Below are 72,089 nucleotides of genomic sequence, written 5' to 3'. Positions count from 1 at the left end.
GCAGCAACCAGCCCAGGGAGCCAATCTACTCTCTATGTCTTTGTAGAAGTCAGACCTCTCTCTCCAAAAACCAGTCCCAGAAGTCAAGCGATAACCCCTGGAACAATCAGGCCCAAAGGGTCAGCACTTTATTAATAACTGACAGCCTCCCTAATTCTTGCCCCTCATTTTTCCATAGAAAGCAAATACACATTCCTGACCACTCACAAAAAATACCCCACTTCTAGTTAGTGGCCCACAGCTCGCATGTGCCAACAGCCCCCAGTCGGGGCGGCCAAAGCCCTTCCCTTGTTCTGTGATAAAGCTTTCCCACTTCTCTGCCTGCCTTTGAGTCTCTGCCAAAATGTGTGATGGAAGCGGACTCCTTTGCTGTAGCAAGCCCCGAATAAATGATCTCATTTGGTTGGTCTTTGTCGATTTTCACAGCAGAAAAAGTGTCTGAAAACTAGATGTTAACTATCATTCCTAGAATCAAAAGAGGAAAACGAGGTGCGCATGGGTGGCTCAGTTGGTTAAGCATCTGCTTTTGGGTCGTGTCATGATCTCAGGGTCCTGGGATTGAGCCCCACTTCTGGCTCCAGGGAGCCTGCTTCTCCCTCTCCCTCTGATGCTACCCCTGCTTGTGCTCTCCCTGTCAAATAAATAAATAAAAATGTTTTTTTTTAATTATTTTTTTGAGCAAGACCAGGGTTCTTCTTGAAAGCCATAGCTCTTTTTTTTTTTTTAAAGATTTATTTATTCATTTATTTGACAGACAGAGATCACAAGTAGGCAGAGAGGCAGGCAGAGACAGAGGAGGAAGTGGGCTCCCCGCTGAGCAGAGCCTGATTCGGAGCTCGATCCCAGGACCCTGGGATCATGACCTGAGCCGAAGGCAGAGGCTTTAACCCACTGAGCCACCCAGGTGCCCCAAATAAAAATGTTTTAAAAATAAAAATAAGTAAATTTTAAAAAGGGGGGAAATGTCAAATGCTGTATAAGAGTCCTCTCATGGGCATAGTGGGCTCTAGCCTCACTTTGGGTTTCTCAGATTGAACCCTCCTCTTCGGTTCTGTAGGCCACCCAGGGAAGCATTCACAGCCCGGTGTTGCTCTGAACATCTCAGTGGAACACAGGAAGCCACAGCAATCCCTTTCCCTGGGGGTGAGTTGAGTTTAGAATCCGGTCGCCAAAGAGCTCCAACAGAAGAGCCCAGGGTAGGCTTGCTCCCCATCTCTCAGACCCTTCAAGCTCTTGTCCCTGTGATGTGGGAGTAAAAGGCTAGCTAAGGACAGAACAGAAGCTGGCACCCTACCCCCACCCCCCTTGTGACATCTGTGACATTCTTCAGGAACTGCTGGCTGCCCTACAGGAAGAGCAAACGGTTCACTAATAGAGATCACAGTCCCACAGGACAGGAACCTCCCTCAGTTTACAAATGTCCTAGTGATTTACAATAGGCTAACTTCCAGAAACCCATAACTCAGTTCCTAAAGCCCTAACATTGGCCTCCCCTCCATAAAATTGAGGGAGGCTGAGATGGAAGGAAATGTAAATCAAGTTGAATTTCTTCTAAACCCTAAAGCTCATTGACAAGGACGTGTGATAGTAGGAATGTCACATTCCACCAGGAAACTCCCAACTGTCCTCATGTTAGTACCTCATTAGAGAAAACAAACAAACAAAACACAGCTTGGCTGGACAATAACCAGGGTTCCAGTAACCTGACAGTCTTCTTTACCATATGACAGCCCTTCTGATCACCCTCTTTGTCCTCACCTCCCCAACTCCTGAGTATATAACCAACCACTCCTTGGGGTCATGGGGCAGCAGCTCTTTCTGGCCATGAGGTCCTGTCCCCATGCTTTAGTAAACCACCATTTTGCACCAAAGACATCTCAAGAATTCTTTCTTGGTCTTCAGCTCTGGACCTCACCCCACTGAACCTCACTTATATTCTAAAACTTCCTCACCTGGGGCCAGGTGACCTCACGATGCCTCCTTTCCCCTGGGATCCTCCAGCCCGGCTGCGGGTGACTCTTGGCCAGAAGCCCTCATAAGCAGCTTACAGGATACGCACTGCTCAGAGACAGTCCAGTGGGGAACCACGTCAGCAAAGAACACTTTCATACAGCAGTATGTGTGGAAATGACACCTGCTTCCTTCTACCTTACTACGCAGAGAAGTTTTACTCCCACTTTTCTCTTCCTCCTTTACTGAGCCCTGCCCCAGGTGGTCCCATCCATGATGGAGTCCTTGTTGGCTTGCTTCTGGACAGCTGAGTCCCTCACTCTGGACACCCTCACTGACCACATGGTGAATTAGCAGGAGTCTGTGTTGTTTATCTTTTCCAGTGAGTTCAGATTCCACCAGGCCAGATTAAGAAGGAAGATGGTAAGATTTGCTTTCCCAGTATCCTGAGCAAGCCCAGGGGCTGGAGCAGGAGGAAGACTGAGGTGTTTTTCTCGTCTGTGTGTACGAAGGTACAATGTGAACTATTTAAATATTCCTGCTTTAAAAAAGTTCTTAAATTGTGATAATGTACAGATGAAATTTAACATCCTAATCATTTTTAGGTGTGGCATTAAATACATTGCTGTGCAACCAATCTTTAGAACTCCTTTTATATTACAATACTGAGACTCTATGCCCATTGAACAATTCCCCCATTTTCCCCTCTCCCCAGCCCCTGGCCACCACTCTCCTATTTTGTCCCTAGGCATTTGGTGATGCCCTCATGTAAGTGGAGTCAAAGAGTATTTGTCCTTCTGTGGCTGGTTTATGTCACTTAGCGCGATGTCCTCAAGGCTCATCCATTTTGTAGTGTGTGTCAGACTCTCCTTCCTTTTCAAGGCTGAGTAGTATTCCATTTATGCACATATCACGCTCTGCTTATCCATTTGCTTGTCGGTGAACACTTAGGGTGTTTCTGCCTTTTGGCTACTGTGCATATATGGATGTTGCTTTTCTCTATTCCCTTGTTTTTGACTCTGCTCTGGCCAGAGATACTGACAATGCCCCAAAAGTGTTATTAGGATGAAATTAATCAATGCTTAGTTTTTAAACTGAATTATTTATTTTACTTCTGAAATCCACTTTGAAAGGAAGGTCTGATGACAACTGATCCCTGAGTTTATGCCAAAGCAACAGATCTTGATAGAAACAGAACAGAGCTTCTTGGCTCTGGCTATACTGGGGAGATTCGAAGAAATACCCAGTTCTACACCCCTGAGAGTCAGAAATAATTGGAGTGGGCTTGCTGGAATCTCCCAAGAGCTTTTAAATAGCACCAATGCCCAGGCTGCCCCCGAGACCCATTAAATTAGAACTTCTGGGGGTAGGGCCAGACACCAATGTATTTTAAAAGTTCCCCAGGTAAGTTTCCTGCTCACTGGGACTGCCAACCACTGGCAGAGCCCACACCTCCACACCCAGAGGGACTAAAGATGGGCCACCTGAACTAGGATGGAGCAGAGAGAAGGCTGGGGCATAAGTTCATATAAAGGGTGGGGACTTCAGTGGGGTCCAGGTGGAGGGGGGCCACTCCCCAAACCCGTTTACATATCTGTTAATGGTCCCTTCATTAAACTCTCCTCAGTTACCTTGTTTGAGTGAGTCAACTCTTCCTGCCAGATCCTCACTTAACGTAGTGTCCTCACCTAGATGAGCTTGCTAGGTTAAGGTTAAGTACCTGGTTGCAAAAATCAGAGATGGTCATTTTGCCATGAGCAGATGCTGTAAGGCTACATCTGAACAAGACCTTTTTGAGTCTGGCTTATGTCACTTAGCATGTGTCCTTAAGGCTCATCCTCATAACAGCAAGTGACAGGATTTTCTCCCCCCGCCTTTTTTTTTTTAAGATTTTATTTATTTACCTGAGAGAGAGCAAGAGAGAGTGAGAGAGAGAATGAGCAGTGGGGAGAGGGAGAAGCTGGCCCTCCACTAAGTAGGGAGCCTGACGCAGGGCTCGATCTCAGGACCCCAGGATCATGATTGGAGCTGAAGGCAGACGCTCAACTGACTGAGCCACACAGGTGACCCTGTATTCACATGTTTTAAATATGAAATTTAAATTCAGTGAAATGAAAAAAATCTTAAGTGAATATCCATTATGTTTTGACCAATGTATAACCCCAAATCACCCCCAAATGTTCCGGCATTTCTTCCCAGCAAATCCTCACCCTCACCCTTCCTCCCAGAGACAATGACCATTCTTCTGATTTTCTGCCATTGATTAAATTTGCTTCTTCCAGAACTGCATTTAAACCCAATAATCTTTAAGTGTTTTCTTCCATTAGATGTGTGGCAGTCTGGAAAGCAAAAAAAATGTAAAATGCTAAATGAGAAGACTCTGCTAATTATCAATCAGAAATTCAATTGGAAAGGAAAGACCCAGGGGCTCCTCATTTTAGATCTAATTTAAATCAATAGGAAATCTTACTAGGTCATCCCAGTTCAATTTAAACACAACTTTTTGGCAAAATCTTCTTCAAGAATGTTAGTTTCCTCTTCATGTATCAACTCAATGACTCACATAATTATCCAGAGACAGTAATTTTCAAACTGTGCTCTTTGGAGCCCCTAGGACTTCCAAATTTAAATCAAATTTTTGCAGTGACCCAAGGGAATCTTCAGAAACCTAGGATGGGGTTTAAACCTAAATAAGTTTAAAAGCCATTCTCCTAAATCATTGAATTTTAATAATGCAAAAGAACTTAAAAATTATATCATAACATGCTTTTACTATTCAGTTAAGGAAAATGAGAGCCAGGGGCATTAAGTACCCAAAGCTACCAAGCTTATATAGGGCAGAGCCAAACTCAGAACCAGGAGGGGGAGGTCCCCTTATTGTTGCCCAGCACCCTTTCACACGGACTCTATCTTTAGTTGGGTCTGCAGGTCTAAAGGAGAAAAGGATGAAAGTCTGCCTGACCAGCATCATCACTCACTTATCTAAAGCTAATAATTCAGATAATTCCTAACAGTAGTGCATGTGATGTTGCCAACATTAGAGAACCCCATGATTTGAGGGACCCTCTGAGGGGTTGCCAGCCATGATTTTGAACCTCTTCTTTGGGTATATATCATTTGCAGAAGCTGATAAAAACTCTTGATTTTCTCCCCAGGGAAAAAACATACATTTTCAGACAAATTCCATTTTGCCTAATATTTGGGGGGTTCTGTAGACTCCTTGAAGTCTGCCTGAACCTGAGGTTCTGTGCTTGTGTCCTACAATATATCTAACCCCACAGACGTCCTTCATGGGACTTTTCATCTGTCTTTGACAGAAGACCCAGGAAACCAAAACTTTTTTGGTTTTGATGTACATCTCTTTATATTTTAAATGTATTTTGTCTAATGAAAGGAGATGTAAAACAATGATCATAATCCTCTAGGTCATGTTCAAAAAGGGACTCCCAAGGACAAGTGAGTCAGGTCATCAATATACACCAGTGCCTGGGCAGGAGGGCGTTCTGCTCTCATTAGTACCTTAGTGATTAAGAGCTTCTCATCCCAGGCAGGAGGAAACGGACAAACCCAACACATGGCACACTGTTTGGCCTTGTTTCGTTTTTAAAGTAGTCTCTATACCTAACATGGGGCTCAAACTCACAACCCCGAGATCAAGGGTGGCATGCTCTACCAGCTGTGCCATCCAGGAGCCTCCAGATGGCACTTCTGACCCCTTACTCTGTACCAGTCCGCTAACTCCTGACAACGATCTAGTAGTAGATCTACTAAATACTTAAGGTGTGTGAATATCAGAGGTAATTTCATTATAATAAAGTATCGAAGAAAACATTCTTTATGATTATAGGAAAATATACATAATCTGAATTTCTTCATCTCCTGTCAGGATATGGGGAGGGCAAGGGCGTGACATTAGCAATTATAACTCTTGTCCCTACCCCCTAATGCAAGACTTCCAACTTCTTGCAAAGTTCTTTCCAAATAACTTCTCCGCCCAGGGAGTGTTTTCAGGGCTGGTCTTGTGGGACACAGTGTCCTATACCACTAATCCCACCAGGTGGCAGCACTACATTGGGCTTCATGGTACCCTCCTCCCAGAGTGTGCCAAACAGTTCTTTTCTGTCCTTTCCTCTGCTAAAGAGTTCCCAAAGAGACCAAGATTTTCTGGTTTGTTTTGTTTTTATTTTTAGACAGTACAGCTAGTTCAGCCCTGGTCTCTCCACAGGAACTGGGCATTAGTCCCCTCCAAGTCAGATCTGAGGGGCAGCCATGAGCTGTTCAGAAGTGCCTTGCCCCTCTGATGACAAAGCCTTAGTTGCTGGGTCCTTCTGGTCCCTGGGCTGTTTGAGAGCTTGAGAAGAAGACAAGATGAGTCTGGAATTAGTTCTACCTCTGCCAATTCCTAGCCATAGGATTTTGAGCAGATTAACCTCAAAACCTGTTTCCTCAACAGTAAAATAACGACGATGATGGTACCCACTTCATAGGGCTAGTGATGAAAGGAGAGTCTAGCCCGTGGAACGTGTTTAATCAATGTCAGTGTTTATTATAACCACATATATTTTACAAAAAACATTAACAGTGATTATTTCTGCTGGCAGCATCAGAGACCATTTTAAATTTCTTCTTTGTTTCCCAAATTCTCAATAAGTATGCACTGTTGTTATAATTTTTTGTTGTTGTTGTGGATCCTGGTTCCTGATGATTCATTGAAACATTCAAATACTGTCTCCACTGCTCAGTGGGCTCTGGGCCCATGTCTTTTCTGTTTGGGTACCGTTAGCATGAAATACGCCATTTGGGACCCAGCAGTTAGTCGATATTCATTTCCTGAACAAAAATCTCAATGGTAACTGCTTCAGGTTTTAATTTCTTTGTGTAATGAAACATCTTTTTCTTCTCCATGAATTCCTTTTTCTTACTTAGGTCCAAGTAATCCTTTTATCGATTTAATTGAATCCTCCCCAGATTTAGTCCTCTCCAAATTCTCCCCATTAGAATTTCTCTTGAATGCTGAGTTGGGTTTAGGCAGGCCGTCAGGAAGCCTTTCATCTGAGCTCCACACAACTCATGCCAGTAGGTGATATGGATGGGACTGAGTTGAGATCAAATCTTTTTAGAAGATAAACGAAGAACCAAAGGCCACAGTAACCTAGATTATATAAGGATTATAAAAGGAAACAGACATCTCCAAAGAAATATCATATTTTAACTTGACACCCATAGTGAAAAGAGTGATTGGTTGGTTTTTACCAACGTAAAGATACAGGGTTGTTGATGATTAAGTTTGGCCATTGCTGGGGCGCCTGGGTGGCTCAATTGGTTAAGCGTCTGCCTTGGGCTCAGGTCATGATCTCGGGGTCCTGGGATTGAGCCCTATGTGGGTCTCCCTGCTCAGTGGGGAGTTTGCTTCTCCCTCTCCCTCTGCCTCTCCCTGCCGATTGTGCTCATGTACTCTGTCTCTCTCTTTCTCAAATAAATACAATCTTAAAAAAAAAAAAAAGTTTGGCCATTGCTATCATTTGGTTCCTTTGATCTTAACTGAATATGTGATACGGTCAGGCAATCTCTGGGGAGGACAGGCTCCAGCATGATACTGCACTGGTGTTTCTTCGACATGAGCAAACGCAAAAAAGATGACATTAGCCCTTGGCGGCTGGTGTATTTTAGTTCTTTTCTCACATTATTGATAAATGTAAGACTCTCTGTCCGGGAATCTGAATCTCAGGGGAAGTCCAAAAAGGATTCCGGCTGAGCCGCCTGAGGCAGGGCCCCATCTGTACAGAGCCCGATACTTTCAGTTCCTCCTTTGATCCTGTGATCTACAACAGGTTCCTCTTTGATGAAGATGTTCAAACATTTAGACTCCTAACTAGGTCTTAAAAGGTGGTAGGCCAAGCTTGGGTCCAGGAGTAGGAGGTGGCCAGGGGTGGTAAGATGTGCGGAGGGTGGTCTTCTTGTTGATGGCGGCACAGGAAACGTGGAGAAGGTGGAAGGATAAAGAAAAGCTCGGATGCTTGCCCATGTTGGTCAGGCTAGTTTCTGTCCTCTGTAACCCAAGATATCGGTTCACATGATGTCAAAGCAGGCCTGAGTTCCTCTCGGCCCCTGTTCCTGAGCCCCTGATCCTGGTAGGAGTGGGAGAAGTATTGACATTCTCTGCCATGCTGTGGCCTCTCACAGGATCATCTGGCCCCAAAGCAGAAGCGCTCTGACTTCTGCATCCTGCAGCAGCTCTCTCCAGACTGCTACAATGGTTCTCGTGAGGGTGACTGCAGACACCCTGTCTTTCCACCCTCTCTCTGCTCCCAGGTACTGGGACATAAACTTCTTCTCTCATCATGCAGGCAACAAATGAATAAATAAACGAAAATCAAATCAGGCAAATCTCCTTGGCAGACGCCAGCATCTCTGGGTTGCCAAACTTGCCCAGACATGCCTAAGCAGAGAAGTGAAGGTTGATCAAGCTCATGGGTAAAGCCTGGGTCATGAGGAAAATTCCAGCTAGTGAGGAGCATTGCTCTGACCCCTCCCACACCATGTTCCTGCAAAGAGCTGGTCTGGGGAAAACTCTGCTTGTTCAAAGATGATTCATCAAAAGGAAAATGCAAAGGATCTCTCCAGGCGCAGGAAAGGGAAAGGAAAAGCAAGTGGCAGATGTGAAACGCTTCCCAGGAAAATGCTGCCAGACAAAAGCCGTAGCCAAAGACCTGCAGGCATTTATTTAATTAATTTATTTTTTAAGATTTTATCTATTTATTTGACAGAGAGAGAGATCATAAGTAGGCAGAGAGGCAGGCAGAGAGAAAAGGGGGAAGCAGGGGGTGCCTGGGTGGCTCAGTGGGTTAAAGCCTCTGCCTTTGGCTCAGGTCATGATCCCAGGGTTCTGGGATTGAGCCCCGCCCGCATCGGGCTCTCTGCTCAGCAGGGAGCCTGCTTCTCCCCCTCCCCTGTCTCTGCCTGCCTCTCTGCCTGCCAAACAAATAAATAAATTAATTAATTAATTTAAAAAAAGAAAAGAAAAGGGGGAAGCAGGCTCCCTGCTGAGCAGAGAGCCCGATGCGGGACTCGATTCCAGGACCCTGGGATCATGACCTGAGCTGAAGGCAGAGGCTTAACCCACTGAGCCACCCAGGTGCCCCAAACTGCAGGCATTTAAAGACTTGATGAAGGGACTGCCTCTAAGAAAGAGTACAGGGAAAGATGGTAAGACATCAGGAGGTGAAACATGAGCCCAGGAAAAAAGTGGGAAAAGAAAATAAAAACAGAAAATAGCCCAAGGGAGAAAAAAAACACTGCTGAAAATATTAAGGACACAGAAGGTTGCAATAACCAAAACTCAGCAAAATTAAATGGAAATAAAAGAGTTTAAAAGAATGAAATAGGCAAAGCCCAATGACTATGAATATACTGGGCATACGTGATGTGCCAGGCACTGTTCTAGGCACGGAGGAATACAGCAGCTCCATAACCAATGTGGGCTCTTCCGGCCTTTGAAACAAAACTGTGCTTTGTTTTCAGCTTTCCATACCTATGGAAACCTGTGATTGATAATGCAAAAGCCACCCAAGAGGTGGCCTACTGTCAAGGTATATCGTGGTCTTGTCATGCTCTTGTCATCCGCAGGCATGTGGCACTATCCAGCACTGGAACAGTCTCCTTTACACTTAACTCCCAGACATCTAACTTAAACCCTGTCATCTCCTCTTCAGCTGGGTTACTGTTACAGGGGGAAAACCATTCAGTAACTGTGTTCCCCCCTAAATTCACAGGTTGCAGCCCTAAGCCCCAATGTGATTGTATTAGGAGACAGGGTCATTAGGGGTGTAATTAAGGTTCAGTGAGGTCATATATGGGGCTCTGACCCAGTAGAACTGGTGTCCTTACAAAAAGAGGAAGAGACACCAGACCATGGATAATACTGAAGGCCATGTGAGCACATGGTGAGAGAGTGGTGCCCTGCAAGCCAGGGACAGGGCTCTTAGCAGAACATGAATTTGCCAGCACCTGGATGGTGGGCTTCCAGCCTCTGGAAGGGTGAGAAAGTAAACGTCTATTGTCTAAGGCACCCAGGCTGTGGTATTTTGTTACAGCAGCTCCAAGCCGAGTACCGGCCCCTCAATGTGCCGTGCCTAGCGTGGGATCATCTTTCCCTGGTGCTTCCTGAGTAATCATCAGGACAAGAGGGTTGGTGAGCCATATAAGCCTATTTTGAAAATTTGGGATTCTACCCTGACCATTCCTGGCCATGATGCTCTTCCCTCCTACCCTCTCTCTTAAAAGCAAGAAAGGGACCCAAAAATGGAGTGAGAGGACACAAACTTAATTGCTTTTCAGCTACCTGGATTTTCCTGTTGTCCTGAGATGGTCCTAGATCACAAAGATAATGGCCACTTGGTTGAGAGCCCTGCTCACTGAAGCCTCCTGTGGTGACCCACCCAGCTCTATAGTAGGTTTCTGTAAATTCTATAAAAATGCCCTTGTCACTCTTGCACTTGTCCCTTCTGGACAGAAGGTGTGGGAATGTGGTGGGGATGAATGAATGAAAGATGACGGTACAGGCACTAGAATGGCTTGTGCCAATTCTGTGGGGTAGAGGGAGAGCCATGCCCCCAGTGCCTCAGAGGGACACGCCTTGGACCCCGGAGGGGCTGAGCTGTGAGTGCAGGGGTGCAATGACTGCATTCTTGTCCACGAAACATGGCGCAGTCACACAGTCTGCCTGGGCCTGGCGGCCCCTACTTCTCCCACCTGGCCTCCTGTGGGTCACTCATCCCTACCTGCACACTATGGAAATAGGAAAACTCACAAGGTCACGGCCGTTTCTGAAGTACTCCTCTGGGCCTGATGCTCCAATAGCACTGGCAGACATGCTTCTGAATGTCCCCTTACATTGTTCAGACACCCAACTGGGACAACCTTCTTTCTACCTGACTGATATAAATTTACCTGCTTCTCTTGAAGCCCAAGTGGTCTTAGGGGAGGCCAAGTGTGGCAGTCAGAGACCTGTTCATGTTCCTTTTTTTTTTTTAAAGATTTTATTTATTTATTTGACAGACAGAGATGACAAGCAGGCAGAGAGGCAGGCGGAGAGAGGAAGGGAAGCAGACTCCTCGCCAAGCAGAGAGCCCGATGCGGGGCTCGATTCCAGGACTTTGAGATCATGACCTGAGCTGAAGGCAGAGGCTTTAACCCCCTGAGCCACCAAGGCGCCCCTCCCCCTATTCATGTTCCTTAACCAAACTGATGTAATGGTGATCCAAGTCAAACAACAAAGCCCCAGTGCAATGACCTGTGCCCCTTTAAACTGTACCTTTGTGTGTGAGGGAGAACGGCCCCAGAGTGTCTCTCCAGGGGTGGTCTGATGCTCAGCGGGGGAATCCCTTCCCAAGGTGCTTTCTTCCTTGGGTCTTCTGCTTCAGTGCGAGATTAGTGCCAGCTACTCTATCCACAGAGCTTGTGGACTTTCAAAAATTGTGGTAAAATCTACATAAATAAAATCGATCACTGTAACCACTTTTAAGCATACAATTCAGTGGTATTAAGTACACTCACAATGTTGGGTAACCATCACCACTATCTATTTCCAGAACTTCTCCATCATCCCAAACTGAAAGTCCATCCCCATTTCCTGTCCCCAGGCCCTGGTAACCTCTATTCTACTTTCTGTCGCTATGAACTTGCCTTTTCCAGGGGTCTCGTGGAAGCGGAATCATGTAGTATTTGTCCTTTTGTATTTTTCTGAGTTTGCTTAGCATACTGTTTTCAAGGTTCATCCGTGCTATGGTGTAGGTCAGAATTTCCCTCCTTCTGTGCTGGAATAATATTCTACAGCACATATATACCACATTTTGTTTTCATTGGTTCCTGTATTGTTTAGAGCTCTCTTTACCCCTTGGTGGTTAAGCCCCTGTTATTGCTAATAATCATTTATATTCAACTCTCCCTGTTAACATTGTGTAGTTTCTGTCTCCTGACCAGAGCCCTGATGGACACAGTTGCCTTTGGAAAATGCCTTTCACTAATTCCATGTGACTTTGATGGGGCCAGTCATGGAGGCTGATTTCCCTCATCATGAACTGTACCACCCCATCCCTATGATACAGTGATGGGCCCCAGGGCAGACATATGACCCAACCAGTGCCAATCAGAATCACTCTCCAGGATCAATAGACGGAGATGGGGGAAACATATTTCCATAATGTTTGCCACACTGGGGTTCTTGGTGCCATGTTCCCAAACACGTGTAGAGGGCTAATCTTGTGGTAGAAGAAACTGAGACCAATACGCAAGGAAAAATAGAGATGAAGAGGTTTCTAATATGTCCAGAGGCAGTGCAGACTGCGAAGACAGTCAGAATTTAAGCAGGCGAGGGAGGAAATAAGAAGAGGAAGGGCAGCCAGAAAGAAGGTAGAGAAGCTGGTATCATGCCATCGTGATCACTGTAATATCATGAGAGGATTTTTTAAAAAGAAGGGAGGGGTGGCTCAGTTGGTTAAGCATTCGACTCTTGGTTTCAGCTCAGGTCATGGTCTCATGGTTGTGGGATCGAGCCCAGTGTAGGGCTCTGCGCTCAGTGCAGAGTCTGCTTCAGATTCTCTCTCCCTCTCCTTCCCACTGGTACACTCTCTCTCTCTTTTTAAATAAATAAAATCTTAAAAAAATAAGGTAAAATAAAAGAGGGAAATGGTAAAAGGAAAAAAAAAAAAAAAAGACTGGAAACCAGCCCCTGGATTGGGCCCTAGGCTGGGGCTGACTGGAGCGAGAACAGTGGAGCGCTCTCTGTCTCCAGCACCCTCAGGAGTCCTGGGCTCTGGCCACCCCTGTTGTTCTCCAAACGTGCCACAGCCCTCCAGCTTCCCCAGCTCCTGCTCCTGACCAACTCTGTCCAGTTCAAGTCAAACTCAGCTCTTGGGAGAAGATCCCAGGGAGCTGATCAGGCAGCACTGCATCCGCCCCCTTTACGGATTACTCGGTATATGCTGCTGGCCGTGCACATCTGTCTCCTCTGCCAGCCTGTGGGCTCCCACGGAGTGGGGAAGCTTCAGCAGACGCATCTCTGCATTCCAACCACTCAGCACACGGCCTGGCGCTAATGGATCAGCGCCTGCAGGGGTGCACTCGCCACTCCTGTTACAGGAGAGGGCGGTCTGGTTGCCATGGGGCTGAGAGAGCCATTTCTCCTCCTGCTGTCTTCAGGAGGAACAAATCACAGTGAGCTGAATGCACTTTGGCATCTGGCCAGCCAGGCTGATCTTGAGATGGCAGTGACACCTTTCCAGCTAAACAGATCTTTTTGCCCTTTTCTTCCAGGCAGGTAAACTATGGAGTAACATCAAAGAATTTCCTTTCATCTGCCCCTGGGCGATTTAAAGTGCTTCTCGTTTGACAGCATCCCCCTCGGCTCTCATGCCGGATGCCTCCCCTCCCCTTCTGCCTTGTCAGTGAGATGTCAGAGCCTGTTGCATGTGGCTTCTGCGAGGGCCCCTGAGGAGGGAGGCAGCTGTGCTAGCCCATGTTCTGGTCCTGCTTCCTTATCCTTTCCACCTAAGACATGGGCCTAAAGCTTGGTGATGTGGGAAGCAAAGGCTGAAGAAAAAGTATTAACTTTCCTTACTTGCCCACTGACAAGTCCTTGAAATAGGCAGAGTAACCTTACTCTAGCAACACAGCTGCCTTTATGTTAATTCTTTGTTAAGGGCAAAAGCAATCTTAGCCTGACCCCCCAGAATCCTGTAAGTCTACTTTAACATATAAAAACTCTTTTAGAAATTTCCTTTATCTCTAAACCCTCGAGATACATGTTAGCAATCATCCCCCAAGTATATGGCCCACTGATATACAACTGAAGGGTCTCATGACTAAGGATTTTTTTAAAAAAGGATTTTATTTATCTGACAGAGAGAGAGAGAGAGAGTACAACCAGCGGGAGCGGTAGACAGGGGGAGAGGGAGAAGCAGGCTCCCGCACAGAGCAGGGAGGCCGAAGTGGGGCTTGATCCCAGAATATTGGAATCATGACCCGAGCCGAAGGCAGTTGCCTAACCAGCTGAGCCACCCAGGCGCCCCTAAGGTTTTATGAGAGGGTAATGAATGACCTTTTCCCAACAATAGCTAGCCACCTCAAGGTCCTAGAAACCTTGCTTCCAAAATTCCTTAGAGACTTAGGCTATCCCTAACCCCCTCCCAATTTGAAAGTATATAATGAATGGGCCACTCCTCATGACCCCAGCGCAGCTCTTTCTGCCCACAGGTCCTATCCCTGTGCTTTAATAAAACCACCTTTTCACGCCAAAGATGTCTCAGGAATTCCTCTTAGCCGTTGGCCTCAAAACCTCATGTCTTTCCTATATCACTTCGTCCTTCATCAACCATCAGAGAGGTCAGCCCCAACATCCTGAAGTCTTGAGTCTGCCCTGGACTTCTCATCTTTGAGCTTCTTTGTAGATGGCTGAAAAAGAGTGCTATATTGTTCTGTGTCTGTTTTTCACGTCTCTGTGACTTACAGACAAATGCAAGTCCTAACTGATATCCCAGCCTCTGCTTCTTGGCCATGCAGAGGTGTTTCATTCTTGAGCCTGGCCTCCAGGCTCCTGCTGTCCCCCTAACACATGTGCTGTCACTCAGGCCAGCCTGAACAGGATCTTGTTTGTATCCAAGAACCCTTCCCAGTAGAAGGCATACACTAGGTATAACGGGGAAATGGAGATGAAAGAAAACGTTCCAGGTATGAATATGTGCAGAGGCCAAAGGTGGATGGCCATCCCTCCTGTGAGTTAGTAAGGCTGGATCATACGGTGCGTGGGCAGTGAGGCTGGGAGGCACGCCACAGGGACACTGGGCTTTATCCTGAGAACACTGGGGTTTGCTGGGACTGCTGTAACAAAGTTCCCCAAGTTGGGTGACTTAACACAAATGTATCGTCTCCTGGGTCTGGAGCTGGAAGTGTTGGCAGGGCCCTGCTCCTCCAGAAGGTTCCAGGGGAGTGTCTTCCAGCTTCTGGCAGCTGCGGGTGTCACCTGGCTTCTGGCAGCATGATTCCAACCTCTGCCTCCACCTTCCCTTTGTGTCTGTGTCTGTGTCCGTGTCCAAATTCCCCTCATTTTATAAGGTTACTGGTCATATTGGAATAAGGTCCACCCTACTCCCATATGAACTCAAGTCATTATATTTGCACTGACCCCCTTGTTCCAAATAAGGTCACATTCTGAGGTGGCCTGGTCTTTTGGAGGGGCATAGTTCAAACCACAACCCAAAGTGTGAAATCCCATTTTGCTGGAGACTTGTCAATCTAGGAGTAACACCTAGCTTTGGGGAGCCTTCTGTTTGTCTGTTTTTGCCTGTCTTGTCTTTCTAGTTTACATAAGCTTCCTCCTTCCCATCAAACTGGCAAAGCCAGAGCCCCACTAATATTTACTGACTGACCCACCTCTCTCTGCAGGAGAGGCACAGCCCGCATGACTTCTCATAGGGCTGAGAAGGCCTTCCCTGTGCTTACCATCTTGGGGTAGGGTCTCTCATGCCCAGAACTCTGGCTCCTTTCTGCTCTGAAAGCCTCTGAAGGCTGGGCCTACAGGGTGGGACACAGATGACTCCCTGCCTGAGTGCTGGTTTGTGGGGAACTGCTCCCCTCTGCTGGACAGAAGCAAACCAGCTCTCCTTCCACTTCTTAGGGATTTGTTCCCTGAAGTCACAATTCCATAAACCCATAATAAGAGTGGGAAGGGGCCAGACATCAGCGGGTCCAGTCCCCTTTGTTGTTCAGAAAGGAAGGCTGAAGCCAGAGAGGGAAAAGGCCTTATTGAAGTCCACATAGAGAGTTAGGGGAGAAGATGGGATTAGACACAAGCCTCCTCCCTCCCACACCAAGGTCTGGAATACTAGAATTCTTAGAATTCTAGAGCCATGGGCTGGAAGAAAAGTGGAGTGGGGCTCCTGGGACTCCTACACAAACCTTAGCTTGGAGGACAAATGGCAGGAGAAGAAGTCAAAAGAGAGAGGTATGTACCTCACTCCAAGTAGGCACATGAGAAAGCTGGAGAGATACTGGCCCAGAGAAGTGTACCCAGACCACCTGTCAGTCCATTCACTTGGGATAATTCCCCATCAGCCTGTGTGAGTGATCCCAGCACAGCCCAACTTCACAGTCCCAGAAAGTCGTGTATTAATAGAACTTCTGTAAATCAAATGCTGTCTTCACTCTCTCCCTCCTTCTCCTATGTCCTGGGTATCTTTACCACCTTTCTCATAGCTGGCCTATGGCAGTAGAGCAGCTCGGGCAAGCTTACTGCTTTAACAAATAGACCAGAACATATCACACCTCAAGTTCAATAGAAATTTACTTTTCACTCATGTCAATGGTTCAAACAGCTTAACAGGAAAAGGCGGGGACAGCAATGGGCTCTGGTCACATAGTCACTCAGGGAACAGGGTCTGCCATCTTTAACATGTGGACACAAACATCCAGCCAACAGACAGGAAAGGGCATGGAGGACGGCACACGGGAGTTCTTCTAGGCTGGACTGGGAAGTAGCATGTGGCAAATTCAATCATGTTGCACTGGCTGGAACTCAAAGGATCCAGAAGGGACAAGACAAAAATAAACCTAAACCTGGGTTAAATGTTGATCTGATGAGGGGGGAGCATCATGAGAATATGACTCCTAGAACTCTATACTTTGGGGAGTGTCACTGACTGAGGGACCCCAACTGCCGTCCTTGGAAACCTATGCTAGTGCCGGTGCGGAGGCGGGCCCTCTGTAGGCTGCTCCCTGCCAGTGACCGAGTGCAGCCCCTACACCACAGCAGATGGTTCCTATGAGTACAGGGGGCTCTCGTGTTGTCAACTGGGTTCCAGAACTCCTCTATGGCTTTGCTGAAGCTTCCTGAGACTACGTGGCAGGCAAGGATGCTACAATCCGCTGTTACTCCATCGCCTTCACTCAGGTCAGACTGGCACCATGATCTGGTGGTTCTCCTGGCCTCCCTGATTCCTCCCTACTTCATTTTCCCTAATAAAATCCTGGTGCACTTAATCCTGAATGGTGTCTGCATCTTGGAGAACCCAGTCTAACATAGGAGTCCGCTCTCTGATATTGACTACTCCCAACTCCACTGGGGGCATTTAATGCAGGTGGTGAAGACAGATTAAGACTTGTTGAACAAAAGATGTTTTGGGTACACCCAGAACTTGCTCGTGTCATATAGAGGTACCAGGGGTTAAGCTACAGCATGCTTTTTCAGGGGACAAAATTTGACTCAGAATTGTCTCCACGCTCAGCTGGGTGACTCCTTCCCACATTTCCCCAGCAGGAGTGCTCTTCAGTTCTTCACGAGGGCTTTTCTAGACTGTCCCCAACCTCCCCAACATCAGAGCCAAGGAATAATTCCCCTTGCAGGCAACAAATGACTTTGCCTCCCCCTTCCCAGAAAACCAAACACTAACAGAAGGCAAGTCCCTTAACTGCATGCGGCATCTGTCTCTACTTTATCCATCTTCTTCTGCCTTCCCTCACCATATTCTTTGTTAGGTCTAATTCATATACTGTTTTACGAATCCCTTTCCTCTGAGGCAGGGAGGCTGATTCTCCCCACTTTTCTCCATACCAGGAAATGACACCACAATCTAGCCATTTGCTCAGGCTCCCAATATCCACAAGTCCATCTTTTCCCAATATCCACAAGTCCATCTTTGTGATTTTCTTTTCTGACACTCCTTCTTCCTCTAACACAACAAATCCATCAGCATGTCTGATTTGCTTTACCTTCCAGGTACTTTCTGAAACCAGCCCATCTCAGCATGTCCACTATTGTTCCTCTGACCCAGAAATTTAACTGGGAGTTAGAAAAACCTCTTAACTGCTTTCCCTGTCCCCATTTTTGTCTCATTCCAGCCCAATGTCCACAAATAGCCAGAATGATTATCTTAAAACAGGCGTCAGACCATTTACTTTCCTGCTTAAAATGCTTCAGCAACTACCCACTGCAGATGAAAATAATTAACATTTTTTTATCATGATCTACAAGATCTATATGATTTGGACTTCGCAGACTTCTCTGATCTTATTTCATATCTTTCTCCTTGTCATTAACAACATTCCAGACACATGGGTTTTTCTACTATTCTTTATGCAAGCCAAGTAGGTTCCTACCTTAGGGCCTTTGCACATGCCATAACTGCAAATCTTCTTGATATCTTGTTATCTCTATATCCTAGATCAAAAGTTGCCTCCTTGGAGAGGCCTGACCACCTATCTAAAGACTAGCCCCATCTCATGTCATGCTTTACCAAATTTCTCACTTTATTATTATTGCTATTGTTGTTGTTGTTATTATTATTTTCTTTTTAGAGAGGGAAGGAGAGAGAGAGAGACAGACTCTCAAGCATGCTCCACACCCAGCATGGAGCCTGATGTGGGGCTTGATCTCACAACTCTGAGATCATGACCTGAGTTGAAATTAAGAGTTGGACACTTTACTGACTGAGCCACCTAGGCACCCCTCTCTGCTTTATTATTTTTAGAGTCCTTACCGCTATCTGAAACTATTTATTAACCAGCTTATTTTTTTCAAACATTTTACTTATTTTATTTTAGAGAGAGGGAGAGGGAGAGAGAGAATGAAGAGGGGCAGGGGCAGATGGAGAGGGAAAGGCAGAGAATCTCAAGACTCCGGGCTCAACACAGAGCCCAACCTCACAACCCTGAGATCATGACCTGAGCTGAAATCAAGAATTGGATGCTTAACTGACTGAGCCACCCAGGTGCCCTGTAACAGCTTATTTTTATATCGCCTGCTTGGTCCCAAAGAATATAAGCTCCTTGTGAATAGGAGGTTTTGTACATTGCTGTTCCTCCAGTGCCTAGAACAATGGTTGGCACATAGCAGGTGCTTGGTAAATGTTTACTGAATAACTATGTGATGGGTGCCAGGGCTCTTAAGCATTACAAAAGTTTCAGGGGGACACAATCTTACCACTGTGACATTCCCTGTCCAAATCCTCGGATGTACCTTGAAGGCCAACAGTATGGTCATTTTTGTGCCAAGCTGGAGCAAAGGAATTCTTTCAAAGGTGACAATTGCCAGCACTTGGATCCAGCCCTCCTAGGGGTGCCAGAGTAACCACCACTCACTGAGACTCTGGCACTATGACCACATGGTATTTGGGAACATTTCTTCTGGATCCATCTTGCTACTCCAGTTGCTTCTGCTTCTCACTGTACAAGCCCCTAAGTGGGTATCTTCCCCTGACTCCTAATTTAACGGTTTTAGAAGATTTAATCTTCCCTTAACTATGCCTCGGGGGTCAAAGAGGGAAGGGAAGAGAAACCGTTTTCTTTCCTCCCAATGCTTCCATGTCAGTGAAATCAAAACAGAAATTAATCTTACAGTAAATTATCCTGCCTTAGCCACTGGTATCACTAAGGTTTCAAGGGAACTTACCTCCTTGTTGTTGGAGAACAGAAGCTGAAACAAATCTTTGCTAAGGGAGGCTAGAAGTCGAGGCAAAACTTTGTTAATGGTTCAGGGTCCAGAAAGGAGAGTCAGTGCCAGAGAATTCTGGAAGCCAGACCATGTGGGTCACAGGCCAGGTTCACTTACTCTGGATTTAGAATCTTCCTCAGGGCACCTCTGTGTTTAGCCTCTGCTGTAGCAGCCTGGACCTAAGGGAAAAAGACCCAGAAAATCAAGCTATGGAGTTTTCTCCTTCTTAGGTAAAAGGGTAAATGTTTATTGAATATGACAGGTGCCTAGCTTTTCTGTTGTAAGGAGATTCAGGGAGGATATTATTCTCACTGCAGTGGCAATCACTGTCAAAGCCTCAAAAGGTCCCTTGAAGGCCAGCAGTCTGGTCACTCATTTCTCAAGAGAAGGGACTGTACAACCAGTTCAGGGAAGAACCCTGTATTAGTTATCCGTTGCTGTGTAACATATTACCCTCAAACCTGGCAACTTAAAAAGACAAAAACATTATCTCACAGTTTCTATATGTCAGATTATTGGAAGCAGTCCAGCTAGGAGGTTCTGGATCAGGGCTGTCCATAAGATTAGATGCAAGACCTTGACTGGGGCTGCAGTCATCTGAAGGCTGGATTGGGGCTGGAAGGCATGACTCCTAGGTGGTCCACTCACATGGCTTATGGCAGGAGGACTCAGCACCCAAAAGCCCTTGGCACTGATCATAGAAAAGCTTGAATGGCTATACTAATATGAGACCACTTAGTTTTAAAGATAAGATGTATATTTAGAGAAGAAGATGAACATTTCATAATAACAAAAGCGTCATTCGGCAAAAAGATGTAACTATTTTAAATGTGTATATGCCTAATAAAGTCAAAATACATGAAGCAAACATGACAGAATGAAAGGTAGAAAGAGACAAATTCACTATCAGAGATTTTAACATCCTCTCTCAGTTATTGATAGAACTAGACAAAAAGGTAGTAATCTATCAAACACCTTTCTAACTGACACTTATAAAACACTAGGCACAACAACTGCAAAATAAATTTTTTTTTAAGTATTCATGGAGCATTCACCAAGGTACTGCCATATGCTGGGTCAAAAAATTTACTGAAGTCAATAAATTTCAAATGCTTTTCTCTGACTACATGGGAATTAAGCTAGAAAGCAACAATAAAAATAACAGTATATGCTTAAAGTTTTCGAATATTTGGAAATAACTTATTTGGTTTCAAATATTTAGGAATGAATTCCATTCTTTTTTCTTTAAAGATTTTATTTGAGAGAGAGAGAGAGAGAGAGTATGAGTAGGAGGAGGGGGAGGTGTGGAGGGAGAGGGAGAAGCAGGCTCCCCATTGAGCAGGGAGCCTGCTGTGGGGCTCCGTCCCAGGACCCTGGGATCATGACCTGAGCTGAAGACAGGTGCTTAACCAACTGAGCCATCTATGTGCCTCTAAACAACACTCTTCTTGATAACTAATGGGTCAAAGAAGAAATCACACAGGGAATTAGAAAGCATTTAAACTACATGAAAATGAAAACACAATGTATCCAAAATTTTGGGATTCAACTAAAGGGCAAATCTATAATTTTAAAGGCTTTTTTAAGAAAAGAAAAAGGTTTACAAGAAATTATCTAAGTTTCTACCTTGAGAAGCTAGAAAAAGAAGAGCAATTTAAACCCAAATTAAGTAAGGAAAGTAATTATATTACGTTTAAGTAAGGAATTAAGTAAGGAATTAAGTAAGGAAAAAATTATAAAGTAGAAATCAATGGAATAGAGCATGGACAAAACAATAGAGAACATTAACAAAGTCATAAGTTAGATGTTTGAAAAATTGATAAATTGGTAAATATTTAGCAAGACTGATCAAGGAAAAAAAGACAGCAAGAGAAAAAAAAAACCTAATTACTGATATCAGGAGTGAAATATAGGACTTTACTCCAGACCTTGCATGTATTTAAAGAATAATATTGGAATGTTATGAGCAAGGTTATACAAGATGATGTAGATTATACAGCTAGGCAAGTAAAAAAAAAAAGCATAAAGATTGGAAAGGAATAAGTAAAACTGATTCTATATACAAATCACATGATTATTAATGTAGAAAATCCCAAGGAATCTACAAAAAAAAAAAAAAAGACACCTAAAAACCCAACTACTAAAATTAGTAAATGAAAGATCACTAGCAACAAACCACTGGAAAACAAAATAACACTCAGAGTTAACAAGTAAAATACTTAAAAATAAATTTAACAAAAGAGGGGTGTCTGGGTGGCTCAGCGGGTTAGGCCTCTGCCTTTGGCTCAGGTCATAATCTCAGGGTCCTGGGATCAAGCCCAACATCGGGCTCTCTGCTCAGCAGGAAGCCTGTTTCCCCCTCTCTCTCTGCCTGCCTCTCTGCATACTTGTGATCTCTCTCTGTTAAATGAAGAAATAAAAATCTTAAAAAAAAAAAATTTAACAAAAGACATCCAAAGCCTATATTGTTAAGCCATCAATTTCCCTGAAATTGACCTATGGAATCACAGTCTCAGCAGGTATTTTTTTTTTTTAAGATTTTATTTATTTATTTGACAGACAGAGATCACAATTAGGCAGAGAGGCAGGCAGAGAGAGGAAGGGAAGCAGGTTCCCTGCTGAGCAGAGAGCCCGATGCGGGGCTCAATCCCAGGACCCTGGGATCATGACCTGAGCCAAAGGCAGAGGCTTAACCCACTGACCCACCCAGGAGCCCCTCCGCAGGTATTTTTTTTAACTGAGAAGTCAATTTTAAAATTTACACAGAAATGGAAAGGACCTGGAATAGTTAAAAACAATTCTGAAAAGGAAGGAAAGGTGGAAAATGTATGTTATCTGACTTCAAGACTTACTCTAAAGCAATAGTAATCAAGAAAGTGTGATATTGGCATAAAGGTTGATAGACAGATGCATTACTTGAACAGAATAGAGATCACAGAAATAGCCTCACCTTATATAGTCAATTTATTTTCAACAAAGGCACCATACCTGATCAAAGGTGAAATAAATATTGTGAGCTTTTTTCCTTTTAACAATTGTTGTTGGGGAAGGTGGTGGAGGAGGACCTTAAGCTTGGCCTGTCCCATGCCTACAACTAGATAACACTCACAGCAGCCTAAACGACCCCCGCAAATAATCTGAAGACTGGCAGAACAAACTTCACAACTAAAGGTTGAGGAGAGGCCACATCAAAGAAGGTAGGAAGGGTAAAGATGCAGTCTGGGAGCAAAATGGACCATAGCCATCTGTGGTGCGGAGGAAGCTAGTGGCATGGAGAAGGGTAGAAAACAGACTATCTATCACACCAGAGAGCCCATAAACAGGGAGAATGAATCCCTATAACATCTGCCTTTGATGTTATAGCCAGAGGGGACAGTTTCATGAGTTCTTTCAACCAGCAGGATTTAAAGCCTAGAATATTAAAAATCTGCAGGCTCAGCTCTGGGAGAGCCTGGAGGGGGTTAGGAAGTAGAATCCTTATCCTTAAAGAGATTCCTTGACAGTCTATGCAGATACAGCACAGACACAGCAGTCTGACAAATGCTGGGTGCAGACCAGATGAGAGGGAGAGTGATTTGCTTATCTCAGAGTGTGGCCCTGAGAGACAGGGATCACCACTGGGAGACCCCTCTAGGAACAAACGAGCTGGCAGGCATTATTTCCCTCCCATGCACCTCAGCATAAATAATGGCCACATGCAGAAAGCAGCACCTCAACAAAACTCTTTACACTGCCCCAAACCCTGTCCCCCATGCATCAGGGATCCATCCTTTCCAGTCATGCTCACTTCGGTGAGCATGCGGGACTCTCCCACAGAAGAACTGTGCAAATCCTGCCAACACCACATCTCTAGGACTTGTGCATTTTGCAGGACCACAGTTCCAGTGGCAGTGGGGGTATACCTAGTTTCACAAGCAGACCACCCACACCTTGTTAAAATGTACCCTACCCATCCTGGGGACTAAACACTGCTCGCAATAGGCAAAGAGAGTCTCTGCAAACAACTGGACTGAAGGAGAAACAGGCCAAGACTCAACAGCAGAGCGCAGGCGACCCACATAGTAGATACTCCCTGAAGTGCCAGGCCCTGAGGAACAGGGGACACTACACTGCAGGACACACTTCAGGACCTCTTGTTCATAGGCTCTTATTGTTAAGAGAGAAAAAAAAAAAAGTAGCTAACTTTACTAACACAGAGAAACACGCAGAAAAAGTCAGACAAAATGAAGAGACAGAGAAATATCTCTCAAATGAAAGAACAGGACCAAACCACAGTAAGAGACACAAAGTGAAATGAATGCAGTAATACGCCTGAGAGAAATTTAAGGTAATGGTCATAAAGATATTGGACCTAAGAAAAGATTGGGAAACATCAGTGAGACCCTTAACACAGAGATAAAGAAAAAGAACCAATCAGAGATCAAGAACACAATACATGAAATAAGAAATACACCTGAGGGAATAAGTAGCAAGCTAGAAGAAGAGGAATGAATTAACTGGAAGACAGAGAAATGGAAAGTAACCAAGCTGAGCAAAGGGGAGGAAAGAAAATCATGCAAATTGAAAATAGTCTTAGGGAACAACAACAAATGAAACCCAAACCCAGCAAAGGGAAGAAATAATAGAGATTAGAACAAAAATAAATGATACAGAAACTAAAAAAAAATAGGGTACCTGGGTGGCTCAGTAGGTTAAACATCTGCCTTTGGCTCAGGTCAAGATCCTAGGGTCCTGGGATTGAGCCCCTGCATCAGGCTTCCTGCTCAGCAGGGAGCCTGCTTCTCCTTCTACCCTTCCCCCTCTGCTTACTCTCCCTCTCTCACTGTCTCTCTCAATGAGGAAAATCTCAAAAAAAAAAAAAAAATCTCATTTACAATTGTACAAAAACAACAAAATGTCTAGGAATAAACTTAACCAAAGAGGTGAGAGACCTAAACAAAACAAAACAACAAAAAACCCAGAGGTGAAAGACTGAAAACTATAAAACAATGATGGAAGAAATTCAAGACAATGCAAAGAAATGGAATGACATTCCATGCTCATGGGTTGGAAGAACAAATGTTGTTAAAATGTCCACACTACCCAGAGAAATATACAATTTAATGCTATCCCTATTAAAATATCAACAATGTTTTTCACATTATGGAATAAGCATTCCTAAAATTTGTATGGAACCACAAAAGACACTGAATAGCCAAAGCAATCTGGAAAAAGAAAAGCAAAGCTGGAGGCATCAGAATTCTAGACTTTAAGTTATATTACAAAGTGGTAGTAATCAAATCAGTATGATACTGGCATAAAAATAAACAGATCAATAAAGCAGAACAAAAAAATCCAGAAATAAACCCACAATGATACAGTCAATTAATCTTTGACAGAGAAGGAATGAGTATCCAAAGGGAAAAAAGACAGTCTCTTCAACAAATGGTGTTGGGAAAACTGGACAACTAGATGCAAAAGAATGAAACTAGGCCACTTTCTTTCACCATGCACAAAAATAAACTCAAAATGGATTAAATGCCTAAATATGAGATCTAAAACCATAAAAATCCTAGAAGAGCACAGGGAGTAATCTCTCTGATATCATCTGTAGCGACATTTTTCTAGTTATGTCTCCTGAGGCAAAGGAAGTAAATGCAAAAATAAACTACTGAGACTACATCAAAATAAAAAAAGTTTCTGCACAGCAAAGGAAACAATCAACAAAACTCAAAGGCAACCCACTGAATGGGAGAAGATATTTGTAAATGACATATCTGATAAAGGGTTAGTATCCAAAATATATAAAGAACTGATACAGGCGCCTGAGTGCTCAATCGTTAAGCGTCTGCCTTCGGCTCAGGTCATGATCCCAGGGTCCTGGGACAGAGTCCCACATCAGGCTCCCTGCTCAGCAGGAGGCCTGCTTCTCCCTCTCCCACTCTCCCTGCTCGTGTTCCCTCTCTCGCTGTTTCACTGTCTCTATCAAAAAAATAAATAAAATACTAAAAAAAAAAAAAATAAAGAACTGATACAACTCAATATCCAAAACCCAAATAATCCAATTAAAAAATGGGCAGAAGATATGAATAGGTATTTCTCCAAAGAAGACATACAGATAGCCAACAGACACATGGAAAGATGCTCAACGTAACTCATCATCAGAGAAATGTCAATCAAAACCACAATGAGCTATCACCTCACACCTGACAGAATGGCTAAAATAAAAAAATATAGGAAACAACAAGTGTTGGTGAGGTTGTGGAGAAAAAGGAACACTCTTGCACATTGGTGGGAATGCAAAGTGGTGTAGCCACTGTAGAAAACAGTATGGAGTTTCCTCACAAAATTAAAAATAGAACTACTGTAGCATCCAGTAATCACACTATTGGGTATTTACCCCCCAAATACAAAAACACTACTACAAAGGGATACGTGCACCCCCATGTTTATTTTTTTAAGATTTATTTATTTGAGAGAGAGAGGAGGGAGGAGGGGCAGAGGCAGAAGGAGAAGCAGGATCCCTGCTGAGCAGGAAGCCTAATGTGGAATTGGGATCATGATCTGAGTCTAGGGTGCTTAACTGACTAAGCCACCCAGGTTCCCCACCCCTATGTTTACTGCAGCATTATTTACAATAGCCAAATTATGGAAGCAGCCCAAGGATCCATCAATAGATGAATGAATAAAGAAGATGTGGAGGATATATATACAATGGAATATTATTCAGCTGTTAAAAAAATGAAATCTTGCCATTTGCAACAACATGGATGGAGCTAGAGAGCATAATGGTAAGTAAAATAAGTCAGTCAGAGAGAGACAAATCCATGATCTTACTCATATTTTAGAATGCCAACTTGTACCTAGTATGCCCTCAATGAATATAATCTATTATTATTGTCTTGTAGATGTAGTTTCCCACGGGAAACCACTTAGGAAATTCTGCTAAGGGCCATGTGGACCTATTGAAGTGTTGAAGTACTGAAATCCTGAGCAAAGAAGCAAGATGCACAGCTTTGCCTTTTAGAAATAATCACTGAGGAAGCAGAGGGGGGAAAACAGATTTGGAGACAACAGCTGGGACTGTCCTCACGTGAACATCAATGAGACATTATTGATCTAAAGAATTTAAAAAATATATAGAATTATATTTAAAATATACAGAATTTGAATGTTTTAATAACACTGTAAATAAGAGTATATGTAAAAGTTAAAATTGTTTTTATCTTCAAAAATATTAAAATCAAAATTAGGCATTAAAATGAAGCCAAATAAAAATTGTGATTAATGTCAAATCTTGAAATAAAAGTTCTAAAAAACACAAATGGCTTAATACTGGGGAAGGGTCTTCTGCAGCTGCCCTGCTTATGCTCAACTGTCAGCACTTCTCCAGAACCACAATTTAGAACAGGAAGAGAATATGGACTTCCATAGTACTGAGAAAGACAACTTCATTCTGGTGAGCCTGTAAGCTCCTGGGGGGGGTCACAGGGAAGGTGTGTATGGTTGGCTCCAACAGATGCCATCAAACAGTTCTTTTAAAGCGGCTGTACCCGTTGACTCTCTACTCAGCAGTGGGGGACAGTCCCCAGAGCTTCACTTGGCGTTTTCCATCACTTTCATTTTAGACATTCTGGAGGATGTGCGCCATGCTATGTCTACAACCAACACTTTGTTTATTTTTCTACTCTCTCTCTGGGAAAGGGAATCCAGCTTTGCCTGCCGACCCACCTTTGGGGCAGGAGGGAGGAAGCCCATCTCCGGAAGGTCGTCAGCTGGGGCCCCAAGCACAAGAGGGCAGGTCTGCTGAGGCAAAGCCATTAGGAGGGAATCGCGGGCGCCTGGATTCTCAGCTCCACTCCCCTCCATTATCTTGCTTCCTAGTCTTTCCTCCCCTCTTTGCCTCTTGCCTTTCCTCATCTCTGCTGGTTCAAATCCTGCTCGCCCTACAAAGGTTGCTCAGAACTGACCTTCTCCGAAGAGCCCCTCACCTCTCCTCCGCCTTTCTCCAACTATTTTCTTGAAGTGGGTAAAGCATGGGTGTGATAAGATGTGCAAATCAATAAATTCTTTTGTTTCTTCATACGAGGAGCACGAGAGCTTAAGCAACATTGAGTCTACGTCCCTGAGTTGCTGTGATAGGGACCTTTAAAGCCCCAGGAGCGCACGAGCACAAAAGAAGCGTGCATTTCCGTGGGTGAGCCCGAGTGTCAGTGCCCAGAGCCTACGCTTTGAAGGTCCTCGTGCGTCTCAGTCTGCAGGTCTCGGAACCGGGCTGCATGCCGGAATGTGCACCCTACTGGGCTGGCCTGGCTTATCTTTGTGCAAGTCTGTTGGCGGGGTGTTACCTGAGATCCCGCAGGCCTCCCAAGCGCCCAAGGTGGGGCGAGCCCTCTGGAGTCTCTAAAGGAGCGCGCGTTCTGTGTCGAATCTGCCGGTGGCAGTGTCCCGGGGTGGGGAATGTGCGGCTGCGCGCGCGCCGCGGCGTTTACGCGGCGATTTCATCATGCTCCCGGCCGGGCCGCGCGCGCCGCTTCCGCCGCCGCCCGCTCCGGACCGCCCAGGCCCGCCGGCTCATGCCCCCTCTGCGCTCGGCGTTGCTTAGAGCCGCCCGCGCCGCGCTGCTGCTGTCTCTGCCTTCCCGGCTCTCCGCCCGGCCTCCGCTCCCGCCCTGCCGACCCCGCAGCGCGCGCGCCCACGCCCCGACCTCATTCCCTGCCGCCGCCTCCCGGAGCAGCATGGACGGCGCCGGGGCTGAGGAGGTGCTAGCCCCTCTCAGGCTTGCCGTGCGCCAGCAGGTACTGGCATCCTGCGCCTCCCCGGGGCCCCGGGCTCTCCTCTCCCTGGTCTGCTCTCCGTCATCCTCTTTCCCTCTCGGGCACCCGTCCCCCGCGCCGGTTACCCCACTCTCTCCATCCGCTGGAAGCCCTTGGTTTCCTGGTGTCTTTCTCTCCTCCCCCACTTTGGACTCCGGCCCCCGCGTGCGTTGGCCACCTTCCTCGCCGTGGACCCGCGCCCTAGACTCTCCTTGGGTGACTCCCTCGGATCCCCTCCGACATCTGCGTCCTCCCTCTCGCGTTCTGCTCTGCTCTTTCCCAGTCCTTGTTAATGTCTGCGCCTCTCCCCTCTCCGATGGGGCTGCGATGGGTAGTGACCTTTGGTTACTCCTGGCCCAGCTCAGTAATCCTCAAGTCCAGTTTTCCAGTCTCTGCGGTGTTCTTTGTGCCCCCTCGCGGGTGGCCGGGTTCCTAATTCTTCCCCGGCCGGAGGCGAAGCTGTCCGTTCTTACTAGGGCTGGCCTCTTTTTTAAAGTCTTCAGGATGCTTTGCGTAGTGTTTCCTCCTTGACACCTTCTTTCATTCAGTGCTTCGTTAGCCAAATGATGGCTCAGAAAATAAAAGTTGAAACGTGGATGTGACGAGGTGTTGAACTTCTTTTTCTAATCATGGTGTGAGTTCATTGTCCTTCGCTCATCGTCCTTGGCTCGCTCCTGTCATCTTCTCTGGGTTCCCAAAAGACTGTTTGGAGTGAGTGAGCTAAATGTTGCTGAGTTACTGGGTGAAGTCAGCCATCTCTGTGTGGAACATTTTGAAATTTGATTTTGAGGTAGGGAGGGAAGTTTCATGGGCTGGAGGGCTTGGTGATTTAATACAGGCCTCCCTTTTCCTAGGGCACTGTATGAATATTAGAATTTAGAGAGGGCAAGGGAAAAGATTCGCTCAAGGGGATTCTCACATCCAGTCCGGCAAAGCCAAGAGCTTGGAATAGGACCTGGGTGTCTGTGACCTAGTAGTAAACACCAAATGGGTTTCTTCCGCACCGGTGCCTGATGCAATAACTTGCCTTAGCTACGGAGGGTGGAACCCTGCCTCGGAAATAAATCACTGGGGCAGAGTTGCCAAAAATTAACCAGATTCTGCCACTTTGTAATGTCCACTTCCTCCAGTTTGAGTCTGATTCAGTAGTGTTTCGTTTTGAAATTTCACTGTAGGCTTAATTTTTTCCCATTTATTGTTGGTATTATTGGTATTATTCTCTGTCTCCCTCTACCCACTCACCCCAAATAAAATTAGGTGTGGTTCCTTTGTCCTTTCTGTTAACTCTCGATTTTCCACCCCAAATCCTTTACTTGAGGGAGAATACATCTAATTTGGAAAAACACACACAAACCCCTCCCTCTGCCACGTTAGCCTGAAACTGCAGTGCAAATTATCCATGTGTAGTAAGACTGTGGAACTAGTTAACTGAAGTAAAGTTTGATCCTGAAACAGCCTCCTGATGTGATTACTATTTAGTGTATTGTTTATGTTGGCTCGAGTGTTTTGTTTTGTTTTGTTTTTGGTACTTTTAAGATTTTTTTTCCTAAAGATGTAAGTTAGTTCGAGTTCTTTTTCTCTTTCTCTGGGACCACACATGTATCATTTAGCTACCTGGAATTTTTAATCACACAGATTCCAGGGTCAGCTGGAAGGGAATTTAAAGATCATCTAATTAAAGCTTTTTTTTTTTTTTTTTGCTTGTGGGGAAATAAGACACATCATCACATCTATCCATTTGACATATTTCCATTGTGAAGTTTGTGAAATTGAAGACATTCTTGGAGTGGGATTTTTAAGGCACTTAACAACTGGTCTTGTTAGTGGCATGTGTTATATATAAATTTCTAAATGGCTTGACTACGTGGATGCTGTCGCTTTTATTTTTTTTTTAACTTTTTAAAAAGATTTTATTTATTTATTTGACAGAGATCACAAGTAGGCAGAGAGGCAGGCAGGCAGAGAGAGAGAGAGAGAGAGGGGAAGCAGGCTCCCCGATGAGCAGAGAGCCCAATGTGGGGCTCGATCCCAGGACCCTGGGATCATGACCTGAGCCAAAGGCAGAGGCTTTAACCCACTGAGCCACCCAGGTGCCCCGATGCTGTTGCTTTTAAAGGTTTGGCTCATTGATTGACTGAAATGTATTTTCCCATGGCATATTCTTAGTTATTTCCTGAAAAACTAGTTATGGAACTTTGGGAGGGCCTCAGAGCATCTAGAAAACATAGTAGTTGTTTGATCAAGGGCACCCTGGGGCACTTGAGGTATGTTATGTATGTATGTATGCATGTATGTATTTATAAGCAGTCTCCACCCCCACCTTAGGGCTCAAAATCAGGACCCTCAGTTGCACCCTACGGAAATGGAGTTTTTTTTTTTTTTTTAAGTTGAGAATTGGGGTACCTGGGTGCCTCAGTTGGTTAAGCATCTGACTCTTTCTGCTTGGGTCATGATCTCAGGATCGTGGAATCAAGCCTTGTATCGGGCTCCATGCTCAGTGAGGAGTCTTCTTGAGATTCTCTTCCTGTCCATCTGTGCCTTTCTGCTTGTGCTCTCATTCTCGCTCTAAAATAAATAAATAAATTTTTTAAAAAATAAAATAAAATGTCATTTAAAAAAATGCTGGGAGTGAGCACAGTGTCTCCTGCTTTCATTTTGCCAAATAAGAGTAATTAGAAACCTAGTATAATCCTCAGACTACCATCTACTGTCCCCTTTTATTTTATAAAAGAAAGGAGATTATAGCTCAAAAGAAAGAGCAGTTTTTTTAAAAATAAGATTTTATTTATTTATTTATTTATCCCTCATTTGACAGAAAGAGCCTAAGCAGGGGGAACTGCAGGCTGAGAGGGAGAAGCAGGCTCCCTGCTGATCACAGGATCACAACCTGAGCTGAAGGCAAATGCTTAACTGACTGAGCCACCAAGGTGCCCCAAGATTTTATTTTTAAGTAATCTCTACACCCTAGGTGGGACTTGAATGTACAACCCTGAGATCAGGAGTTGCATGCTGTACCAACTGAGCCAGCCAAGTGCCCCAACTTATTTTTTTAACCTCTCTGTAGCCAGACTTCATCTGTATATGGGAATGGAGTCATAAACATTAAAATGAGATGGTTCCTGTGAGGTGCTGAGAAGGGTGCCCACAGCGTGTGTAGTAAACTCCTGGTAAAGTGTTAGATAGTGTTCTGAGATGATTGAGACTTACTGGGGGTTCTAGTTTTACCAAACCATTGCTGGCATAGAGCTCACATTTTCTTGTGATTGCCGGTTTGAAAACATTTTGCACCTTTAGGAGAGGATTGAGGTCTTCTGAATTTGGTGAGATGGGGTGCTAGAAAAACCCTTTTTAGTGGTTTCTTGGAATTTTTTAATAATGATTTACCATCTGGAATGCTAATGGTAGGTGTATGAATGTATGAATGTATGCTGTATGAATAATATTACTTGTGTTTCTCAAATTTTCTTTTGCTCTAATTGGGAAGACACAGACGAAACTCATATCTTGGTAATAGTAAGAAGACTTGCCGTGAAGAGCCCTGAATTTTTCTCTTCTTTGATTTTCTGGACTAAGAGTATCCTTTAAAGCTCTTGTTTAGTTCGCAAAGGGCAATGAAAAGTTTGTGAAATTTTTGTCAGTAATTATAAAATATTTGGGAATCTGAGATGAATTCAATCTTTTTTTTTTTTTAAGATTTTATTTATTTATTTGACAGAGATCACAAGTAGGCAGAGAGGCAGGCAGAGAGAGAGGGACCCTGAGATCATGACCTGAGCCAAAGGCAGAGGCTTAATCCACTGAGCCACCCAGACGCCCCAAGAGGAGTTCAATCTTAACAGGATTCTTCTACCTACATATGTGTAAAGCTAGGTGAGGAAATGTCTTCTTGTTGGTTTTTTTTGGCCAGCTGAATATGCACCATGATACATATGAAGGATCCATGAAGAAGATCCCTTGGAATGATTTCTCATCTAATAGCTGCTCTGCTTTATAATCACAGGCTCTTAGTTCTAATATATGTCTTTATAGTAAGAATTTATCCAGGAACTAAGCTTCTTAAGGATAATTTAGAGATAGTGATGATATTTCACATCACTTTTTTTCAGTACCCACACTTATGCATGCAAGCTCAACCCGGTATAGTTGAGCAGTGAACAAAGAAGGCAGAAAAGTAATTAGATATTAGAACTTTTTAGGTACTTTCATTCCATGTTTAGATCACCTCCAACTCATTTGTTTTTAGGATTGGATCATTATTAATCATGGTTTAATTATTCTGTTACTTGGAATAAACATTATTTCCTTTCTTCACTGCATTTTACAGATGATTAACTCAGTGTAGGAATCCTTATTCTCACAGTTTCGATTTGTTTATTTATGTATTTATTTATTTATGAAGATCTTATTTATTTATCTGACAGAGAGAGGGCACAAGTAGGGGAGCAGCAGGGAAAGGGAGAAGCAGGCCCCCTGCTGAGTGGGGAGGGGCTGGATCCCAGGACCCCAGTACCGTGACCTGAGCCAAAGGCAGATGCTTATGCTTAATGGACTGAGCTGCCCAGTTGCCCCACACTATTTCTTTTTAATAGCTGCATTTTCCTTGATGTATGTGTTCTGTGCCTGAACCTTAAAAGCAAAAAAAAAAAAAAAAAAAAAAAAAAAGTGTTTCAGGGGAATTTATTTTAAATTCTTCCTGACTTTACTTGTGGCCTTGCTTGCTAATGTTCTCTGAGAAGCTTCAAAAGAAAAGGGATGAAGTAGGTGGGAGTGCTAACCCCTGACATAGACTAGTTAGATATTCAAAAGAACTACTTACTTCTTTCAGACATTCAAAAAGAACTACCATTTTGCCAACGGTCTTTTCAGAACAGAGGCTCTCACAGAGTTCTTATCTTCATCAAAAAGCACTGTTGGTGAACATTTTAAGATAGGTGTTCTGATAGGTAGATGAAAGGAAAAGAAAGACTGAGAAAAGAAAAAGTCAGTAGATATTTACTGTATACTAAGTGCTCTGTACTTTGCTAGGTTTAGGTTGTGATATCAATCAAGTATTTAAGGACCAGGACATGCCAGAATTCTCATCCTAAAAGAGCCTACTTTATTCTGACAGGGACAAATAAAATGCATGTAAATAAATAAGCCACTGCATTGATTGGGTGACTTCAGTTATTGTAAGTGTAATGAAGAAGCCAAAATAACGTTTGAAGATGACTGAGGATGTGGCTTTAGCTAGAGAGGTCAGGATAATAGAATGAAAACTGCTAATGTAATAACAGACCAGACTTACTTGCATATGATAAGAGAATAAAAAGAATAACTAATTCAGTGGCTCTGAACTTTCAGACCCAGTGTCCCCTTTTACAGCAGATATCTTGGAATTCCCCATTACTATCCAATAATGAAATTCATACAAAATAATCTAGAAAATCTAATTAAAGAAAAATGTGTGTACATATAATGTTTTGTATTATGTAATACATTACCTTATAGTAATTTATAATGAAGCAATTTATAATAAAATGATGTATATTTGAATATGTAAATTCTTGGTTATGAATCCACTGGAAGTTATACAGAAGTAAGAAGATGCGTCTACCAATACATAGATTGAGAGTTACTGTAGTGGCAATGGGTATGCATTGATAAAGGTATATCCTGTTGGTTGCTTAGATGCCAAACAATATTGATATTGGTCACATGTTATTTTTTGTTTTTGTTTTTAAAGGTTTTATTTATTTATTTGAGAGAGAGAGAATGAGAGAGCACAAGATGGGAGCACAAGTCAGAGGGAGAAGCAGACTCCTGCTGAGCAGAGAGCCCTATGTGGGACTCAGTCCTGGGACTCCAGGATCATGACCTGAGCCAAAGGCAGTTGCCCAACCAGCTGAGCCACCCAGGCACCCTTTTGCTTCAAATAATAACAACTTTCTGGAAAACTGTGAACAAAGTAGTATATAGTCTTCCTTTAAATTACGTGTTCTTGGGTGCATTCCTTGAAAATGCAGTGTATGTTAAAACTGGGAGATTACTTCTGATTACCTTTTTTTTTTTTTTTTTTTAAAGATTACTTATTTATTTGACTGAGAGAGAGCGTAAGTAGGCAGAGCAGCAGGGAGAGGGAGAGGGAGAAGCAGGTCCACCAAGCAGGAATCCTGATGCGGGGCTCAATCCCAGGACCCCAGGATCATGGCCTGAGCTGAAGGCAGAGGCTTAACTGACTCAGCAACCCAGGTGCCCCACTTCTGATTACATTTAAGCAGAGTTAGGTTCTAGGTTAGGTAATTAAAAACATTTTTCTCACCTCCTGACCAGGACATTGTAGAGTAGAGTGGATTGTGGAGAGGAAAACTGTTACTGAGTGAGGGGAAGTGAGTGGAAGCTTAGAAAATATCAGCAACAAGGGGAAAGGGTAATAATGACAGGCCTTTCAAAGGAGCTTAGGTTTTAGAAGGAGCAAAGAGGAATGAGTTTGTAGGTGTAGAGAGGAATAAGGAGGACATCTGTTCCATTCCCAGCCTCTGAGGATCAAGGGCTATGGGAGAAAACTCAGCCTTTAGTTAAAATAGCTTTAAGGGAAGCTATTGTAAGGTTGGGATATTCAGGAAATGAATTTCATTAAGTGAAGGGAAGTGCTTTTGGATAAAAGGATAAACATTATTATCATTATTTTTTTTTTTAGAGAGAAAAAGAGAATGCACCCACGTTTGCAGTTGGGGAGGGGTGGAGGCAGAGGGAGAGAAACTTAAGCAGGCTTCATGCTCTGTGGACAGCCCGACATGGGGCTCTATCTCATGAGCCTGAGATCGTGACCTGCGCTGAAATCAAGAATCAGATGCTTAACTGACTGAGCCATCCAGGTGCCCCGAGGATAAATATTATTGAAAGCATGGGAATAGGAACAGTCACTGAATGCTGTGTGCTCATGAAAAGATAGACGAAGGTCGGAGAAGAATGACATGCATTAGGATAGTTTGGGGTGAGCAAAACACAGTGTAGACACCTTTGGATGACAACCAAATTGGTAATCTGTTTTAGTAGTCTAGTCTATGGGGTGTGAAAGGGAGAGAGTAGATTGAAATTTGAAATTGACAGATATTGGTGGTAAAGAAGGATAGCTTGATGTTTCTTGTTTGGGTAGATTTTTTTGTTGTTAACAAATGGAAAGCAATAGATAGGAGAAAGAATAAGTTTAGGGCAGAGAAAAATAATTCAGTTATGAACAACTTGGGTTTGAAGTGTTTGAAAAATAACTCAGCCACAATCAAGTTGGGGTGCTTTTTTTAGGATGATAACTATTTTTTTTAATGTGTCTACTGTTTGTTAGGTACTATTGAAAATATTCTATTTAAATTATTTCATTTACCCTTTATAACACTTCAGTGAGGTATTGTCATCCTGATTGTAGTTGAGGGAACAAGCTCAAAGAGGTGTCTGCTTATTTAAGGTTTCACGATTAGCTGATGAGCAATTAAAATCCAGTCTCTAATCTCTCATAAGTACCATGTTTTACAGACTTATCTACATGTAGGTTTTGTTTTGTGTGTTGTTTGGATTTCATGGTGCTTCCTAAATCTGAGAATTCATGTCTTTGAACAATTACAGAAAAACTTAAAGTCATTATCTTTTCAAATAGAACCTCTTACAGATTTTCTTTATTTTCTTTGAGGATTCTGGTTGGATAAATGTCAGGCTTTCTTTTTCTGTGTCTCATTACCCTGTTTATATTTTGAAATCTTCATCTCCCTGTTCCATTCCATGGATTACGCATGGATCATTTCTTCAGGTCTGTACTCTAAGTCACTAATTCTCTTTGATCTGCTATTTAACCTGTCCAGTGAGTTTTTAATTTCAGTGATTCATTTCCAGATGATGTATGTGGTTCTTTTCCCCTTTATTTCTTTTTTATTTATTTATATTGAAGTGTAGTTGACACACAGTGTTATATAGGTGAATAACATAGTGATTTGGCAAGTTTATATGTTATGCTATGCTTACCATAAATGTAGCTCCCATCTGTCACCATACAGTGCTATTACAATACCATTGACCATATTCACTATGCGTATCTTTTATTACTGTGACTTCTTCGTTCCAGAACTAGAAGCCTTTATCTCACTCCCCTTCACCCATTTTGCCCCTCCCCCATTCCTTTGTTGTCTTTCTTGGACCTGAACCTGTGTGATTATTTGTCAGGTTTCATGATTGTTTTTGATAGTCTCTCGTTCTTTGCCCATGTTTTTGACTCTTTTTTTTTTTTTTTTAAACATCTTAAGCATTTAAAAGGTGTATTTGATCATTCTAGTACTTTGGAGGCTCTAATTCTGTTGTGATTTCTGCTGAATCTTGCTTATGGTGGCTTGTTTCCTCAATGGGTTTTTAAATTTTGAGTTGAATGCTTATTATTTTGGTGACCTTGATCTGTGAAAATCCTAAAAGCCTGTGTGGATGGTCTGCTCCTCTAGGGAGCAGTTACTTCTGTTGGGAACCCAAAGGCTCTCTCACTTTGACAACTTTAATTTCTCAGCTTGAAGTTTCCCAGACCATGTAAATAATGTTGTTTGCTTTTTCAGATTACTTATTCCACCACATTGCCATAAGTGTGGGAATCAGTGTACAGGTAGTAGGTTGTTAGAAGTGAACAAGGTATTCTAGAGAAATTATTAAGGAAAAATTCTAATTAAGAAAAGGGCAGAGGGATATGAGTTAGTCATGACTAAGAAGAAATGGTCAAAGTAGGTGGAAAACCAGGACAGTCGTTTTTGTAAGTAGGAGAAAGATTCAAGGGGAGGGTGTTTTATATATTGGTTCTTTGTGTTCTCAGTACTAACCTTATTCTTTCATAGTTTTTATCAATTCTTTCCTCTCCTTTTCCACCTGCCTTTCCCAAAGGGGAAAACAACAACAACAGCACCAACAACAGTGGTACTAATTACCCTTAGAACATAATTATTTGTATACTTGTTGTATATTTTGCTGGGTTATAAATGCTGAGGGCAAAGACCTTCAGTTATTTATAATGACATTTCGTATAATAAACATTTGAATGGCCTCATTCTTCCACAGGACTTAAAAGGTGTGCTTAAAAACAATTTCATAATTTTTCTTGACTTCTGAAACCAATCCTGAATATCAACTCTCTTTGTTGTCTAGGGAGATCTTGTTCGAAAACTCAAAGAGGATAAAGCACCCCAGGTAGATGTAGACAAAGCTGTAGCTGAGCTCAAAGCCCGGAAGAGGGTTCTGGAAGCAAAGGTGAGTCTTGGAATCCTAAAATTGAAATATCATCTTTATTAATCTCTTTGAGTGGGAAGGACCTAGAAAAGTTTCTGAAGGAGTATAATTTGCCTTATTTCTGTATATCTAGCATACCTTTTCTTCCCCTACCTGGCTGACTTCTCATGCTTTCACACTGCATCTCAAAATGTCACCTTTTTCTGTGAAGCCTCCCTGACTTCTGACCCACCCCTCCTCTAAATCCTAGATTTAATACACTCCATGAATTTCCCTGGAAGGCTTTGTGTTTGCTCTTTTTTATTATTTATTTTTTGGCTTGTTCTTTATGAATTCTTCTATCCCAGGAATCAATGGTTTTGTGTTCAACTTTTTACTTTTAAGGAAAAGCTGTATCCATCTAATACCTGCTCCCAAATATTTCAAATAGTGAATCTCCCATCCCCAAACTGAAATAGTTTGGAATTCTAAGTCACTGTCTCACTACAGTGATCCACTAAAATTTCAGATGTTGTTTATCAGTATCTGCATCTAAGTTAGCTTGGTATTCCTAAATAATTAAGTTAAAGGCATCTTTTCTGTAACTAAAAAGGGAAAAAACCCTAAGCTTTCCAATTTTTAAAGGCATCAAAATCTTGCCTGATAAATTGTATATTGAATTTTGCTGAGAAATAAACCAAATTCACATATATAAATTCATATTTCCTCTCACCCCTAATCACACATTTTCTATTTGAAAATCCCTTACAGGAGCTAGCATTACAACCCAAAGATGATATTGTAGACAGAGCAAAAATGGAAGATACCCTGAAGAGGAGGTTTTTCTACGATCAAGCTTTTGCTATTTATGGAGGTAGGGGATTAATGTCAGAGAGATCAGTTATGTTGTTGGTGGCTTTACTGTTGTTCTTAAATCAAAAACATGGCTTTTCAGTTGGTAACTAATTGTATCAGGTCACTAAAACAGAATATTTTGCTTTTGTTTGTTTAAAATCGGCCATTGGTGTGAAATCTGTTTGTTCCTTTCCACCCTACTTTTTCTTGAAAACTGCTTTTTTCCATTAAGATGTAGGGAATTGTTAGGGGCCCAGGTATGAAGCACTTAATATGTCCAAGTACCTATCAGATAGACTCTTCTTTGGAGCAGTCGAGGGCCATTGTATCACTGGCCAGCTGTATTGTGCACCTTCACACAAGGGCAGTGAGAAGCCAGGGTCCCTAGATTGTTCTTTATGACAACTGCCAGGAGAAAACATTCTTCCTAGGTAAGTAGATAATCTCTACATCTTTTTGAATGCTTTGTGAAGGTACATAGGCAAATATAATTCACCGATTAAATGTACAGTGGTATTTTTCATAGTCAGTGGAGATCACTGCAACAGTATTAGACTTTTAGTACTTTGCCACTGAAACCTGATTCAAGTTTGGCTAAGCAAATCTCTAAATGTTTAACTTGAGGTTTAAATATAGTGGCTCGTATACCCAAAATTAAATATAGTGGCCTATATATCCAAGGACAAATTAGAGAATTGGGTGCTAAAATTCATCATTGTTACCAGCTGATGCACCCAGTTAGATCTATGGCAGACACTGTTATCTGTTTTTCATTGTTTCTCATATATGGAGGAACATCTTTTGTTTTTAGTTTTTTGCTAATCCTGCTTGGAATTCTTAATATTGAAGTAGTAAATGGAGTAAGAGCTTACTTTGGTCAGCTAGCTGGAAGTAAGGGGTTACTTACAGTAACCCTTTCAGAATTGAGGGGTTTGAATTGTTGACTTTAATCCCTTTTTAGGGACTATGTGAAGTCTGACAGTTTCTTACATCTCCTCACTTTAATTTGCTCAGAGTGACAAGCTAAAGCACAGGTTTTCCTTGTTCATATTTTATAGGTGTTAGTGGTCTGTATGATTTTGGGCCAGTTGGGTGTGCTTTGAAGAATAATATTATTCAGACCTGGAGGCAGCACTTTATTCAAGAGGAACAGATCCTGGAGATTGATTGTACCATGCTCACCCCTGAGCCAGTTTTAAAGTAAGATTTCTACTTTGGAAGCTGAAATTCATTAATATGCGTATTTAAATAACTTCTCATGATTATAGAATCTATCCATAGTCATTGTAAATATGCGGAAAATTAAAAAAAAAAAAGAAAACATACACCTAATATCCATAGACAGCCATGTCAAAATTGTTGTGTTTATCCTTACTGTCTTTTTTCTCTATAAGTCCTTGTACATGTATCAACGTTAGCAGCACACTGCGTTTTTTCATGTAATATAGGTGAACATTTACTTATGTCGTTAATCTTCTAAAGCATTTTTAATGACAGCATAGTATTCTCTTGTGGATATACCATAATTTATTCAGCTAGTGCCTTATCATAGGCATTTAAATTGTTCCTGGGGCACCTGGGTGGCTCAGTTGATTGAGCAGCAGACTCTTTGTTTTGGCTCAGGTCATGATCTCAGAGTCCTGGGATCGAATCATGAGCCAGGCTTTGTGCTCAGCAGCGAGTCTGTGTGAGGTTTCGCACTGTCTCCCCCACTCTCCTGTGTGTGCACTCTCAAATAAATCTTTAAAAAAAAAATTGTTCTTGATTTTTGAGTCCACTGAGCATCCTGATAGATGGATTTTTATTTATGATTATTTCCTTTAAGTTTTTAGAAGTTCTGGGCAAAGGTGTTGATACATTTAAAACCAAATAACTACTATTTGTGTTGAAGTGTTAGTGCAGAAATTTATTTTATTCCTACTAACATTGTTGAAAGCAGGGCAGGATTGCTAGAACATAGAAAGAAGAAAGAAAGAAAGAAGAATCTGTACATTTAATGTTCATTTAATGTTGCCTAGTAAAGAGCTAATTTTCACTGTTTACATCTTTTGGGCTCTCAGTGATTTCAGCCAAGAAAAACAAGATGAATTCCTGATGATGGATCTAAAAGATCAAGACAACCTGCTTTTATTTTTTGTAAAGATTTTATTTCTTTATTTGACAGAGATAGAGACAGTGAGAGAGGGAATACAAGCAGGGGGAGTGGGAGAGGGAGAAGCAGGCTTCCCGCTGAGCAGGGAGCCCGATGCGGGGCTCGATCCCCAGGACACTGGGATCATGACCTGAGCCAAAGGCAGACGCTTAACGACTGAGCCACCCGGGCACCCCTAAGAGAACCTATTCTTTAGCTACTTCCTCCACTAGTAAGAATTGTGTAAGAGGTAATACCAGTGTCCATACAGTTTTCAGTGGCAGAAAACTCTTTTCTTAAGATGCAGGTTCTGGGGATGCCTGGGTGGCCCAGTCAGTTAAGCGGCTGCCTTCGGCTCAGGCCATGATCCCAGCGTCCTGGGATCGAGCCCCACATCAGGCTCCTTGCTCTACAGGGAGCCTGCTTCTCCTCTGCCTCTGCCTGCCACTCTGCCTGCCTGTACTCTCTCTCTCTCTGACAAATAAATAAATAAAATCTTTAAAAAAAAAAAAAGATGCAGGTTCTGTACTGAGTTACCATGAATTCTTGTCTAGTCAAATTCCCCCTGGTTTTGGCCTTTGTGTAAATCATTAATAATTAGATAAGCATGGATTAATTGATTCTGCAAGGTAGCACATACTTTATGACAACTTGTGAGAGTATAATCTGGTTGATGTCTTTTTCCTGTGGGAAGGTAGAGCTTGGGGTGGGGGTGGGGAAGGTGGAGATAGATTTGAGGATGGATTTTCTCTGGCCTACATTATTATCCACTGTGGATACATCATTATATATATGGGAGCTTCCATCTTTCAAATACACAGATATAAGCTTGATATATTATATATAGAGGGGGAACATCTTAGAGCGTAAAGTTTATGTATTAATTTGTATGAAAATGACAAACTGGCTTGGAATTTGTTAACCTAGGACCTCTGGCCACGTAGACAAATTTGCTGACTTCATGGTGAAAGATGTAAAAAATGGAGAGTGTTTTCGTGCTGACCATCTATTAAAAGGTATGGTTTTTCATCTTGGATAAATATTCTTCTAAGTAAAATTGATCAAAACAGAGGGTTTAGATTAAATTTTTCTCATGTCTTTTTTGGGGGGCATAACATCTAAAGAGGAAGGTGCACAGATCTTGCCATATAGGCAGACCTCATATTATTGCACTCCACCTTCCTGTACTGTGCAGATATTGGCCAACCCCAGGTCAGGCAGTGGAAAGACAGTGCTGTTTTTCCAACAGCTTTTTTCACTTTGTCTCTCTTACATTTTGGTAATTCTTGCAGTATTTCAAACTTTTTTGTTATTATTTTATTTTTTATAGTAATCAGTAATTAGGACTCTGAGAGCTCAGGTGATGGTTAGCATTTTTTAGCAATAAAATTTTAACTTAATTTTTAAAATATTCTATTTTCTTGAAGATTTTATTTATTTACTTGACAGAGAGACACACAGTGAGAGATGGAACACAAGGATGGGAAGTGGGAGAGAAAGAAGCAGGCTTTCTGCTGTGCAGGGAGTCCGATGCAGGGCTTGATCCCAGAACCCTGGGATCATGACCTGAACTGAAGGCAGATGTTTAACAACTGAGCCACCCAGGTGCCCCAATTTTAAAAATATTTTAATTAAGGTATACTTTTTTTTTAAAAAGATATAATGCTATTATATATATAATAGAATACAATATGGGGCAAACAACTTTTATATGCACTGGGAAACCAAAACATTCATTTGACTTGCTTTAGTGCAATATTTGCTATATTGTGGTGGTTTGGAACTGAAGGTACACCTGTGCAGCTTGAGTCCCTTATTTAACAAAAAGAAGTTCTATATGATAATTAGAAATTCTAAGTCAGCAAAAGGATCAAGACATTATCATTATTTTCCCTGTAAAATTAGCCATGGGATTTGTATTAAGTGAGAACACTATCCTTGGATTCATTTTTTTTTACCTCTGCAGCACCGAAACTCAGAGTGCGTTGTCCTTTTACCCATTGATTGAAATTGACATGTATCAACACTGTTCTTGTAGCTCACTTACAGAAATTGATGTCTGATAAGAAGTGTTCTGCTGAGAAGAAGTCAGAGATGGAAAGTGTCTTGGCTCAGGTGAGTACTTTAGAGATGTTATCACAGCAACTCAGGTAGGTACTGTCTTACAGTGTTTGATGACTGTTGAATTCCACATTGTGCTGACCTAGGCCACGATTATAAGGAAGTGGAGTTTCCCTTATGTTTCTCTTTGTATTTTTATTTTCTTCTCTTTCTGCCTTTTGTGACTAACACTTTATTTTAGCCCAGACTAGCAATTCAGTGTAAATAGGCATGGAATGGGTTCTATCTCCTTGGAAACCAGTTTTCTGGATTTAATAGCAAAAACCGGAGAAGTGGCTAAGGATGAATAGTGTTCAGTTTTGATAATGGAGATTTGGGGGCAGCTGTCCTTGTGAATACTGTCTCATCAGCCACTTGATCTGCTTCTGGTTGCACTGTCCCTGACTACATGCTGTTATTCTTAGAACCTGATGAGCAGGGCCCTGCCTTTCCTATAGACTCAATGTTTTCTAATTTCTATTTAAGTTGGCACAGTTTAGGGAAGACTTAAGAAAGACCATGGAGATAATCTGTTCTGACTTTTACCAAGTGCAGGAATACCTTCTATATCAGAAGTTGTTCTTATCCCTTTTCTAGGTCACAGATCACTTTAAAAATACTACGAAAACGGTACCTCTTTTGCTCAGGAAGATGCACATGTCCACGTGTGTATGTTGCTGATCTCTCACCTTACGTATCCATTTAAGCAAAATACCTTTCTCCAACACCGTGCTTGATCATGAGGTCCACCAAGGCTCACCTCTTAAATTTTATTTACTTTCTTGGGCAAAACTATACAGACATACACAGAAACCAGTGCATTTCTGCATATTTTCTTTATATTAGTATATAAATATGTGAGGCTGAATGTAGGAATCCCTACCTCTGCATTTTCTCATGAGCATTTACTGGATACTTTTGCAGTGCTGCCTTGTTTTCTAAAAATATGCTGATTTTTCTCTGTGGTATCTAGCTTTCTAACGGTAGCTCAGAAATTTTCTCCTTCCTCATTTAAATTAAAAGAAAATCTTAATTTGGCTGTTGACTCATCTGCCAATTTATTTTAGTCCTTGTGAGGTATATTTTATCCTTCGCTTGAAGCTCATTGCTTTAGTATTGTTGTTCATGATTTAATAAATCAGTTTTTGGATTTTGACACCATTATAGCCAAACATTCATTTCTCATTTCCTTTCTTTCCCAAAGGCATGACCTTTATTAGAAAGAAGAAATGAAAAGCACTTCTAATTACCCCCCAAGTTACTGTTTCCCATTTTGAATGTTAGACTTACAAAGCTTTTGTATGTGTCTTTGATCTTAACAGTTTCATTCATTTCCAAGTCAGTTGTCAGAGCAGGAGGTAATTAGTTGATTCATTAAGTCATTTATAGTTTGAACCCTGACTTTCTGTCTGATATTCATGGTCTTAGAAGAGCAGTCTGTTTTTTTTGTTTTTGGCTTTTTTTGTTTGTTTGTTTCGTTTTAAAAGAAAATGGGTGAGTGTGCTGGTGAGGGGAGGGCAGAAGGAGAGGGAGAAAGAGAATCTTAAGCACACTCCACTCCCAGTGTGGAGCCCAGTGCAGGATCCCAAAACAAGGTTCGGTCTCACAACCCTGAGATCATGACCTGAGCCAAAATCAAGAGTTGGATGCTTAATGAGCTGAACCACCCAGGCACCCCAGAGAGCAGTCTGTTTTTTGGTTTGCTATATTAGATATACATAGAAGCTGCTGTCTGTGTAATGTTCAGTGAAAAGTTGGGAACTGTGGTTTAGTACTCAGAAATGGCCCTGGTGGATTCATGGCCAAAGGCCCATCTGTTCGCTTGAGCAGATAATCGCTTTCTCTACCTGTTAGCGTCTGTGACTCCTTTTCAGCTTTATGCAGCGTGATAGTTCCTTTAAAAGGAACTGGTTCACCCTCTGTGGTAGGAAGAGCTTTATTCCTGTTATGTGGATTCAGTAGCTCAGAACTGTTTTTCTTCTCTGTCCATTTTTGCTGACCCACCTGTGCATGGACCGGCTTTTAAGTCAATTTTAAGTTTTTTGTCAGGAAGAATTCAAAACATATACAAATAGAAAATAGTATAATGAATACTAATGTACCCATGAACCTGCTACAATGTTATCAAATTTCGTTGAATCCATTCCCTGCTTTCCTACCTTCTCCAGAATTATTTTGAAGTACATCTAAAACATCATTTTAATTACATTATCTTAAATGTTAACCACTTTTTTTGTTTGTTTGAATTGGGCTCCAGATAAAGTCCATACTTTGTGAGTGGTTGATATATTTCTTAAATCTCTTCCAGTCTTTAGGTTCTTTATCTCTAATTTGCCTTATATTTTCATTTAAAAATATTTTTAAAAAATTGAAACATTTGTTTCTTAGTATTTTTTACTCCCTGGATTTGGCTCATTACATTATTTTGGTGATATTTCACATGTTCCTCTGTTTCTATATTACTTATAATTTGGTAGTCCGACCTAGAGGCCCAGTTGGATATTTTGGCAAGACACTTAGTGGTGTCGTGTATGCTACGTGCCAGGCCCTGTGTTAAGTACTTTACATAATTAATCTTCATAGTACCTCTTCATAGTGAAGTAGATACTGCTTCCCTATTTCACAGATGAGCAAATTGAGGCTCAGAGAGGTTAGATAAGAACTTACTCTTGAATCACACAATCCATAAGTGGTAGAATTGGGCAGTTTACCCAGGTTTTTCTGACTCCAGAGCCTCAGTTCTTATGGTCCTGAGTTGATTTATCTAATTAATTCTACTAGGAGATTTCTTTTTTTAAGTTTTGAACATTCTTCAGTATTAGATGGTTTGTCATAGTCATTTGAAATTTTTGAATTGGAAGTCACATCATTTTAGAGGGTTTCACGTTGGTTATCAACATATAAAATGTGCAGTACACTAGAACAAGCAGAGATGAATAAGAAACAGTTTCTACCTTCAAGAGCTTAATATCTAGTGGCAAAGGAAAGTTATATGCACAATTTAATAGGGAAGTGTACCTGACTCTTAAATATGCAAAGTGGTAAAATGCAACTTGAAAACTTATTTATGGGGCACCTAGGTGGCTCAGTTGGTTAAGCGTCTGCCTTTGGCTCAGGGCATGATTCCAGATCCTGGGATCGAGTCCCACATTGGGCTTCCTGCTCAGAGGGGAGTCTGCTTCTCCATTTGCCTCCCACTCCCCCTGCTTGTGGTCTGTATCTCTCTCTCTCTCTGACAAATAAATAAAATCTATTAAAAAAAAAACCAATGTAATTTATATGATTTCAGATTCTTACCAATCTGTAACTATTATAATTGAACCAGAGATATTTTTCTTTATCCTTCCTTGTGAAATGGTGAATTTGTCAGTTTAGGTCAGTTACAGAAAAGTACTTCATTTTTCTAGAACGGTAAATGATAAATTGATAAACGGAAAGTGAACTGGTTAGGATTTTAATTTGGGTTTTTTGAAAGTTAGATTAACTTTGATGTTCTTATTTTGGGTGACTTTTAATGGTAGATGGGTTTTATGTATGTAATACTTTTATGCTGTGTTTTTTTCTCAATCTTTGATGTTAATTGTTTTCTTTATGTATCCTTTAGCTTGATAACTATGGCCAGCAGGAACTTGGGGATCTTTTTGTGAACTATAATGTAAAATCCCCCATTACTGGAAATGATCTCTCCCCTCCAGTATCTTTTAACTTAATGTTCAAAACCTTCATTGGGCCCGGAGGAAACATGCCTGGGTATGTATCACTTACTCTTTATGTAATGAAGTTACTAAAATTGTTGTAATAAAAAGTAAACATCAAATCAGCCATGAAAGAAAATTTTTGAAAAATGGTATGTAGAAAGTACAGATAAACATTTTAAGGAGAAATAATAACAAACATATTCTTAAATTTATTCCTTCTAATCTTTCTGAATATATATGTATATGTCTTATTTTTAGTGTATGTGATCTTTTTTTGCCAGAAAATAAATAGAAGTCTTTGATCATCATATCTTGTGGTGATAGCTGTACAGGGTAGGAGAGATAGTTGAGGAATGGTTTTGAAAGTCATTGAAGTTATTGCCGAAGGAGACTTACAAACCATTTAGTCTAGATCAGTACTATCCAATAGAACTTTCTGCAATGGTATAAATGTTTGGTAATCTGTGTTGTCCAGTATAGTAGCCACATGTGGCTACTGAGCACTTGAAATGGCATTAGTGCTTCTGAGGAACTGAACTTTAAAATGTATTTAATTTTAATTAATTTAAATTTAGGCATTTGACTAGTGGCCTACCATACAGAACAACATAGGTTTGGTGTTATTTCAAAGATGTGGTTTTCAACAGTAAAAAAAGCTGAACAATTTACAATATGACCCAGAACCAGAATTTGTAGATATAGATTCCTTCTCACTATTAACAAACTTAGCCAAAGTAGTCCACTTCATAACTTCAGATGTTTTTCTTATGGTCTCATCGTAAGTAATCGAGGGTAGGCTTTTGTTAGATGAAGTGAGATAGATTATGTTTCCTAAAGTAGAATAATAAAAATTAATTGTGACAGAATGTATGACTAGAATTATTTTAGTCACACACTGTGTTGACTTGGGATATTTTGTGGAATGAGGCCAAAGGTGAGCCTTTCATTTTGGCAGTACATACAGAAAGTCATTAAATGGGCCAAGCCCTCTGACCTACTCTTGGGAATTTATCTGAGCAGATAATTCAAAAGGAAAGGAAGCTATGAAGGTGTATTTATCAAGAGCATATAAATTAAAAATAGAAATAACCTATTTATCCAAAAATTTGAGATGGTTAAGTTAATTAAAGTAGATTGTTTTAGTAGGATACACTGCAACTATTAAATATGAAATATTTTTATGATTATTTAGAAAATGGAAAAAATAAAGAATACATAATTTTATACATTCTACTTCTAAATCATACACATAGAAGCGCCTGGCTGGCTCAGATGGTGGAGCATGTAACTTGATCTTGGGCTCATGAGTTCAGGCCCCATGTTGGGCATAGAATCTACTTAAAAATAAATAAATGAAATTTAAAAGTCTTACAGCTTTTTTAAAAAATGTGTATAAACTGTAGTTATACTTCTTTTGGATGAAATCTGGAAAGGACCTCCAGAATGAGGTGTTGGTATATTAGAGTGAGAAGAGGGTACCATTATATTTTATCTTTTCCTTGATTTAAAGTTCTTTTCACAAAATATTTATTTGAGGTAGGCCCTTGGAAAAGCTTTCTTAACTGATGTTTTTGCAGAGAATATTTTCTGTAAAATTGAGAAGAGGAAAATGGCTATCATGGTGTATTTGCTTAGCTGTATCTTTAAAACATGGAGAAAAAGAGAAGAAACCTGTGGCTGGAAATGTGGAATACCACAGAGGAGAAAATGATAGGAAAAACCTGCCATTTGCCTGGCCTGGTGTGATGACTGTGATGAATGAGCTCTAATGCTGAGTGTAAGGCCATACTGGCTTCTTTGTAGCCACACAGTTACACTCTAATAGGTGCGTTAACAGGCATATACTTAGGCAGAGTCTTCTTTTCAGAAGGATCTGAATTGTTGTCTGCCTGCACGTTAATGATTTATCAGGTTTTAGGGACAATAAGAGAGGTGGCATTGACTCACTGGACTGATAAAATAGAATGACATTTCTGATAGTAGTATTGCCATACCAGTTGCTTAATATATTCTCTAACACTTGCTTGAGTATGTTTGGTACCAAGGAAAATGTCTACTCTTCTTACTCCTTTGCTTTAGAGCGTATATGCCCTGCTTTGTATGAAAATAGTATACTTAGGACTTTCAGGATTTGTATCTAGAATTTCAGATTTTTGGAAAATTTAATTTCCTTCCTTCTAACAGACTGATTTATTTAAATTTATAGGTACTTGAGACCAGAAACCGCACAGGGTATTTTCCTGAATTTCAAGAGACTTTTGGAGTTCAACCAAGGAAGGTTGCCTTTTGCTGCTGCCCAGATCGGAAATTCTTTTAGAAATGAGATCTCCCCTCGATCTGGACTGATCAGAGTCAGGTACTGCCCGTATTATTCTTCCAGTAAAATTTGTGAATGAGCTAAGTATTAAATAGGAAAGGGAAGCTTGCTATGTTGAAACAGTTCTGCTTTGTTCTTACATGACCATGTCTTTAGTTTTGTCCTCCAAAAGATGATGTTTATGTTTGTAATCTCTGGGACATCAGGCAGTTGTGAGTAACTAATGGGAACTTGAAAGGAAGGAGGGTGAAGAATAGATCATGTTTCTCACCTGCTCCAAAATGATCTTTCCCCCTTGTTTGTCATATATTTAGAGGATGGCAGGATCTTGATTGTCTAAACCAAGGCATTTTTCTGGCAGTGGTGATGTATGTAAGTGTAGGGTGAGGTGGGGACGAGGTGACGGTTAGGAGGGCAGTGTTTTCCGGGGTGTCCAGGGCAAACAGCCGCACTGGAGTTGGGCCGAGGGTGTTTCTGTAACTAGTTGACATTCCTCCAGATACTTGGTGTGCCTCTGTGCCAGGCCAGCTAGCAGGCTTGCTTCTGTCTACTCTAGTCTGCTCACTTGTCTCTATTCTAATAATCTCCTTTTGCCAGATATATACAGGCATACGTGGAAGGGCATATTGGCACTTAAGTTTTCTTTAGAAACTTACTGAGATTTTAAGCTTTTTGTGATTTCTGTGTTTTCTTACTGATATCATCTCTTGGCATTATAAATTCCATATAAAAAATAAGATACGTAGGTAAACTTAACTATCTTAGACTCCGGAAGGATTTTCCACAGCCCCACCACCCCACCCATCTCCTCTCTTTTCTTACTCACTATAATTACTGACTTCAGTCATAGCATATCCCAGCCACTGACTCTACATCAAAGCACCCAAAGCACCTGCCTAATCTTGTCAGTCCCCCTGACACTCACTGTGGAAACGCCCCATATACTGACCAAACTGTTTCTTCAGGCCTGTGATTGGCTCAGCCTTCTTGTCGAGAAAGTGGGGACTGCACAAGGAAGGGGCTTACACAAAACAATTTCCCTTTGGGCCTCCATGTGGAAAGAAGAGGTGGTCAGAAACTTTAGCCAGATATAATAACAATGAAAACTTGTAGGCTTGAGTCTGTTTTACTTCCTGGCATCTTGGTTTTTCTGTCTCTCTTTTTCCTTTTGTTTTTTGGCTTTCCATCTGTTCCAGTAGTGTCTTCAAGCATGGTTTCAAAATACTGAGGAAGCCCGGTAAAACTGACTTTGTGTAAAGTCAGTGTTTTGGAGAGGATTTATATAATGTCGAGTAGCTCTTGGAAGTTATAAAAGGACCACAGAGTAAGGCAAAACCTGGGGCCTGTGGAATGGAAAATGGTATATCAAAAAAGTAGCTCAGAGCTGAGGAGTGATTAGGAGTGAGCTGGTGAAAGGTCCGTGGGGGTTCCTTGGCCATTTTTATTTTGGTCACTTTCACCTTAAAGCACCATGTCTGGATTCTGGCTGGTTTTTGTTATATGCATCTGTAAGGTCCCGACTAGAAGTCCACTCATTCTTCCATAAGCCAGTATCCGCATGGCTTTTGTTCTTTGGAATGGGCTAGGATTTGTTTAGTGCTGTGATGTCTTCTTGATGGCATGGGGTTATCAGGTGATCAGTCTTTGCATGGCTGTGATTTCTTCTGTTTAGGTTGAGAGTATTAGACGGTTCATCTGTAATTTTTAAAAAAATATTTTCATTGTGATCGGCTGGTTCTGTCTCCTAGACTCTAGGTTATTATAGTTCTCCACAGTCCAGGTGCAGTCTCTGAACTCAAAGACAAGAGACCATTGGTAGGATTACTGTTAGAGTTGATTTCCGTCTCCCGTCTGTGGGCCGGGGTTATTTGACAGAACAGATGGAAAGACTTGGGCAGCAGCTTATTTGGGGGTTCTGGGCAGGACATTTTGACGCGCTCTGCATCTTAGATGTTCTCTTGCTGTCCGCCAAGCTGTAAGGTATGTGAGGACAGACATTGTGCTTCTTTGTCTCTGTCCTATTTCTGTGCACATGGAGGATGTTTGATAGTGGTTGAAAGAAAAGATACAGGTACCTTAGGACCAAGGAAGAAATACTATTAAAAAATAAAGTTCAAAGTCCGAGCTCTTTTGCAATGCATTTCATGTATTTTTAGGGCCCATTTAAGCAATTTTTCATTACTTCTTAAACATCTGAGATAATCATGGAAGTGCACTAGTAAATGTGTGTGTGGGAGGTGTTTAAAGAAGAGAGACTTGATTTTGACTCATAAAATTAACTTAAAACACTTTTCCCCCAATAGCTACTTAATTGCCATTCAGAGAGGTCTCTTTGGGAAACCATTACTAAATGCATATTTATTTCATCATTATGCAGTTAGCTTGATGCTAGCCTGTTCAGTTCATGTCTTATGTCCTCTGCCTTGAATAACACTTTATTCAAGAAGCTGTTACTCTAAAGAAGCCAGCTGTATGGTGCCATTATCAGTCATTTACTTGCTCAGAGCAATAAAAAGAAAGAAACCAAACTACTATAAAAGCTGAAGAATAATTTCACTTCACTTTTAATTTCCCATCCTTTGAAAAGGAAATACTGGGAACTTCATTTAGTATATATTTATAAAGACTTGCTAGTGGTCTAAGGAAAACCACTTTATTTGGAAGTCGCTATTCAGTATCTCATTTCTTTTTTGTGTCTGACATTCCCTTAAGTTTTCCTAATTTTAAAAACTATCAGTCTGTTCTTTAAAAATTATTTTCCAATGAAAATAATCTTTTGTTGTTATGGCTAGTATGGAAGGAAACACAGATGGATAGTAGTTAAGGTAATAGAAACAGATTTTATTCAAGACTGTTGCAGCAGGGAAAAAGAAACCTCCGTATAGAATAGGGCTCAGTTTTGAATACAGCAGGGGCAAGAGAGGATTTATAGCCAAGGCGTGGGGTGGCTAGCGTCAGTGGCTAGAAAACTACTAAAAGGGACCATCAGGGGCAAGGCAAAGGGGATTCTGGCTAAGCCAACCTAATGGGATCTTGCTGGAGATAGGCCAGGGTAAACAGACACCAACTGCGGGATGGTAGTAGATGACAAACCCAAAAAAGAGAGCAGAGGTGATCACGTAGCAAGGGTTGGGGTGGAGGGTTCTAGTTAAACTGACTTATCAGGGTTCTTGCTAAAACTGGATTTTACAAAGAAGTATACAGATGGGCCTATGAAGAGGTTCAGAAAACTGACTAAAATTAGGGCAAGCAAAGAATCTTTGTCATTAGACAGAAGTTAATATTTGAGAGAAGTTTGATTGTATTTATTTATTTAAATTACTATTCAAGTGAGTTGTAAAGTTTTCATTAATATGTTTAAGAATAATAGCCACCCAGACAAACTTAATCCAACTTCTTTTTTTTTTCCTTGCCATTCTCTTAGGAAACAATTTTCTGGTTTACTGATAAGAGATTCCTGTCACCTGAGGGCCTGTATCATTGCAGAGTAAAGTTGAAAATAAGGGCCTTGTTAATTTTTATAGTTAAGTATGCAACTTTTATCCCTTACATTTTTTCTTCCAGAGAATTCACAATGGCAGAAATTGAACACTTTGTAGATCCCAGTGAAAAGGACCATCCCAAGTTTCAGAATGTGGCAGACCTCCACCTTTATTTATATTCAGCAAAAGCCCAAGTCAGCGGACAGTCTGCTCGAAAAATGCGCCTAGGAGATGCTGTTGAACAGGTAAGATTCCATAGGTAACTTCATTTAGGTTATTCCAGCTTAGGGTCTGCAGCACTTAGGAAATTCTGTGTACTGGATGACAAAATATTTATTTTAGCAGTCATTTTATTTTTCATATAGTATTTGCTTTTTATACAGTATTTATCCTACACTATTATTATAGTGGGAGGAAATTACCTGAACATGCCAATTTGTAGGCCAGGGGGCTAACATGAAAAAAATTTAGCAGAGCACTTGGAAAAAAGATCCTGGTCTGAACTGTGCCCTGTCAGTCCAACTTTTATCAATATGTACCATTTGGGGGAGACATTTTGACTCACGGAAAGCCAGTCCTCTGGATTTTAATCTTACACATAACAGTTGGGCTAAAGTCTTGCATAGAATAGAATTTCTCTAATCATTTGTCTAGAAAAGTGAGTAAGTGGAAACTTTATCTAATAGTCTCTGCTGCCTGATAGTGAAATGGATTGCCCCAGGGAACAATGAACTTTCTGCCCCTGAAAATATTTCAGTTGAGGCTGGAGGATAACTTGCCAGCCATTTTGCAGAGAAGGGCTCTGCAGTAGGTAGTAGATGGGGCTAGATGATTTCTAAGATCCTTCTGGTACTGGTGTGTGCTCTAGGGTGCACACACTTCAGTGGATAAGGATATATTAAAATCCCTTCAACATGTCTTATTACTTTTGTTAATTCAGAGGAAGTCTATCTGCCCCTCTGTAGGGTCATTATTATGAATGGCATTTCTAGTACTGTAGTACTGAAGTATTGGGCTGAAATTTTGCTGATCCAGTGAGTATGGTAGAAAGATTTTGAATAACTCTGTTATAATCAGCTTATTAACTTGACATTAACCCCTTTAAAAATAGCCACAATCAGATTCTTTGAGATTGTTCTGAAAGCTGGATAAATTAGCTTACCCTGTGCGTCAAATATTTTTCAGTAGAGTATGAATAAATTGAAAATGGTACATTGGCCTTCAGGGATGTGTGTTTTTTGCCTTCCTCTGTGCTTGTTTGCATGTTTGCTTGCTTATTTATTCACTTACTTGTTTATTCATTGATTTTTAGGGTGTGATTAACAACTCAGTATTAGGCTACTTCATTGGCCGCATCTACCTCTACCTCACGAAGGTTGGAGTATCTCCAGATAAACTCCGCTTCCGCCAGCACATGGAGAACGAGATGGCCCACTATGCCTGTGACTGTTGGGATGCCGAGTCTAAAACATCCTATGTAAGGATGTGGAAGGGTCGTTAGCATGTGATCTTCACACTGTTAACATAGGAGGCATGGATTTCAAAATTGCATTTTGTGTGTTCTATGTCAGAGTGGAACAAAGAGAAAAGAGGTCTTTTCCAAAGCAAAATGGAAAAAGCAGTTGTGCTCTGTCCTCTTATAAGGAAGGGGTTACTTTTGTGTCCCAAGAGCCCTTTGTATACTTAGATAGCTTTTCCAGAGACTTGAGAGTGAGAGAGACAGGGAAGGTCAGTGACGGAGCAGTGCTGGCATGTACATTCCTGGGATGGGTAGTGTTATGGGTAGTATCCCCAGGTGCAGCTAAGATGGGGTGGCCTCCTCCTTGACAAGGAAGGACCCTAGCAAACGTTGGAAATGGTGATAGGGCTGAGTTAAGAAAGACATGGTGCTCTTTGTTTAGAGAGCTATTTGTTAGGTTTTGGTGATAGACTAGTAGTTAGGATCTCTTGTTTAGGAACTACCTTTTCTCAAATTCTATGTATTTAATAATAATTCAGAGATATCCTGGCTACCGCTTCACTGTACCTTACCACCCGCAGCTCCTGAACATGAACATTCATACTGGAGCTTAGGATTGACAGACATTTGGGTTTAGGAGGGATGCCTGGCTGGCTCAGAGGAGCATGTGACTCTTGATCTCAGGGTCGTGAGTTTGAGCCCCACAGTGGGTGTAGAGATGACTAAACATAAATAAACATTTTAAAAAAAGTTAAAAAAAAAAAAAAGCCATTGGATATAGAAGATGCTTTCTGCCCTGGTGGCAGTGGGAACAAGGTGGCATCCAGAACAAGGGGCCTGAGAGCCTCCTGGCCTTTCATGTTGGTGCTCGAGAGACTTGTCATTTGTTCCCATGTGCCCTTGGTTTCACTCTTTAGTTTTCAAAATGACTTTAATAGATTCATTTTTAAAAATTAGAAATAAAAATTAGTCATTTTAAAAAATGACTCATTTCTGTAAAATAAAAAGCAAAAAGTAATTCTGAAGAATATTCTGTAGAAAGTGAAACTTCCAGCTGTATACACGTCCTCAAAAGTTGTTCATGTCTCTGCATCAGGGATCAGCAAATGTTTTCCATAGTAAATGTAGTAAAAATACTTTAGGCGTTGCAGATTTTTATTTCTTCTTGTCGTCTCTTTCTTTTTTACATCCCTTTAAAAATGTAAAAACCATTCTTAGCCCCGTGGGTTTTTTAGCCACTGTTCTAAATGATATTACATGCGTTACAAATATACACGCATGTATATGTTCATAGTGGAATGTAGATATTTGTAGCGGCTATTACTGATGTTGTTTTAAATATATTCATTTTCCTTTGTGGATTTAGGAAAGAATTTCTGTAATCTGTTAGGTTTTTCTTGTTACTAGATTTTCCTCACAGACTTGTTGGACATATGTATGCCAAAATGATGGGAGTAGTTATTTTTGGATTATAGATGAATATAAATTTCTTTACATGTTTTAAATTTTCTGGAATTTCTTCATATTTGCACATCAGATAAATAGATAAATAAATAAAATAGTTCCTGTGTTGTGTGAGAAAAGATTATTTCTTTTCTCTTTGTTCCATATCAGTTCCCTTTCTTAGCTTTCTCTGACTCTAATTTTGTTAAAGTAGACACAGATTCTTGCTATCTCACTTGAGATTCTGAATGTGGCCTGGATTACATTTTATTTCTTTCATTTGTTCATTCAGCATGTATAATTGGTAAGGGCTGTGCTTTCCATTCTGAATGCTTCATATGTAGTATCTTGTGTAATCCTCATCATAGGTCCCGTTTCTGAGGAGATCGAAGTGCTGAGAGGTTAAGCAATTTGAGTCTCACAGCGAGCGGTAGAGGTGCCGTATGAACCAGGGCTGTCTCACTCTGGTCCCGTGCTCTTAACCACTGTGCTACATTGCTTTAATAGACCTTATGACATTTCTGCTCATGCTTTTTTGAGTGCCACTGTGAGCTGTAGTTAAGAATTGAGAATCAGAAATGTGGACCTCAGGCTTCCAGATGTGATGAACATCATGGTGATAGTAGTTAATCATGCTACGTTGGGTATTTAAAAGCTGCTAAGAGAGTAGGTCCTATAAGTTCTGGAACCACGTGTGGTTGCCAGATATTAACTGGACTTATTATGGTGCTCATTTTACATTATCTACAAATACTGAATTATCGTATTGCATACCTGGAACTAACATAATGTTTCATGTCAATTGTACCTACATTTCTTTTTTTAAATTAAAGAAGAAAATTGAAAAAAGAAAAATGTGGGCCCAGCATGGAATTAGGCTACAACATTTTACATAAGGTCATTGGGAAACTAAACAAAACCAGAAGCTTGAAGGTAATAGGAACTTTCAAGGAGAGGGGAGAACTCCTTTAAAGACCTTTTATTGTTTTAAGTCCTCACAGTAGTGATTTTTGTTAAACTAGTTGCTTTATAAAGTGTTGTAATTGTTAACAGTTCTACCAAACTGTAGACAACTGGTGCCGTTTGCTGAGCATGTTTTATAAAGCAAAGGAAATGCCAAAACCCTATTCAAGTTGTTCCATTGCAGCCTGAGAGAACAGAGGAAAATTGTTTCTCACTCACTTAAATCAGGGAAATAAAATAGGTAAAGAGCTTCCTTCCCTTATCTGAAGTACTCCATCAGTAGAACAGTCTGATAAATAGAAATAAGACAGTCCCTGCATTCAAGAAGAGACTTGAACACTTCCTTTTTATGTGCTTCATATTTTATATTTTTAATGAAAAAAATGTTACTGGGACAGCTAATGCTCCGTCCCTTTCTTCTCTTTTCTCAGAGGTAACCACTATTCCAGGCTTATTGCTTGCTGTCCTCAGATGTGTTTCAGTGATTTTACCTTTTAGTACATGAATATGTTGACATCTTCAATGAATGTCAGATGATCAAGTTACATGACTTTAGGTTTCATTCTTTTAATTTCTGTTTTGTTGTTATGTGTTGGGGTTTCTGAGCTTGTGAGGTTTATCTTTGCCGTCTTTAGTCCATGCACCCCATGTGGTCACATGCTTGGAAAACTTAGTAGTTGTGATGGTTGCAATTTTTCATACTCTTTGGATCAAAGGCAGAATATAAATATTCATGAGGGCTAACTAGATATCTACTAAAATAAGCCTTAAACATCTCTGTGGTGGCGTTGCTGTTAAGTTTCATTCTGTGACTTAAATGCTACCTGCTCTTTACTGAGATTTCTTTTGTTGTGTAAGAAACTGAATTGAACACAAATGGCCACATTCATGGCCAGCTGAGCTGTGTGTTTAGCATAGCCATTTGATCTCAGGTTGTGAGGTCAATAGACACTTCATCCAAAGAGAGTAGAGGTTTCTGCCAGATTCATTTTGAATCATGGTCTCAAATTTGAAACATGTCTACTGACTTTGTCTAGGTTCACATTTTATATTCGTAGTTAAATCCTAGAATATATTAGTTTATCCCACATTCACAATATGGCAAAATAAATCTGCCCAGAAAATAAGAAGACCACTTTGTATACATGGGTGAATTATATTTTAGAGCGTTGTTAGCTCCTGATGTATAGAACTATTCCCATTTCAAACATTTATAAAAGTTGAGTGGAGATGCTATAATAAATTATCGTTGGGTATGTGAAAGTTACTTATACTCTGCATGCATCTGTGAATGAACCCAGCGTAATAAATGTTTTTATTTATTATGTCTTCTTAGGGCTGGATTGAGATTGTCGGATGTGCAGATCGTTCCTGTTATGACCTTTCTTGTCATGCTCGAGCCACCAAAGTCCCACTTGTAGCTGAGAAACCTCTGAAAGAGCCCATATCCTTTCTGGTTGCTTCAGCAACTCAGGTCTAAAGTGTAAACTTATTGAAAATGGATAAATCCAAGTCCGCACATTCTGTGGATAAACTGAGATGTTTTGGATATTGTGGTAGCACTTATTTAAACCTACTATTCTACCCATGTCGTTGCTCCTTTCCTAGTCTCTTTTTTGTAATCTGACACACCCACTTTGGTGTGATTTATGCTTTGAAAGAAGCATATTCAGAAGAGTGCTCTGAGTGTCTTCCCCGGTGTTGGCCAGTTATCCCCAGCTATCTCCACAATGCGTTTCACTACACCTGCACCTTTAAATAAAGGGCACCTAGGGAATACTTTTTCTGCTAAAAGATGAGTGTCATTTTATGGTAGATGAAATAATAATTTAGCTCACTTAGTCTGTAAATCGGCAAAGAAATTTCCATTCTTTACCAGGCAGTTGAGGTCGTGAACTCATCTTAGGGCTAGGCCAGTGACAGCAGGTAGATCCTGTTGTGTTTGGGACATTTCAGAAATCAGTAAACGGTAAGCAGAGGTAATTATGCTGTGTATCAGGTTATGTTGCTGGTTAGATAATATCCCTTTCAGCTCACTGTAACTTTGTAGAAGTCTCTGTTGACAGTGTTCACTTACTTTTAGTGAGGTTTGTCTGAATGATTCTGTGGGTAGTTATTTCATCTTACACTTGAAGTCCTTATAAACGGGATCTAGGATGCCAATAGAGAACTAGTTGTTTCAATTTGATGATGGATTGTCCTCAAGATCGTTTTCCAAAATACTATGGCAGTTCACTGTGCTTTTTGGTTCCTTGACTACTTCCTACAAAACAGTCAATGTTGTTCAGTTTGAACCCAATAAGGGAGCAATTGGCAAGGCATATAAGAAGGATGCAAAGCTAGTGCTGGAGTACCTGGCTGTTTGTGATGAGTGTTACATTACAGAAATGGAGAAACTACTGAATGAAAAAGGGTAAGATTTAAGATGTGTACTTTTTTTTTTTTTTTAAATATTTTATTTATTTATTTATTTGACAGAGATCACAAGTAGGCAGAAAGGCAGGCAGAGAGAAAGGGAGAAGCAGGCTTCCTGTTGAGCAGAGAGCCGGATGCGGGGTTTGATACCAGGACCCTGAGATCATGACCTGAGCTGAAGGCAGAGGCTTAACCACTGAACCAGCCCGGTGCCCCAAGATGTGTACTTTTACGTGGGCATTACTTAGCTATGTCCTCTCTGCAGGTTCTGAAAGGGTGAGATCAGTTTCTCTAGAAATTTTTTGCAGGTAAGTATTATCTCTAGTATTTCAAGAACTGTGTTTGCTGAGATTTTGGCATTATAGCCTGGAAATAGATTTGAAATGATCTCTTCCCCCACCCCGTAATTTTCTCAGAGGGGGAGATTTGTCTAAGGAAGTGACTGAAGAAAAATTAGAAATGACATTCTCTCAGTCCTTCTTTTTTTGAACTTTGGAGTGGTCTGTATAATTGTTTTAAGCATAAATATAAAAACAATAGAGACACATCTGTAAAGGAATACGACAAAATCCAATACTAAACAACGTAAAATTTACTGTGTCTGACAAACAATAAAAAATTTCTAAATGGGGTGCCTGAGTGGCTCAGTCAGTTAAGTGTCTGACTCCTGATCTCAGCTCAAGTCACGATCTCAGGGTCATGAGTTCAAGCCCCACATTGCATTCCATGCTGGGTGTGGAGCCTACTTAAAAAAAAAAGTTCTCAACATGAAAAACCATGAACACATGACCTGTATTGAGGAGGTCTATAAATGTTAGGTATGTAGGTGAATATAAATGACATTTTCTTTAATTTCTTTAAAATGACATCTCTTAATTTCTTTAAAACGTAATGAACTCTTTAAAGCAAAAACAGAGGCATATGGGTGGCTCAGTTGGTTAAGCGTCTGCCTTCAGCTCAGGTCATAATCTCAGGGTCCTGGCGTTGGGCTCTCTGCTCTGTGGGGAACCTGCTTTTCCCTCGCCCTCAGTCCCTCCTCCGACTTGTGCATGCACACGCTCTGTCTCTCTCTGAAATGAATAAAGTCTTAAAAGATATTTAAAAAATTAAGCATGGGCGCTGGTGGCTCAGTGGGTTAAGCATCTGCCTTCGGCTCAGGTCGTGATCTCAGGGTCCTAGGATCGAGCCCTGCATCAGGCTTTCTGCTTGGCGGGGAGCCTGCTTCCCCCTCTCTCTTTGCCTAACTCTCTGCCTACTTGTGTCTCTCTCTCTGTCAAATAAATAAATAAAATCTTTTAAAAAAATTTAAGCAAAAACAATAACAATATGTTGTGAAATTTATAACATAGAAGTAAAATGTATGCCATCAGCAGCTCAAAGGATGAGAACAAAGAATTGGGAATATACTGTTGTAAGGTGCATACATTATATGTGAAGTGGCATAATACTCTGAGGGTAGACTGTGATAAATTTGAAAAAGTGCATATGGTAAACTCTAGAGCAATTACCTGGAAAAACTCACAAAAACCAAATGGATATAAATAATGAACCAATTTTTATGGGAGATAAAATAGAATAATAAAAAATACTCCAGAAGAAGGCAGGAGAAGGGGAAAAATGAACAAAGAAAAGATGGGACAAATAGAAAGTAACTCTTGAGATGTTAGATTTAAACTCAGCAGTACCATAATTATATTAAATGTAATTATCTAAGCAATTAATAGCCATTGATTGTCAGACTAGTTAGAAAAAATCAAGACCCAATTAAATGCTAATTACAGGAAACTTGTTGTAATTGTAATACACAAATAAGCTTAAACATAAAAGAATCAAAAGATATTTCCCATACAAATATTAATCATTAAGTCAGGAGTGGCTGTATTAGTTTCAGACAAAGTCAACTTCAGAACAAGAGAAATTGCCAGGGATAGTTACATTTCATAATGTTAAAGGGATCAGTTCATCAAGGCATATTCTAACTGTATGCAACTAAAAACAACCTGAAAATATGTAAAGCAAACTTGACGGAACTGGAAGGAAAAATAGACAAATCCACAATTACAGTCAGATTTCTACACCCTTCTCTCAGTAATTGTTAGAGTAAGCAGACAAACAAAAACAAAATGGGAGTTTGAAGATACAAACATTATTAAATGGCTTAATTGCCATTTATTGAATACCTAATAACTGAAGAGTACAGTTTTTTAAGTGAATTTGTAAAATCTTTTATATATATATATATATATATTTTTTTTTTTTTTTGTACAGCTCTCCCACTGAGTTTTGCATTATTTTCTAAGTGTTGTTTAAAAAGGCAAAGAAGGGGTACCTGGGTGGGTCAGTGAGTTAAGCATCTACTTTTGGCTCAGGTCATGATCCCGGGGGTCCTGGAATTGAGCCCCACATCAGGCTCTCTTCTCAGCAGGGAGTCTGCTTCTCCCCTCTCTCTGCCACTTTCCCCTGCTTGTGCTCTCTCTCTCTTGCAAATCAACTCTTTTAAAAAAATAAAAAAATAATAGAGCAAAGAATACAAAAGACTGCATATGGCATGCAAACCATGAAATAGTTCATATCCGGCCCTAGATAATAGGCAAAGTGAAAGAAGTCTGACACAAAAGATACATATGTAAAACTAGGAAAGATGATTCGAGTTTATAGTGGTAGAAAGCACATCACTGGTTGACTGGGAGTGGAGGGGATTGAAATGGAGCGTTGGGGCGATGGTGGTTGCATGAGAACATTGTCAGAGGAAGTTTTGTAAGATGAACAAGTTGAAGATATATGATCGTCCGTTTCAGTAGGAAATTTTTAAAACATACTGGCTTCCCAGAATTAACATCTATTTATGCTAAAACACATCAAATGCCATTAAAATGGACAAGTAAGAGCACTAGTTAGATATCATTATTTGTCATAAACATGACAGTTTCCTTTATTAATTATTCTCAAATAATGGCTCTTTGCTAATTTCAGCTTTTTTTTTTTATGACTATCACCTACTCTACACCTAGACTGTACTCACAGGATATATCTGATAATGTTTATGTAATGGAATTTTAATGCACTTATAAACTTCAGACAGAACAGTAAAAATGGAGGAAATTTGTGAAAACCACTCATGCTGCATGAGATTATTAGTGCTGGAAACTAGCAAAATGCAGTACAAAGTGTGCCAACTACATGGCTTAAAGACAACCACATGAGGGCTCTCTTTTCCTGACACTGAGCTGCTTGTGAGCCAAGACAAATCCAAACCGATCATAATGGGAGGAAATACCTAATAAACTAAAATACATGTCATGAAACACTTGATAATTACATGAAACACTTGATAAAGTTGAATTCTTCTAACCAGAAGTGGAATGGGCATATCTCAGGATACAAACATAATGCAGTCACTGATTTTTGGAGGGATAATGTTTTATATTGATGTATTGGACAGGATCATTAAACTTCTTTAAGCAATGGGGCGCCTGGATAGCTCAGTGGGTTAAGCCCCTGCCTTCGGCTCAGGTCATGATCTCAGGGTCCTGGGATCGAGCCCTGCATCGGGCTCCCTGTGCAGCGGGGAGCCTGCTTCCCCCTCCCTCTCTACCTGCCTCTCTGCCTGCTTGTGATTTCTGTCACATAAATAAATAAAATCTTTAAAAAAAAAAAAAACAAAACTTCTTTAAGCTCATCTTCAACGTAAGTGTCAAAGTTTATTTTGGGATTAGCGTGGGAGTTTTAAAATTACCTTCTATAAGATGACAAGCTGGTCATTTTTGCATTTCTTGGGACAATAACGAGAACAGTGGTCTTTTTGCCAGCAGGCCTATCTCTGACAAATTTATTGTAATTATTCTAAAGCTAAATTTTTTTTTTAAGTGGCTTTGGCTTTATTTTGATCTCAAAAGCAAAGGAATTAATCATTGAGGCACTTGTGGAATTTTATAAGACTAGTCACGTTTTTGCGTGCTTCCCAGAATACTATTTGGTTCCATTGTTAAAATAATAATTTGGTGTTCCTTATGAAATAATTTAAATTTGACTTCAGCCATTTTATCTGGAAAGTTGACCAACCTATATTACACTTAAAATGAAAAGAGTTTAGCAATTGGTAAGACTCCTTTAAATTAAGGCATAGGAATGCATGTTTTCCCTAATAAATGATGTGTTCTCTTTGTAGGGAATTCACTATTGAAACTGAGGGGAAAACATTTCAGTTGACAAAAGACATGGTCAGCGTGAAGAGATTCCAGAAAACACTACATGGTAAGTTTGTAAAAAATAATTAAGAAACAAACACAAAAATCATTACTCCTTAAAGTTTAAGTTTTATGACGTAACCATTTTACAGAAAATTTGGAGAAGAAACATAAATATTTAATGCCACAACCCTAAATATGTCTAGGGCATTATCTTTTGCCTTTTTAAAAAAGGCATTGTGTTAATAAATTGTGTTAATACTAAAAAATATAATACCACCTTTGTATTTCCTTTGAACTGAGGTGCATATGAAGAATATCTCTTCAATTAAAACCATCTTTTCATTTGCTCACATTTTAAGGAAATACCCTTTTTTTTTTTAAGCAAAGGAGAGAACTCACGCCTTCACTCTTTTGTGGCAAATTAACCTTTTAAAAAGTGATTTAGATAATTGATCTCTCATGCTTTTTTAAAAGATAAGGAGGTAATTATTATTTGTAGAACAAATTACATGAATTGGGATATAAGTGTTTTGGAGAATATACAAAGGATGTTTATGGTTAACTGTGGCTGAGTGGAAGCTTCTGGAAACTGAGAGTAGTAGGTGGGTATTTGAGAAGCTACTGCTGTTGGAGACAGCATGCCTACTTTTCCATTTGTTTTTGGCCTGCCTTATGGCCAGGCTTCAGTGAGCTGTGAAAACAGTCTGAGCAATGGTCAGAGTAAACGGGGGATCCTTCTTGCTCTGGGGCTTTTTAGTTGCTCTGGTTCAGAACTGTACTTCATCATGGCTTGGGTGACCCAGAAGGATGGGCAGGAGATGCCTTGGTCATATGTTATTCTTACTTTTTATCACAGACAAAAGAAACAGCCTGTCTTTTCTTCCACATATGTGTATTTTTGGTTCTACTTCTCTCATTTCCCTTGAAACAAACTATCCAAGGTTAAGGTCAGGTACCTTAGACCCGGTGCTTAGCAGTCCTTCCTTTCTGAATAATAAGTATTAATGAATCCATTTCCTCTGTGTACCACAGATATAGCCTCCCCATGTGAGGCCTCTGGTAAATGTCTTTGACTGAGTGCAGATCACCAAGCAAACTCTTCTCTGAGGGCTTCCTGACCCCAGAACCTTGGGAGTACGATGGCAATAACTTGACTTTCTTAAAGAGTTCTCATCAAGATAACAAGATAAAAAGTAATCCACAAAGCATGTGATTGTGTGTAGGAATTGTTTCTGTTAATTTTGCCAGCTGTGGTGGTAGATTTCTCATTCTAGCAAAGTCTTACAAAAAAAAGCTGGACAGTTTTCATGCTTTCTAGATGATGGAGTAGCTGCTGTTGCTCAAAGCTTAGCAAGTGTGGTGTACTTGGTGTACATAGTATGCTGTGGCGTACTACAGAAGGAACACTCTGGTACCTTATTTCACTTTTATGCTGTATAAACAAAGAATTTGGTGAAAAATGTTAAAGGCATCATATTTCCTATCAGCAAATATCTGACTTATTTGTCCTGATGTATATAGGATCAATCAAGTCCGTCTAGAAAAGAGAGCTTCTTAGTGCTGGTACGAATTGTTGGGAGAGGACCTGCAATGCTTTATGCAGGGTTGGAGAGAATGTTACTGGATTTCTGTCTCTTTTGCAGTGGAAGAAGTTGTTCCGAATGTAATTGAACCCTCCTTTGGCCTGGGCAGGATCATGTATACAGTATTTGAACATACATTCCATGTACGTGAGGGAGATGAGCAGAGGACGGTAAGTTGTCTTGGATAGTATGCTATTCTCTCACAGAGTCAGGGCATGAAGTTTACTGAAGTACATTATTAAGATGACTCTGGAATGAATGATTAGTTACCGAATGTACTAGCGGCATTAACATTCATTCATCTTCGCTTAACTGTTTACAAAGTGAAAACTTTCTTCATTTAGCTCATTGAGCTTTGGAATATATAGGTCATTGGGGTTGTTTCAATTGCCTGGTGCTCATTATTCTGAGACAGAGCATATTATGATAGGGGAACTATCTGTATTGCGTCAATGGAAGATACTGGCACTTTCTGGATGTACTCATGTTTTCAGAAAATTGGGAAGAAGAGGATGGCTCAGAGAATTTGGACAAACCAAATAACTGTATCTATGCATTAGAAGGGTTAAAGGTTAGAAGGGTGAAGAGAATTTGGACAAACCAAATAACTCTATCTATGCATTAGAAGGGTGAAGGGTTAAAGGGTACTTTCTCAAACTGCACAAAAGTCAGGGACTTTGGGGGTTAAGGTTCTCGTCCAGAGGTACTGAGACCCAGGGATCTATATTTACTTTGGGGGTTAAGGTTCTCGTCCAGAGGTCTGAGACCCAGGGTTCTATATTTTCTTAGAAGAACCCCAAGTGATGCCAGTGGAAAGATCGACAAGTAGTAAATTGGGCAGTGGTATTTGGGGGATAGCCTTTCCTAGCATTCAAGTTCTGTTAAAGGTAAATATTTCTAAGAAGTCTTCATTAACTCCCACACACTGTCTTTTGGCCCTGATGCTTCTGAATCACTGCTCCATGCCTTCCACTTTATCTCTTTGTTCTGCCTTATTCCACGTTTCTCACCTCACCACTGCCTGCAGAAATTACACTCTTGTTGTTTATGGGCACAGATTTCCAGGAAAATCAGTTTGAAGACTGGCTAGAGTGGAGAGGTTGTATATGCCAAATAAAGTGAATGAAACATTCTTATCTGCATGACCATTCTGGGCTGAGTGTACATGATGTGAGACATCAACTCTGTAGTTCTTTGTAGGACATTTAATCTTGAAGAATAGACTCATGAGTTCTTGGTGCCAGTGTTTTAAAAAGTCCGACATACTCTTATGTCATAATGTAGCTAGTAAACCTACTGTCTTATTCTCTGCCGTAATTGCATCTTCATTTCCTGACATTTAAGGAATAGCTTTTCATTCATTCAGCAGATTGTAAGAAGCTGGTCTGTACACCAGAAGTGTAAATAAATAAATGGTTATTCTTGAGGACTGGTGGCACACTCAGAGTGTTCTTTTAGATACCAAGTTTGCTTCAAGCCTTTTCTATTTATTTTTCTAATAAAAAGGTCTTTAAAAAATATTTTAGCTGTTTCTCTGAATCTAACAATATTGATATAACCAGAACTTTAATAGAAATTTATAAGGGCTAAGCAAGAACAAATTAGCGACAGTGTTTTATGAATTACATAGAGATTACCTTCTCAATAGAAATTTGATTAGGCTCTGAGAAGCCAGAAATGTTTCTAAATTTTTATCACATAGCTCCTTAATCCGTTTTCCTATGAATTTGGTATAAAAACATTGCCAGTGAGATTGAAAAAACTATTTTTCTATAAAGGCAGTTCCTCACTTCTCTCTCACCAGATAGAGAGGAGTAGAATTCTGAGTGTTCTGTGGTTCGGGCAGCCGTGGAGTCTACGGGGTTACAGTGGGGATACTCACCACTGCTTGGCATTTAAGGCTGATGAGGCTTTTGAGGGACTCAGTTGGAATCCATGTCAGTGATTTTTATGGGACCTGTTCATTCTGAGTTCCATATTCTTGCTTTCCTGTGGACCTTTTATACAAATTTTATTTAAAAACTGGGTTCAGCTCTTATTTCCAACTGAAAGCAGTAGACTAGTTTGCTTTTCACAGAATATCTTCGCTGTCTTTATTTCTCAGTAACTCTGAAGCCTACTTGAGGAGCAGTTTAAGAGGTTTGTACTTTTCAGTAGAGGTATACAAAGCATCTCTTTTGGTTTCACCCTATTTCTCTTGGATATACATTTGCAAACTACTTAAATTTTTCTGCCTTACCTGGTTACTAAGGCTCATAGGCCCTTCAGCGATGCTGAATTTCTTAAAGGACAGGGTTGGATTTTGGTTTTCAGCACTGCCACTTACTATTTGATGATTTGGCAGGAGCTTCTCGAGGGGTCTCCACAGAAAGAAGTAAGGCTTTTATGTGATACCAGAAATGACCATCTCATACGGTAGCTTTCTCAGTGCTTTCACATCATTCAGCTTTGTACAGACACGTGAAGGAAGAGCGGATGGGAGGTACCCGTGTTTAGGTGGAGCGACTGAGATCCAGAGTTCACTAAGGCAGTTCGGATTTAGAGCTGAAAACCAGATCCTTCTGGGTCCGATTACCATGATTTGTCTTTGTCACGCTGCTTTTCAAATCATGTTTTCTGGTATTTTGATAATGAAATTTGAACATTAATGTTTAGATGTTTATAAACTAATGTCTTCGGATTTCTTTCTTTTTTAAAACATGCAGTTCTTCAGTTTCCCTGCTGTAGTAGCTCCATTCAAATGTTCGGTCCTGCCACTGAGCCAAAACCAGGAGTTCATGCCATTTGTCAAGGAATTATGTAAGCAAATCCAGTTGGGTAATCTCTAGGGGAACATTATTAGGTAGACTGAATTTTAGAAAATATATATATTTTTTCAATAAAAATACGTACTGAATAAAGAGTAAATAAATCTAAGTGATTTTAGCTTCTGCCCTTACTTCTCTACAAGAGGGTGTGTGCTTGTTCAGAATGTTTCCTCCTAGCATTTGAATTAGTCAGGGTAGGACCTGATTTAAAGGGTCCTACCCTGACTAAAGGGTAGTCTGACCTTTAAAGGGTCAGATTTAAAATACCCTTGCTTCTGCTCTTGACCCTGGCACTGCTCCCTTCATTGGGGGAATCCTTGTTGGGGGTTAACCATCCTAGTGGATCTGCACCCACTGGACCCACAGCACTGAATGGCCACCTAGTGGTCCTGTGGTGGGGCCCACTGACTTCAGAGTTGGGAAGTGGGAAGAGTTCATTGAGTTGCTTGGGGTCATGCAAGTAGAGGTGGGGGAGTCTGGACAGGACCTCCTGGCCTTGGCTCTTACTGTGATACTCGTTCTGCAGCCGTGTGAGATACAGGTAGGAACTATAACGAGGCACTTAGTATAAATTTTGGTGATTTTTCTTTCTTTTGCAACTGTTACTTATTGTTCTCTTGTCTTAGTCTCTTTTATAAGCTCCTGATCTTGTATGACAACATGTAGATGACATTGGGCCTTTTTGTTCATTTTTTATTTTTAATTTACTTAATTTATTTTGGATAGCGGAAGCCCTGACCAGAAACGGCGTCTCTCACAAAGTAGACGACTCCTCTGGGTCGATTGGAAGACGCTACGCCAGGACTGATGAGATTGGCGTGGCTTTCGGTATCACCATTGACTTCGATACAGTGAACAAGACCCCCCACACGGCAACTCTGCGGGACCGAGACTCCATGCGGCAGATTAGAGCAGAGGTGGCTGGCTTTGTCTTTGGCATTTTTAGTCTTAGAAATGTATCCTGGTTCCTTCTGATTTAACCTGGATTTTGTTGTGTCTATGCTCCCCACCCCTTTTTTTTCCTTTGAATTTTAATCATAGGCTTCTATCAGAGCACAGATTCTCAGGTCCCCTTGGTTTAATTATGAAAATACCCATTAACAGTTATCTAATGTTTTATAACCATTTGGCTCACTCTGGACCCATTCTCCAGCAGTTTGCTTTTATGTAGTTGTTTATTTGGGCAAGAGAAGTGTGATCCCAAGTGGTTGCTGCCATAGTTTTATGGCAGGCTTTGGGGGGCTTTGACAGTTTTACCTTTATATTTCTATACAAACGTATACATATGTAAGGATACCTATGTATGTATCAACTTTTCCTGTGAATCCATTCAAAATAGCCAATAATGTTTCAGTAATTTTACTTAATGGGAAGGGATAATGGACATGGGAAGAGTTCAGAAGGGGAAGGAAAGAACAGCCACTAATTGACAACTGCCTGACTAATTAATTTTGAGCAGAGGTTTTATTTAGCGTGCCTGTTATGTACTTAGCTTGCTACAGAGAGTTAATAATAGGAAAACAGAAGTAAAAGACTGCATTTTTTCCAGAGGTGTTTATAGTCTAATTTGGAAGTTAAGGATTTCTGGTTTGTCTTTTTACAAAGCCAGATCTGGCTACTCTGGAACTACATTCTCACCTGATAGTGGTTCTCAGAGTGTGGTCCCTGGACCAGCAGCCTTCACATCACCTGGAATTTTGTTAAATAAGCAACCTCTTCAGCCCAGACGTACTGAGTCAGAAACAGGTGGGGGGAGGTTGGAAACTGATAGAGAGTGGACATGACATGACCCCTGGATGATTCTGATGCACGCTCAAGTTTAGGACCTGCTGCTGAGTGGTAGCCAGTGTTTAGTTGTGACGTGGGAACAGCTGGCCCTCTTGGTCGGGATGCTGCGGTTTGCCATTCTCCCTCACTCGCTCCTTGACCAGCTTCTCTTCTTAAAGTGAATGCTCACGAAGTAGCTTCAGGTGGCAGCTACTTAGAATAATTAGGAAAGGCTTTGTGGGAGAATTGAGTGATCCAGAGAAGCTGGTCGATATTCCGGGTGGGAAGAAAAGCATGAACCCAGGCTGGGAGAGAAGTGAGTAGAAGTAAGTGAGGAGGTTTTAGTAGGAGTGACGGGAAACACTGAGTGGGAACCAGTTTGCAGAGGAATCTTGTCATTAGACACTGATCTGGCTCTCTGTAAGGTCTCCTGAGTTCAGGGTTAATCTTTTTTCGACAGTCTAATCAAGTTTGTTGATTCTTGGAATTCTCTTTCATTTCCTCAGGTCTCCGACCTGCCCAGTGTAGTCTGCGATCTGGCCAACGGCAGCATCACGTGGGCTGACGTGGAGGCCAGGTATCCTGTCTTTGAAGGGCAAGAGACTGGTAAAAAAGAGACAATCGAGGAATGATGACAATTTTGGTGACTTTTGACCACTTGCCCTCATAAAAAATAGCTCTTATCATGCCCCCTTTACAAACAGCATTGCAATTACTCCTGGGGACTGCATTTTATCCTCAGTGGCTGCCTGATCTGACCCCCACAATTAAAGAAATTCTGAACAAACTTGGAATCCATTTGCTCATGTTTCTGCATTTTCAGCAAAGCTTTTGTTTCCCCGCCTTTGAATCGATATGCTTATGACTTAATGTTAAACGCGGTTAATACTTTTTTTTCTTTTCAGTTAACAGCTGTATGGGGTAAAATTTACATTTCATAAATCTCACCAGCTTTAAGTGTCCAATTCGGTGATGCTTAATGTATTTACAGAATGGTGCAGCCATCACTGCAATCCCATTTTAGACCGTTTCCATCACTCTGGAAAGAAGTTACATGTACATTTAGCATCACTGTCTAATCCAACCCCAGTCCCGAGTAGCCACTTACCTACTTTGTCTCTCTAGATTTGCTTTTTCTGCTCTTTTTCTTTCTCTGAGAAAGTGGTGCAATGTGTTAAAGAGACAGCGTTCCCTCAGCCGCTAGAACCACTTCTAGGAAAAGCTGGGGTCGGAAGCATGCTGCTGTGAGTTCTTAGGGCTGCCGGCCACGATGTTCTGAGGACAGAAGACCTTGCTTTTCTGAGCCTCTGGGAGGGGTTGCGTTGGCAGAAGCCTGCTATGTTAAAGCGTGCTTGTACTTGGCCTTGCAAGTAGCCCTGACGATCGTTGAACTCCTGATGCTGGAGGAGCTCCACCTGTCTTGTCTGACTTAGCAGTTTACTTCTGTTATGTTTTTGTACAGAACATTCAGAAGACATATATTTATTTGTTGGGAAAATATTCAAGCATCTGTGGATTTGAACAACTGTGTTTTCATTAGGACTTTGTCTAGTGTCTCAGCTTCCTCTCAGACAGTGTGGCGTAGGGGTGGGGTGGTCTCCAGAACATTCCCTTTGTCTTGGGTAGGAGGAACAGTAGAAGTAGTGGATCTCCGAAGGATTCCCTTCATTTTTCTCTCCTCCCCAATGATGCCTGCCACAGTACTGCACGTAGTAGGTATTCAACATAGACTTTGGATGAGTCTTGAATTTTTGAATGAACTTCTTGGGGGAAGAAAGCCTTTTACCAAAGTTTATTTCTCTTCTGCCTGGTGCCTTTTAAAGCCTTCATTCTAGAAGAAACTAGATTTTGAATAAACTGAGTGTTCATTTTGTAGGGATTCCTTTCACCTCAAACTTCTTACAGCTCTTGACCTGGTATATAGTCTAGCATTCTCACACTGGGGCTGGGCGTGGTCTTGGCTTATTCTCATTTACTTCCTTTTACAGCGAGTACTCGCATAGTCACTACTACCTCAGACATTGTTATGAGCTCATTAATAGTAAAGATAAATATTTCATACATAGTGGGATCTGCCTGCTTTGGATCATAAAGGGATTAGAACTAAAACTGTCTTCACTTTTTATTGGCAAATAATCTGTGTGAGTTCAGTCCTGGATATTACTTCTGGGAGCCGTCCCTTTCTCTTCTCTGTTCCCCCCTAGGGCCAGTGTGTGGTTTCTCCTGAGAGAAAATTATTCAGTTTATAGTAATCAAGGGTTGATTACCTGAGTGGGGAATGTGGGCAGGTAGTAGGGCTCACGGGTTCTGTTTGTGCCATATGTGCTCAATTCTGGGCACAAACAGGTGAAGGACTGTCGCCTGAATGAAGAGGCTCTCAACACATGAGTTTTGCGTACACACACACACACACACACACACACACACACACACACCCTTCTTTTGTTCAAGCTCAATATGTATTTAAAGCCAGTGTCTTTCTGGCTTGATGCTCTGTGAGGCCTTTTTCTTAATTATTTGTTTACTTGTGTATATCAGGCTATGGGCTAGTTCAATGAGAGCTGGATGAACTGTGCCGTCTCTCAGAGAAGTTACTCCTGTTCATCACTCTCTCCAAAATCAGTGATGGGGAAGGGTCAGATTCAAACTGGTTTCCATAGAATGTGTGTAAGAACACCGTAGTTCCTTTAAAACCTAGGTTGGACTTCAGGGCATTCAGATACAATAAGGAGGTATGTCCAGAGAGGTCATCTGCGCCTGACTTGTGCAGGAGTCCAGGACCTTAATATTGCTTAACAACTCACAATTGTAAAATACAGAACGTAGCTGGAAGTTCCAGAAAAGGAATTCATTGCCAAGTCATAAAAATAGAGAATTGCTTGAGATGGTACTAGAGATGTCAGATGTCAAATGATCTTTGTGACGACAACTTGCAAAATTATTTTGTTCAGTAAATACTTTAAATCACTTTTAGACCTTTATTTACTTTGCCCTAAAACAGTATAAATTTAGGGTAACAGTAGTGATTTTTTAGCTAATGGAATCTATTCATGAGAGAGCTGAGTGCCCTAGAAATAAATCCAAATTATCTCTGGATATAGTTGCACTTAACCTTCTATCACCAGCAAAAACTATTTTTTTTAAAGATTTTTTTTTTTAATTTATTTATTTGACACACAGAGATCACAAGTAGGCAGAGAGGCAGTCAGAGAGAGAGGAGGAAGCAGGCTCCCCGCCGAGCAGAGAGCCCAATGTGGGGCTCAATACCAGGACTCTGGGATCACGACCTGAGCCGAAAGCAGAGGCTTTAACCCACTGAGCCACCCAGGCGCCACACCAGCAAAAACTATTAATCTGTACCTCCTGACTGAGCCGTAAGAGAGGGCCTTTGCTTGGAGAGGGGAGAGATGAGTTGTCACTTAAGTCACTCAGTCCTGTTGCT

The 72,089-nt window shown here is 41.2% G+C and overlaps 1 protein-coding gene across 1 annotated transcript; it reads left to right on the top strand.

Moving 5' to 3' along the window:
* The first annotated feature begins 27,927 nt into the window (after nt 1-27,927).
* On the top strand, nt 27,928-69,441 carry GARS1 (glycyl-tRNA synthetase 1). The gene is made up of 17 exons (XM_032872313.1): nt 27,928-28,209; nt 37,378-37,479; nt 38,209-38,311; nt 39,351-39,492; nt 41,351-41,439; nt 42,462-42,538; nt 46,128-46,273; nt 48,428-48,577; nt 52,103-52,265; nt 53,333-53,497; nt 57,222-57,329; nt 58,153-58,298; nt 62,469-62,554; nt 64,134-64,243; nt 66,779-66,872; nt 67,607-67,797; nt 69,154-69,441. Exons 1-17 carry the CDS (start codon nt 27,988-27,990, stop codon nt 69,277-69,279), a joined length of 2,220 nt encoding a protein of 739 aa, XP_032728204.1. The 5' UTR covers nt 27,928-27,987; the 3' UTR covers nt 69,280-69,441.
* The last annotated feature ends 2,648 nt before the right edge of the window (nt 69,442-72,089 follow it).

Source organism: Lontra canadensis, unplaced genomic scaffold, assembly GCF_010015895.1.
Source record: "Lontra canadensis isolate GAN:19392208 unplaced genomic scaffold, GSC_riverotter_1.0 scaffold2, whole genome shotgun sequence".
NCBI classification, from domain to species: Eukaryota; Metazoa; Chordata; class Mammalia; order Carnivora; family Mustelidae; genus Lontra; species Lontra canadensis.
The sequence above is the reverse complement of the archived record's forward strand: the minus strand, read 5'-3'. Positions and strand labels throughout refer to the sequence as shown.

What these genes read in the sequence shown, in the direction of transcription:
- GARS1 (XM_032872313.1), top strand. Translation starts at nt 27,988, where the DNA reads ATGCCCCCTCTGCGCTCGGCGTTGCTTAGAGCCGCCCGCGCCGCGCTG. An exon ending in AGCTTTTGCTATTTATGGAG is followed by an intron (nt 38,312 to 39,350) that starts GTAGGGGATTAA and finishes CATATTTTATAG; the next exon opens with GTGTTAGTGGTCTGTATGAT. An exon ending in CCGAGTCTAAAACATCCTAT is followed by an intron (nt 53,498 to 57,221) that starts GTAAGGATGTGG and finishes ATGTCTTCTTAG; the next exon opens with GGCTGGATTGAGATTGTCGG.